Source organism: Martes martes, assembly GCF_963455335.1.
Source record: "Martes martes genome assembly, contig: scaffold_142, whole genome shotgun sequence".
In the NCBI taxonomy this organism is placed as follows: domain Eukaryota; kingdom Metazoa; phylum Chordata; class Mammalia; order Carnivora; family Mustelidae; genus Martes; species Martes martes.
In genome coordinates this window covers 10,062-80,986 of record NW_027666697.1, presented here as the reverse complement: position 1 = coordinate 80,986, position 70,925 = coordinate 10,062, and the positions used below count along the sequence as shown (strand labels likewise).

The window sequence follows — 70,925 nt, the reverse complement described above, 5'->3', positions numbered from 1 at the left end:
GTCGTACCAGGGACATATTAGGGTAAGAAACAGTGTAGGGATCTTTTCTTTGAGACTTCCAAGAAACATAGCATACCTTACCCCAGTGTCTCACTCGCAAAATGTATTTTCCTCTGTCAACTGAACACTCCAGGCTCGCTAAGAGTTTCTTCTTGGGCTCAAGCCATCAACTCTTCCAAGATCAAAGTTCCTCCTAGCCCTTTCTTCTCCTGTCTAAATAATTCAATACCCAGGATATTTTATTCCTAGATCCTCTTGTCTAATTCTTTGATCATTTTTATGACCTATGTATGGACTATTTCAAATGTCCTGTTTTTTATTTTTATTTTTTTTATTTTTTATTTATTTGACAGAGAGAGAGATCATAGGTAGGCAGAGAGGCAGGCAGAGAGAGAGGAGGAAGCAGGCTTCCCCACTGAGCAGAGAACCCAATGTGGGGTTCGATCCCAGGACCCCGAGATCATTACCTGAGCCAAAGGCAGAGGCTTAACCCACTGAGCCACCCACGCGCCTTGCAAATGTCCTTGTTTTAGTTACATAGCCTCAAACTGAACCCAATGTATGAAGAAAGCTCTGACCAGAGCTAAGGAAAGGGAAGTACTCTCTGACTCCTACCAGTCCCATCTACTAATGGAACCTATTTTACCTGCAGGAAGAAACATGGCCCTCTAGTGATTGCATCCTTGGGAGAAGAAGAAACTGAAAGTGCATGAGATTGATGAGCTGTCCTGGGAGTTTTCAGGCCCTCCTATCCACCCGGCATCATCCATAGCCTCCTTTAGCCTGGGTTGCTTTTTTAAAAACAAAAATAATGTCTACTTCAACATCTAAAAGTAATGCACACAAAAACTAGAATACCCTAGGTTGTAGAAGATTCAGAGAAACCGTGCTTTCCAATAGCTAGTATGATCCCTTGGGAGCATAGTCTGGGAATGTGGGGGAAAAAAGCCTTAAAATATGCAGAACTACTGATCCAGTAATTCTACTTTTAGACAGTTATCCTAAGAATGTAATTGAAGGTATGTGCACAAACCTAACTACAGAGACATTCATCTCAACCTTGTTTATAAAAGTAAAAAAACCAGAGTCAACTAAATGCTAGCAATAAATGACTGGTTAAGTAAATTTTGGTATAAAATAGGCAGACAACAGGATATTATGCAGCCATTAATACTCATGCATGGAAGAACATTTAAAGACATGAAAATATGTTTACAATGCCCTAGGTAAAAAGCAAGCTAAAATATACAGTATGATCCCATTTTTTTTAATTGAGAAATAAAAAAATATGCATAGAAAACGCCGAGAAGCTAGTATAAAGATGTTAGCAATGATAGCCTTAAGAGTGATTTTTATTCTTTTCGTGTATCTATATGTTCTAATTTTCCACGAAGAATACTTGCTTTTCCAAACAAAGAAACTTATTTTTATTATTCATAGTATATACTTTTCTCCCAGGGTTGCCGTGAGGATAAAACAGGATAATGCACTGAAAAATACTTTTAGAGTTGCCAAGCATCTCGTAAATATTATGATCTCATCTACCTAAGCCCAGGGTGTCCTTCCCCATCATTCACATATAGCACCTGGTATAGCACAGGGGACTCTGTGCTGAGCGTGGAGCCTGATGTAGGGCTCCATCTCATGACCCTGAGATCACAATCTGGGTGGACACCAAGAGTCAGTTGGTCACTTAATGGACTGTGCCACCCAGGCACCACGACCTCCTTCTTTTAAAAATGTTCATATGTGGAACACCTGGGTGGCTCAGTTCATTAAGCAGCTGCCTTCAGCTCAGGTAGTGATCCCCAGGTCCTGGGATCAAGTCCCACATCCAGCTCCTGGCTCAGCAGAGAGCTTGCTTCTCCCTCCCACTCTGCCTGCTGCCCTCCCTGCTTGTACTCTTCCTCTCTTCAGTGAATAAATAAAACCTTAAAAAAAATTCTTCAAAAAAAAAAAATGCTCGGGGCGTCTGGGTGGCTCAGTGGGTTAAAGCCTCTGCCTTCAGCTCAGGTCATGATTCCAGGGTCCTGGAATCGAGCCCTGCATTGGGCTCTCTGTTTGGCGGGGAACCTACTTCTCCCTCTCTCCCTGCCTGCCTCTCTGCCTACTTGTGACCTCTGTCTGTCAAATAAATAAATAAAATCTTATTTTTTAAAAATGCTCATATAGTCAGCAAACCAGGGTGCCTATCTTTTCCGTACATAATAGACTATGAGAGACCTAGTGATATCACTCCAGTGAAGGGCGGTGTTTCCACTCATCCTTCTCAGTCATTACCCTGTTTAGTCATTCTTCATAACCTTTGTCCCTCTCCACTATGATCATCACCCCACCCCATTTACAGATCTGCCTACGCCTAACCAACCCTTTTCTTTCATTCCTTCCTTCATCTATTCACCAAAAACAATAGTGATTGATTGCTATTGCTAACCAGTCACTGACTGGTTGCTGGGACACAGAGATGAATAAAATACAAAAGAGGTGAAAGGGAAGACCGAGTAAGGTGACTGGCTAGAGGAAACTGGTAAGTCAAGGCTCAAGGGTGAAAATGAACATAGCACAGCAGAAGACCTAGTTTCACTAGAGAGCAAGCATCGAGTGGGAGCACTGCTCCCAAGCAGTCAGGGACCTGCTGGAAGCTACTACCCACTAAACGGAGCACTAAAGGGAATCATTCTCAGATTGGAGTCAGGCTCTGTTATGACCAGCTGGAATGGTGATGGTTTATTCTTCCCCACATTTTCTACCCTTTCAGTTCTGGCTGCTTCTCCTTCCTCATTCTCATTAAACAATGCTAATCCTGCAAATATTAGTCATTTTCAGTATGAAATAACCTGGCACACTGAGATATCTTGAGGGGCCAAACTCTCGGTGTGCCTTAACTCCTGAAGGGTGTTAGAATCTCACAAAGGAACCAGATGAATAAAACAATGGCCTGAAAGTCAAGATATCAGGATGACTCTTCTTCCCTCCTCCCTGCCCTTCTTTTTTGTTTGTTTTTTGGTTTTTGTTCTTTGTTCTTTGTTTTTATAATATATATTGTTTATTTCAGTATTTTTTTAAATTTCTTTCTTTTCAGCGTAACAGAATTCATTGTTTATACACCACCTCCCTGCCCTTCTTTACCCATCCTTCGAAAGCGGCAATTTGGCCACCAAAGAGGCAACCACAGGGAGGCAGCAACGAAGGGCGATGCTGGCCAAAGACACATGACATCAGGCCTGGATCGACAAGACCAAGAAGCCCAGCTGAGGAGGAAGTTTCTGTGATTAGGGGATTGGTTACTTACAAGAAGACTGAAAAGGAAATAAATAAATTGAAGCTGAGAGCCAGGTTCATCAGGGCTTGAGGAGGGATTTATACATACAGAATGGGAGAAATCTAAAAAAAACCTGAGGTATTAGATCGGAACTGGAGATAATGATGTGAGCTCATACTTGATAGAGGAAGATAGATAGATGATAGGTATCAAAGAATGTATGTGACACATAGTTACAATAAGCATGCTAAGCACCCAGCTTTCTAAATACCATCCTCCACTAAGAGGAATGGGGACTCCTTAGAGAAATGACTGAGTCCAGGACTGGGGCCTAAGATGAGCTTGGAACATCCTATTGTAACAGAAAATAAAGAAGTGCGCAGAGTGAGGGGATATGTCCAGAGAACATGGGACTCAGCCTGAGAGGGTTCTCAGTACCTAATTCGGGACAATCGGATCATCATAATAATGAGAGTAACAGATTCTAAACTATCAACTAACACAAGAATCCATAAGTCCACTGATAAAATAAGCAAATGATAAGAATAAGGGAAAGCTGTTCCTTACAGCAGAATGTCATCCAATAATTTAAAAGGAATGATAGACTTTTTTTTTTTTAAGATTTTATTTATTTATTTGACAGAGATCACCAGCGGCGGCGGGGGAGCAGGCTCCCTGCTGAGCAGAGAGCCCGATGTGGAGCTCAATCCCAGGACCCTGGGACCATGACCTGAGCTGAAGGCAGAGGCTTTAACCCACTGAGCCACCCAGGCACCCCAGGAATGATAGACTTTTAAAATCACATGTGGCAACCATCATATTGGTGGCTGATTCAGGCAAGAGTCATCCATGGAGTTAAGATTGGTAAGTGAGGGGGTGCCTGGGGGGCTCAGTGGGTTAAGCCTCTGCCTTCGGCTCAGGTCATCATCTCAGGGTCCTGGGATCGAGCCCTGCATTAGGCTTTCTGCAGGGAGCCCACTTCCCCCTCTCTCTCTCTTTGCCAGCCTCTCTGCCTACTTGTGATCTCTGTCTGTCAAATAAATAAACAAAATCTTAAAAAAAAAAAAAGATTGGTAAGTAAAGTTTGATGAGGAATAAGATATTGGAATAGTCTTGGACCAAACACTTTACCAATGTAAAAATGACTTCACAGTGGCAAAACTTGGCAGATACCAACTTAGCCAGATGATCATGGTTAATGTCAATAGCGGTGGGACTGGCTGACATCATGTCTCCTGATGTGATGTATTGAGAGGAGCACATCATCCTTTGGGGGCTACACCTGCCAAGAATACATGGCTTAAGTCTGGCACTAGGCAGCATCAGACAAACCCAATTGAGAATATTTCCAGAATCAAAAGTGTATACTCTTTAACACTATCAAGGTCATGAAAGACAAGGAAATATTAAGAAACTAATCTAGATTGCAGAAGACTGAAGAGACATGACAAGTCAGTACAACATGGCAGTGGATTGGATTCTAGGCCAGAAAAAAAGGAGAGAGAGAATGGGACAGTAGGCAAAGTTTTAACAGGGTCTGTGAACTGAATAATAAACAGTGTGGCATGAATGTTGATTCTCTGATTTTGGGAGGTTACATTGTGATTATAAAGGAAAATGTTCTTGTTTGGGGGAAAATACACTGTAGTATTTAAGGGATAGGCCATCATGTTTGCAATTTGTTCTCCAGCTTGTTCCGAGAAGAATCATCATGAGGCACCTGGATGACACAGTCGGTTAAGCCTCCAACTCTTGGTTTCTGCTCAGGTCATGATTTCAGGGTTGTAAGATAGAGCCCCATATCAGGCTCTGTGCTCATTGCAGAACCTTCTTGGGACTGCCACTACCTCTCCCCCACTCAAATAAATAAATAAATAAATCTTTTAAAAAAAATAATTTTCAAATTTGACAGAGAGAGAGACAGCAAGAGTGACAACACTAGCAGGGGGAGCAGAAGAGGGAGAAGCAGTTTTCCCACAGGCTCGATCCCAGGACCTGGGACCATGTCCCAAGCCAAAGGCAGACTCTTCAATGACCAAGCTACCCAGATGCCCCAAGAATCTGCAAATATATTAAAGGAAGAGAGAAATATGGTAAAATATTAACAATGAGGGAATCTAGGTAAAGAGAATATGCAAGTTTTGTGTACTATTCTTATAAATTTTCTCTAAGTTCAAAATTATTTCAAAATAAGATTTTTTAATAGATGTTTTTAAAATGAGATGCTAGAATGACTCAAACTAAAAAGACTGATAATGGAATAGCATAATGTCATACAGGGACTCCTGGGTGGCTCAGTCAGTTAAGCATCTGCCTTCAGTTCAGGTCATGATCCCAGGGACCTGGGATCAAGTCCCACATCCAGCTCCTTGCTGAGCGGGGAGCCTGCTTCTCCCTCTGCCTGCTGCTTCCCCTGATTGTGCCCTGTTTCTCTCTCTGATAAACAAACAAACAAACAAACTCTCATACACTGTTGGTGGAGGTATAAACTGGCACAACTACTTTGAAAAACCGTAAAGCAATATCTACTAAAGCTGACATAAATATACCCTGCGACCCACTAATTCTACTTCTAGGTATATGCTCCAAAAGAAATGCCCATAGGTGCTCTACACATACAAGAAAATTTGAGCAGCACTATTTGTACTAGACAAAAACTAGGTGGTGGGAAGGGGAAATCTGTGTTAGTTATCAATTACTACCAAAAAAAAATTACCCCCCAAAGTTAGCAGCTAATAACACACTTATAGCTCACAAATTCTTTGAGTCGGGAAACCAGTGTGACTTAGCTTCATGACCCCTGCTCAAGGTCTGTCAGGATGTTGCAGTCAACTCTTGGCCAAAGCTCAGTCATCCCAAGGTTTGACTAGGGCTGGAGAATCTGCTTCCAAGCTCACTCTTTTTGGATAGAAGACCTCTGTCTCTCACCACGTGCACTGCCTCATGATATGGCACTGATTTCCCTCAGGTAAGCAAAGGAAGAAAAAACACCCATGACTGAGGTCACAGTCTTTTTGTAACCTTACCTCAGAGTGAAATTTTATCACTTTTGCCATATTCTATTCATTGGAAGCTAGTCATTTGGTCCAGCTCACACTCAAGGAGACAGGATGATACACGTCATGAATAACCAAAAGCAAGGATTATCAGGGGTCATCTTAGAGACTGCCTACCTCACAGCCTAGATGTCCAACATGATAGAATGGGTGAATAAATTATGATCTATTTAAATACACTGCAGTATTAAAGAACAAGAAAACAAATTACCTGCAGTTACTTGAAACAAGAAATGACTATCATAAACATAATATTGGAAGCAATGGCACACACACAAAAGAAGAATTATATGGTATAAGTCTATTTATGTAACATTCAAAAAACAGACAAAACTAAACTGTGATAAAAGGAGTCAGATAAAGGATGGAGAAAGGGTGGAGTAATGACTGGGAAAAATGCTTCCAGAATACTTGTAATGTTTTAGATCTTGACCTGGATCACAATTACATGAGGGGTTCATTTCATAAAAATATATCAAGGTTGGGGCGCCTGGGTGGCTCAGTGGGTTAAAGCCTCTGCCTTCAGCTCAGGTCATGATCCCAGGGTCCTGGGATCGAGCCCCGCATCGGGCTCTCTGCTCAGCGGGGAGCCTGCTTCCCTTCCTCTCTCTCTGCCTGCCTCTCTGCCTACTTGTGATCTCTGTCTGTCAAATAAATAAATAAAATCTTTAAAAAATATATATATATATGTATATATCAAGCTTTACACTTGTGGTGTGTGCAGTCTTCTGTATGCATACTATACTTCATAGTTTTTGTTTAAAATTCACCCCAGAAGATTCAGGATTGGATTTATTTGGTAACCTTTTATTTTCTTATACTTTCAAATTTATAGCAAAGTTGCAAGAATCATACAAAGCACTCCTGTATACTCTTGTCCCAGATTCACCAGGGGCTGACATTTGTCCCACTTGCTTTATCATTCTCTCTGTATGTGTATCTGTACATTTTTATCTGGACTGAAATTAAGTTGCAGCTGTCATACCTATTTGCCCCAAATGCATCATATGCATTCCCTATGAACAAGGACATTCTTTTAGATAATCAAGGTATAGTCATCAAATTCCGGAAGTTTAACATCAAAATACCATTGTCTCAGCTACAGTCCATAGTACAATTTCACCAATTGTTCCAACAGTGCCTTTTCCGGAGGGAGGCAACAAAGCAAGCTTTACTGAGCAATAGCAAAGTGATAGTACAAAGCTCCTGAGGAGGGAGGGGACCCGAGAGGTTTGCCCCCTGCCCCTTTTTAAGTATAGTCTCCAATTCTAAAATTACATGTTACATTTAGTCATCATGTCTTTTTTTAATAGATTTTTATTTATTTATTTGACAGACAGAGATCACAAGTAAGCAGAGAGGCAGGCAGAGGGGGGCGGGAAGCAGGGTCCCCGCTGAGCAGAGAGCCCAATGCTAGATTCGACCCCAGGACCCTGGGATCATGACCTGAGCCAAAGAAGGCAAGAGGCTTTAACCCACTGAACCACCCAGGTGCCCCAGTAATCATGTCTTTTTAATCTCTTTTAATCTGGAGCAGTTCATCAGTTTTTCAGGACCTCGACTGTTTAGAAGGCCACAGGCCAGTTGGCTATAACAATCCTTCAGTTTGTCTGATGTTTCCTTGTGGTAAGATTGAGCTTTATGCAGTTTTGGCAAGAACACTGCAAAAATGATGTTATGTCCTTGTCAGTGCATCATATCTGAGGTACCTGATTCTACTTGGTCCCATCGATGGTAATATTAACTTTGATTGTTCGCTTAAGGCAGTGACTACCAGATTGTACTACTGTAAAGTTTCTAGTTTTCCCATTGTAGTCACTAGCTAAACTTAGGGGAGATAATTTGAGACTATGTGAGTATCATGTTCCTCAGCCAACTTTGCCCACTAATTTTAGCTTCCATTGATGATTCTTGCCTGAAGCAGTTATTAATATGGTCATTGCCAAATGGTGATTTTCTAATTCCACCATTCCTTCCTCATGTGTCATATTTATTAGTTGGCATTCTGCTGGAAAGAGATTTTCCCTTCTCTACCTTTTACATATTTACTTGTTCATCTGTGTACGTCAGCATGGATTTGCGGATTCTTATTTCACTTAATGGATTATGAAGTTCCTATCACTATTAATTTTGAGGCTCCAATTGTCCCGGATTTGGGTAGTAGGAGATCCAAGACAAATCTTGCCCCTGACTTATTTATTACTAGCCAAGTGATCTCATACTCTGAAATCCCCTTATACTGAAGTAAAAACACATTGTGCATTTGAACTACACAATGTACCCGAGTACAATAAATGTGTAGAAAAGGCAGTACAACCGAAGAGGAAAAAGAAGAAAATGCAGAGAACATATGAACCTTAGGTAGAGCAATCTCCCTAGTTAGTATCTTTAAGTTTCAGCTATAAATGGTTAACTCAAAGTCAACGACCACAGCAGGAATGAGTTTTAAGGCTCTGCGAAAATCTGCCGCATTTGCAATCAGGAATAAATAAGAGTTCAAGTTCACAGAGAACTTCAGACTTCTTTTTTTCTTTGCCAGGGAGGCTTCTTTCTCCATCAACTCGTAACTCTCAGTTCTCTTTCCATTCAGCCTAACTAAGACTCTGTGGTATCAACCAACAGCAATAGCAAGTAGAAGTTCACCTTATAACTTAGCACAATACAAAAAGAAATGGTTTGTGAGATCAGGTTATTTATTTGTTTGTTTGTTTATTTGTTTGTTTTGTTGTCGTCGTTGTTGTTATTCTTATCCAGTCTCAGTATGAGGATGTTTTTCCAGTGAGTACTTCTTATTTATGGAGAGACAATTCTTCTCACACAACAACAAACTCTATCTTCTGCATTTAAACTCTATCTTCTGCATTAAACTCTATCTTCTGCAATCTATCTTCTGTTATTTAAGAATAACAAACATAAAAGAAGCATTCTGCTTTTCAAAATCTTGAGTATGTTAAGTAACTCCCACCTTTAACAAAAGAGAAAGCCTGTCAGACTGGGCTCTTTTCTTCTATAGAGCCCTGTGAATTACATGTAAGGTTTACAGTGAGCACCTGCAGAACTCTAAAAATGAGACAAATAAAATCAACACATACCATTAGGACATAAGAAGTAAAAGTCCGAATTGAGAGCTTGACCACAGCCTAAACAGTGGAATTAATATATCTAAGAGATTAGAAACTGAAAGGTTAAAACTGAGAGAAATAAAGAGACTTGTAAAGGCAAGCTCAGCCAGAGTTTAGCTGGCTAGCTACCACTGTGCAGGGAAGAGACTATGGAGAGAACTTTAGTCTCTTACAAGATTGCTTACTTTAACCAGCCTTGAACACAATCAAACATCCAGACCCTCCAAGCTAAGGAAGCTTTTAACATCCTTGGACAACATCCTACAAAGCCCGTCTGAGCAGCAATCAGCCTTTGGTGACCCCCCACTCTTTCTTCATGCCGTCTTCAAACTGCAATAGATATGTTAGAAATTAAGCTCAGTATATTTAGTCATCCAAACTGTTTTGAAAAGGTTAGAGCAAAGGATGAAAAGAAAATCATACGTTGTACCGTGAAAGCCGAGAGAGCTTTAGAAAAAAGGGTAATCAACGGTGTCAAATGCTGTAGAGAAGTCTAAGAGAATGCGGGCCGAGAAGAATCCACTGTGCCTGGTGATTAGGAAGACAGGATTGTCTTTCAGTGGAATGACAGGGACAGGCGCTGTGGGAACAGCAGGAATCAAGAGAGCAGAACTAAGAGTGACTAAGCATTGGAAAAATGGAGTTCAGTCCTTGAACATTCAATAATGAAAGGATGAGGAAAATAGGCTAAGAGTTGCATCAAGGTCAAGTGAAGGGTTGGGGCTTTGGGTGTTATTTTTTTGGTTTTGTTTTTGTTTTCTCAGCATAGGGAAGAAAGATTATGTCTGCAGGCAGAGTAGAGAAAAAGAAATTAAAGGTGCTTAAGCTAGACAAAATGGAGATCATTAAGGGAGAAAATCTTTGATTCTAGATGTTATAGCACTCACAAGGGAGAAAGGGGGAAAATAGAATTGAAGGCACAAGGATAGTTAAAGCTGAAGCTTAGTTCATCTGAGATAAGGAAAGAGAAAGAAACAGATATAGGGTTATTTGGGAATGGATTAAAAGGCTCATCTCACATGTTTTTTTTTCTTTATTTTGTCAGGAAAGTAGGAGGTAAGAACCCCTTTTAAAGAAGAAGAAGATACAGGTACGAAGGGGCACCCAGAGGGGACTGAGGAGAAAAAAGTCCAGAACAACTGTGGACCCTAAACTAACACAGAATACAAAGTAGGTCCTCGCTGGATGTTGAACAAATGGAGAAGACATGGGGGCGCCTGGGTGGCTCAGTGGGTTAAGCCTCTGCCTTCTGCTCGGGTCATGATCTCAGGGTCCGGGGATCGAGCCCCGAATCGGGCTCTCTGCTCAGCAGGGAGCCTGCTTCCCCCTTTCTCTCTGCCAGCCTCTCTGCCTACTTGTGATCTCTCTCTCTGTCAGATAAATAAATAAAATCTTTTTTAAAAAATTGATAAGACATGAGAAAAGTAATTGTCAAGTCACAGGAAAAACCACAATTCGTTAAAATAATCAAAATTTCACATAATTTTTTTGAAGATTTTATTTATTTGTCAGAGAGCAAGCACAAGCAGGGGGAACTGCAGGCAGAGGGAGAAGTAGGCTCCCTGCTGAGTAAGGAGCCCAATTCGGGACTTGATCCCAGGATTCTGGGATTATGACCTGAGCCAAAGGCAGTTGCTTAATCAACTGAACCACCCAGACATCCTAATTCCACATAATTCTTGTAACATTTTGCAAAACTAAAAAACAGAAGGAAGAGTAAGTCATCACATTCAGTGTGACCTGGAGGCTTTCCCCAAAGATCCTGGAGGAAAAGTAAAAAGAGTTCCGGGGAGCACCTGTGCGGCTCAGTCGGTTGGGCGTCTGCCTTTGGCTCGGGTCATGATTCCAGGGTCCTGAGATTGAGCCCTGCATTGTGGTTCCTGCTCGGCGGGGAGTCTGCTTCTCCCTCTCCCTCTCTGCCTGCCGTTCTGTCTGCTTGTGCCCTTTCCCTAGCTCTCTGTCAAATAAATACATAATATCTTAAAAAAAAAAAAAAAAAAGTTCCAGGGTTCTAAGGCTTGTATTTGTAAATATAGCCCCAGTACTGGGATAGACTTGGAAACCCAGGCTGAGTAAGAAATAACAGTACCCTCCCCCCAAAAAATCTTCGTATGAGCTTCACTTACTGTTTTATCATTAAATCATCATCGTATCTCCAAGTTTGTGATTTTTTAAAATTATGTTGCTTTTTCTTTGTGATTATACATGAGATCACTGTCAACCAACCATCTGTTCCTGACTCCCCTACACCCCTCAGCCAGAGAATCCAAGAGGTCTGACAGTTTCCACCATCACCTTGATGCTGACAATGATAGAACATTTGCAGCTCCCATCTCTCCTACAAACTCCAGTGCCACATTTCCATCTGAGTACAAGATACCTCCACCGGGCAGCCCCATATCCCTGCAAATTCAATATATCCAAAACCAAACCTGACCCCTTTGCAAAATTCCAGCTCCACTTCTGTGAAAGTCAGGATCCCTTCAAGAGCCAGAAACCACAGCAGTTATTTGGAGGCTAATATAAAGAATGGTTAAGTGGGTCTAATGTCTAACTGTGTAACCCAAAGGGTAAAAAGAACTCTAAAAGTATCACAGAAGTAGGAAGTGCAGAAGCAGCTGCCACTCCACACTGAGGGAACAAAGGGAAGAAGGCGGGGTTATTAGAAGTTGGAAGCTTAGAGAAGTCCCCCTCAGAACTGAAATTCAGATATCTGAGGAGGGAGCGGCAGACAACTCGAGTCTGTGTCTTGGCAAGGGGATAAGACTGGTTCTGCAAGTGTTGGGGGAAAATGGAAAGCAGGATTCCACTTCTGCCAAAAGGACTGCTGGGATGAAGCAGCACTGCTGGGACGCTGTTCACAGGAAATGCAATTAGAGAGGAAGCCCACGTGGAACAAACTAGAAGGAGCCAGTCGTTTCCCCCTCCTCCAGCCTTTCAGTCTCCCCCTAGTGCCCTTTATTGGCAGAGTTGAACAAGGGAGCCAGCTGGTGAGGCAGAAACGCAGTTCAGGAGGTTGCCAGCCCTGGCGTCGCAAAGCAGTCAGGTTTGGAGCTAGGAGACAATTACTTGATAAGTGACAAGGCTTCTGAGCCAGGAAACAGAAACCGCAGGAAGTACGACTGAGGAATTGTACCACAAGGAATTGATTGGTGTATGGGCAATAGAAGAGCTATGAAGTCAAACAGGGACCCACAGCAAAGCAGTCCAGAAATTGACAACGGCAGCTGCTATCCTGCCCTAGGCTGGAGGGACAGTGAGAGCTGGTGGTGTTACTGGAGCCCACAATCTAAGGGCATCCAGAGGGCACTAGAATCAAGGCAAAGTCTGCAGGGAGGGAGCCAGGATCATGGAGAGAAAGCCTGTCTGGCCAAGGAGATACAGCTGCTAGAAATAATGCAGGCAGCAGAGAAAGGAGGAGGAAATACTCTAGTTTCTCTGTCTTTTCTCTCTACACTCCTTTTCAGGGGATGACTTCCATCCACTGCAGACCTATCCAGAAGCCAGAGGGCAAAGAAAAGCAGTGCTACGTGATACAAGACAAAGAGGTTAAGAACAGAGACGGATCAGGGCAACTGGGTGGTTCAGTCCATTAAGCGTCTGCCTTCAGCTCAGGTCATGATCTCAGGGTCCTGGAATCGAGCCCCGCATCAAGCTCCCTGGTCTTCAAGGAGCATGCTTCTCCCTCTTCCTCGGCTCCTCCCCATTTCCTCCTCCCCACCTTCACCCCCACTCATCCTTGCTCATTCTCTCTCTCAAATAAATAAATAAAATCTTTAAAAAAAAACAAAAAAAAAAACAAGAAACAGAAGGATTTGAAAGCAATGAGACAAATGACCAGCACACTAATGTAACCAATTATGTCGGTGGCTCCACCGTTTTCCTGGCTTCTCTGCTCAACATCCCCAGTATTCAAGTCCCACATCCAGTGTTTGACCCAACTTGAGATACGGTGATTTTCCTTTGAAATGTCTCTAATATCTGTCTCTTTCCATTATATTGGCCTAGCTTAATTCAGGCCTTCCTCGCTGCAGATAAAATTTTTGCAATAATCTCCTCCTAACTGGTCTTGAACGGCCAGTTTCTTTCCAGTACTGTCTATGTCTATTCCAGGGGTCAGCAAACGTTGACCAATGGGCCATTTCTATTTTTGTACATAAAGTTTTATTGGAACATTGCCATGCTCATTTGTTTACTGCTTTCACACAGCAATGACAAAGTTCAGTACTTGTGCCAGAGACCACATGGCTCACAAAGACTAAAACATTTACTCTCCAGCTCTTTATACGTTAAGTTTGCTGACCCTTGAAATGTACTAGTCTGCTCCATTCTGTTACTAATCTTCCTAAACTACTCTCCCTTGTGTCATTTTCCTGCCTTCAAATTATTCTTCATGTCCATACAATAAAACCCAAAGCCCATAGCTTATCAAGATTCAACATGCTCCCGAAACTGGTGCCAGATTTAAATTAATGTTTAAATCAATGATTGGGGTGCCTGGGTGGCTCAGTGGGTTAAAGCCTCTGCCTTCGGCTCAGGTCATGGTCCCAGGGTCCTGGGATCGAGCCCCGCATAGGGCTCTCTGCTCAGCGAAGAGCCTGCTTCCCCGCTCGCTCTCTCTGCCTATCTCTCTGCCTACTTGTAATCTCTGTCAAATAAATAAATAAAAATCTTTAAAAAAATAAATAAATAAATAATCAATGATTTAGTGAGATAGTGAATATAATGTAGCACAATACCCAGCACATAATAATTAAAATATCATTGTTTTATTTAATCTACTTTTCCAGTTATCTACCACATCCCCTCTATTCATATTCACCCTGTTTTTTCTTTGTTTTTCTTCTTTTTAAGTTAATTTACTTTAGTAATCCCTACACCCAACATAAGGCTCAAACTCACAACTCTGAGATCAAGAGTCTCATGCTCTTCCAACTGAGCCAGCCAGGCATACCCCATTTTTTGTTTCTGAGCTCACCAATAATATAGTAATTATTTTTTAAATTATGTTGTAAGCTGAATTGTGTCTCCCCAAAATTTGTATGTTGAAATTCTAACAACCCCATTACCTCAGACTATAACTACATTTGAAGATAAGATCTTTAAAGAGGTGATTAAGTTAAAATAAGGTATTTTGGGTGGGCCCTAATTTCATATGACCAGTGTCCTTATAAAAATTATAAGGTTGAAAAGAAAAAATTATAGGGGCACCTGTGTGGCTCAGTGGGTTAAAGCCTCTGCCTTCAGCTCGGGTCATGATCCAGGGGTCCTAGGATCGAGCCCCGCATCGGGCTCTCTGCTCGGCAGGGAGCCTACTTCCTCCTCTCTCTCTGCCTGCCTCTCTGCCTACTTGTGATCTTTGTCTGTCAAATAAATAAATGAAATCTTTAAAAAAAAATTATAAGGTTGGGGTGCCTGGGTGGCTCAGTCATTTGAGCGTCCAACTCTTGGTTTCAGCTCAGGTCATGATCTCATGGGTCATGGGATCGAGCCCCATTGTGGTCAGGCTCCACGCTCATTCAGGAGTCAGCCTGAAGATTCTCTCCCTCTGCCCCTTCCCCCTTCATATGTGCATGAGCTCCATCTCTCTTTTTTTCCTCTAAATGAAATAAATCTGGGGCGCCTGGGTGGCTCAGTTGGTTAAGCATCTGCCTTCGGCTCAGGTAGTGATTCCAGGGTCCTGGGATCGAGTCCTGCATGGCTGCCTCTCCCACTCCCTCTGCCACTCCCCCAGTTTGTGCTCTCTCTGTCAAATAAACAAGTAAAATCTTTTAAAATAAAATAAACAAATCTTTTAAAAAGGAAAAAAAAGAATTACAGGGTTAAACTCAATTGCGGACCAGTGTTCATAGTGTCCTCCACACACCATACTCATTGCTTTGTCTGTGCTGTTGTCTGGCTCCCTCTTCCTCCAAGTGCCAACCAAAATCTCATCCACTGTCCTCGCTCATGAATTTCCCTATTGTGGCCCTGTTAATTTTGCACTCCCAGTTAGTCTGTATTTTGTTACCAAAAACTTCACTGTAAATTTGTTTTTAAGTATTTTAATCATGTCATGCATCTGTATTTTCTCCCTATCTAGACTATGAATTTCTCTGGGTTTTTTTTCTGTATCTTAGAGTGTTTAGTGCTGAAAAATGGACAAAAGAAAAATTATGGAAGACCAATATTTATGTATAAATATGTATCTTTTTTAAAGGAAGACTAAATAGGACTGCTGATACCATACTCTACCCAAAGTGGTTTTTCACTCTAGTTACAGAGGGGTTTTATTGCCTAGAATGGTGCCAGGTACATTATAGGCGCTCAACACACACTTTGTTGAATGAATGAATGCCCTTTTATGTGGTACTGTAAATTGCTGTACAGTAATTACATTAATAATTCCTACATTATTAATATTTAGTTATAGCCAGTGCCAATTTTTAAGTTAATGAATTCCTAGTGATGACTCTTTTAAAAGATTTCCTGATTAAGCCTAAGGAATATTCTGCATAGGGAAAAATCATCTGTGCATAATTAAAAGTTACAGATAATTACATATAGGTGTTTGATATAGAGACATGATATAATAAACAGTGAAGTGCAGACTCGAAGTCTCTCCAAACAGTGTATTTTTGCAAAAGATAATACTGCTTTGCTTTATTGTCCATTCTGCCTGGAATGCCATATCATTATCTTTATTTCTCTTTCTCTGTTTCTTTTTTTTTTTTAAGATTTTATTTATTTATTTGACAGAGAGAGATCACAAGTAGGCAGAGAGGCAGGCAGAGAGAAAGGGGGAAGCAGGCTCCCCACTGAGCAGAGAGCCCGTGCGTGCGGGGCTTGATCCCAGGACCCTGAGATCCTGACCTGAGCCGAAGGCAGAGGCTTAAACCACTGAGCCACCCAGGCACCCCTTTCTCTGTTTCTATTAACTAATCTAAGGCCAAGATTAAAAATGGTTTCCTTGGGGCACCTGGGTGGCTCAGTTGTTAAGCATCTGCCTTTGGCTCGGGTCATGACCCCAGGGTCCTGGAATCGAGCCCCGCTTCGGGCTCCTTGCTCAGCGAGAAGCCTGCTTTTCCCTCTCCCGCTTCCCCTTCTTGTGTTCTCTCTCTCATTGTCTCTTTCTCTGTCAAATAAATAAAATCTTTTTTTTTAAGATTTTATTTATTTGACAGTGAGAGACACAGAGAGAGAGGGAACACAAGCAGAGGGAATGGGAGAGGGAGAAGCAGTCTTCCTGCCTAGCTGGGAGCCCGATGCAGGGCTCCATCCCAGAACTCTGGGATCATGACCCAAGCCGAAGGCAGACGCTTAACAACTGAGCCACCCAGGTGACCCTAAATAAATAAAATCTTAAAAAGAAAAAAAAAAAGTTTTCCTCCATGAAGCCATCCCTGTTTTTCTCTTAGTTAGAAACAATCTCTCCACAGAATTGCTAAAGCACGTTATGTGTATCTCACAAAGGCACCAAATATCTCAAAGACACCAAAGAATGAATATCCATGCTGGGTGAAAAAGTAAAATAATTACCAGAAAATTAATTTTTTTAAAGATTTTATTTATTTGACAGAGAGACTGAGATCACAAGCAGGGAGAGCAGCAGGCAGAGAGAGAGAGGGAAGCAGGCCCCCTCATGACCTGACCCGAAGGCAGAGGTCCAAACCACTAAGCCACCCAGGCACCCCCAGAAAATTAATTTTTAAAAATTTCTTTGTGAAATTTATGGATAACTGAGGCAAAAACACTATTTTGACAGAGCAATGACTTCTATAAACTTTTTTAACTTATGAATGAAATGTATTGATGTATAACACATAAAATGTGCCCATTTAAGTGAATTGTTTGCTGAGTTTTTGATAAATGTTATTCACCTATAAAACCACCAACACAATCAAAATGTGCAATATTTCTATCATCACAAAATGTTCCCTCTGACCTCTCAGCTGTCAATTCTACCCTCACCCACACACCCACAGCTCCAGGCAATCATTGATCTGCTTTCTGCCACATTTGATTCATTTCTGTCACACTTTTCAGCTCTAGAACTTCAGATAATGAAACTGAATTATGGATTCTCTTGTCCCTGGCTTCTTTTGGTCAGCATAGTGTTTCTGAAATTCACCCATGTCGTGTATATCAGTAGTCCATTCCTATTTACTGCTAGTGCATTCCATCCCACTGGGATTTATCTAATCACATACAGATGAATATTTGTTTCCGGTTTGGTGTTACTATGAATAAAACTGCTGTGAATACTCCTGTACAAGTCTTCTTGTGGACATATATTTTCATTTCTCTTGAAAAAATAGCTAGAAGTGCCATTGCTTGGTCATTTAGTAAGTGTACATTTAATTTTATAGGAATCTGTCAAGTGATTGTACCATTTTGCATTCCTACCAGCAATTTATGAAAGTTCTACTTGCTTCACATATCCACCCCAATACCTGGTATTATCCATCAATTAATTTCAGTGATTCTAGTAGTATGTAGAAGTAAATCGGTGTGGTTTTATTTTGCATTTCCTTGATGACTAATGATTTTGAGTGTCTCTTCATGTGATTTTGGCTATTCTTTTCTTTTTTTTTTTTTTTAAGTAGGCTCCATGTCCAGTGTGGAGCCCAACTCAGGGCTTGAGCTCACAATCCTGAGATCAAGACCTGAGCTGAGATCAAGAGTTGGATGCTCACCCAACTGAGCGCCCCAGGCACCCTGATTTCTAGCTATTCTTTCTACTATCTTCTCTCATGAAATGCCTGTTCAAAACATTTGCCAATTTTTATGGGCTACATTGTTTTTAATCATTAATTATAAAAAGAGTCATTTATATATCCTAGATACAAATCTTTTGTTGGATGTATGTATTGTGACTATCTTTCCAGTCCATGCTTCCTTTTAATTTTTCTAATGCCTTTCAAAAGGCCAGCATTTTAAATTTTGATGAAGTCCTATTTATCAAATTTCTCTTTTATGAGTTGTGTTTTTGTATCCTGTCTAGGAAATCTTTGCCTACTCCAAGGTATTTTGTGTTTTCTTCTAGAAAATTTATAGTTTTAGCTCTTAAGCCTAGGATTATGACCCATTTTAAGTTAATTTTTATATATAGTACAAGCTAAGAGTTGAGGATTGAATTTTTCCTATAGGGATATCCAGTTATTCCAGCATCATTTGTTGAAAATATTTCCTTTTCCCTTTGAATTGCCTTGGCAGTTTTATTGAAATAAGTTGATCATGTATGTGTGGATTTTTTTCTGAACACTATTCTGTTCCTTTGATCTAAATGTCTATTTTATGCCAGTACCACACTGCCTTCATTATTGTTGTTTTATAATAAATCCTGAAATCTGGTACTGTAAGTCCTCCAACTTTGTTCTTCTATTTCAAAAAGTGTTTTATCTATTCTAGATCTTTTATATTTTTCATATAAATATTTCATATAAATTTTTCGTCAGTTTCTACAAAAGTGCTGGGATTTTTATTGAGATTACTATAAATCACTTTGAGAAGAATCAACCTCTAAACAATATTGAGCTTAAAATCCATCAACATGGTTTATCTCTCCACTTGATTAAACCTCTTAAATTTTCTCTCAGTAATGTTTTGTAGCTGTCACTATACAAGTCAGATACATATTTTGGGTTCCTTTGTTTGTTTGTTTACACTCATTTTTGTTAAATTACTCATAAATGTTTCTTGGTTTAGATACTCTTATAAATGACATTTTTTATTTTCCAATTGTTTATTGTTAGTGTATGGAAATTGATTTTTTGCATATTGACCTTGTATCCAGCAACCTTGCCTAATTTATATGTTAGTTTTGGTAGAATTTTTTTTTAAGGTTTTTTTATTTATTTGAGAGTGAGCACATGCACCTGGGCAAGCAGGAGGAGGTGCAGAGGGGTAGCAAGACGGAGAAAATCTCAGTCAGACTCTGAGCTGAGCCCAGAGCCTGACTTGGGTCTCAATCTCATGACCCTGAGATGAGGACCTGAGCTGAAATTAAGAGTCGCATGCTTAACTGAGCCACCCAAACACCCCTAGAATTTTTTTTATATATTCCTCAAAATCTTCCTTTTTTCCTAGCTTTATTGAGATATGATTGGCATATAATATTGTATAACTGTACAATGTAATAACTTAATATACATTGCAAAACGATTACCACAATAAAGTTAGTTAGCATAGTCATCACCTTGCATAGTAACAATCTGTGTGTGTCGAGAACTTTTTTCCAGATTTATTGAGGTAAAATGACACACAGTCAATTTTAAGTTAAGGTGTACAGCATGACTTGACTTACATATATTACAAAATAATTACAATAGATTTCGTTAACATCCATCATCTCATATACAAAAAAAGAAAGAAAATGGTTTTTATCTTGTGATGAGAACTCCTAAGATTTACTCCTTTAACAACTTCTAAATATACCATACCAAATATGCTATATTACCTATTGTCATCATGTTGTACATTATATCCCCAGTACTTATTTATACCAGGAAGTTTGGACCTTTGGACCACCTTTATCCAATTCTGCATGTCCCCACTCCCTGCCTTTGATAACTACAAATCTGATCTCTTTTTTCTATGAGTTTTTTTAAAAATCCACATAAAAGAGAGATCATACAGTATATGTCTTTCTCTGTGTGACTTATTTCACTTAGCATAATGCTTTCAAGGTCCATCCATGCTGTCACAAATGGCAGGATTACCTTCTTTTTTGTAACTGAATTATTTGCCATTGTACATTTATACCACAATTTCTTTCTTCTATTCATCCTCCCACAGATATTTGGATTCTTTCTTCCTCTTAACCATTATACATAATGCTACTGTGAACATGAAGGTGCACATATCTCTTTGATGTAGTGTTTTTGTTTCCTTCAGATATACTCCCACACATGGAATTTCTGAATCATATAGTAGTTCTATTTTTAATTTTTTGAGAAACTTCTATCTGTTTTCCATAGTGGCTGTACAAGGCCATTGTAAATACTGTGACAGATCGTTCATTTGGGGGCACCAAAGTAACAGTTCGGGGGTTTTTTCCCCCAAGAGTCCTGTAGTTGTATATTTGTCATTACCTGTAACTGTATTAATTTTTCAAAGTAGACTTTAAAATCTTATTTACAATTGTATCCAACATATGTGATTGATAGGTGATAACCCCCACTATTACTAAATCTGGATTATATTTTTTGCGTATCTTTACCATTTCTGTCAGGTACATTTGAGATGTTAGGGTTGGGAGCTGACAGCCAAGAAATCCCTAGGATTTTGCAGTCACTACGTGACAGCCCTTCAGGTGGCCTTTAATTTCAATTTCCTCTGCGCGATCTTGTTAATAGGGCCCTTAGCGTCTTCTTACCCACTTCAAATATGGCCGCTGAGTTCCAGTCTCAGTTACCATCTGATCATAGCAACAGCTCTGGCTTCATGCCCATTTCCAAAAGGGCCTCTTCCCGCGAGGCTGAAGTTCTGAGTGCGCAAGCGCACTCAGGCCGCTTCCCGGCAAAATGGCGGTAGGTTTGATGTGCGGTCGCCGGGAGCTTCTGCGCCTCTTACGGCCACAGCGTCAGGTAAGGCTACCCCAGGGCTGAGCGCCAGGACCCAGCCCTGTCCCCATGACCCCAGCCAGAGACGGCTTGTGCCAGGAACAGCCTGAGCAGACGCTGACCTCACCGGGACCTGCCTCTCTTGACCTCGGCTCGCATGAGTACATGGGAGGGTTAAGTCCCCGACCCTGCGGGCTCAGCGGCCGCATATTGTTGTCGCATATTGTCTGTGGGTCCCGATGTCACCCCGGCCACGGAAACATCAGCCTCGACCTCTGTGCTCCGGGGTGGGCCTGCGGTAACTGAGAGCCAGGCCGCACTAAGTGCATGCCTTCGGGCCAGCTATCTGTGCGCGGAGAGTAATAGTGACTTCACCTGTGGTAGAAGGCTGCGTGCTTCGTGGCGAATGAGCATGATGAGTGACATCTGCTCCTGATAAAGGGGCCCCATCCTTCTTTTATCCTCTCAGTTCCACAGCGTCGCAGGGCCCTCGCATTGGCCGCGGAAACCGCTGACTGCGGGGCTCCTCTTTCCAACCGGCCGGTGCTGCGAGCGCCCGCACTATGTCGTCCTCGCTGGCTCTGGACCCCGGGGCCTGAGTACCTCCGTGATCTTGTTCGCAGAAGCCCAGGTAAGAGGCGATTCGTCCCTGCGACGTTAGGAGTAGTGTTTGTTGGTATAAGGAGGAGGGATGGGGCACATTCCATGCAGCTCCCAAAATGGTAGCATCTCTGCTTCGGATAGATTTTCGTATCAGTGGGGAAATAATTGAAAGTACAGCAGGCGAGATTGATGTTATATACAAGGCATTGTTTGCCATAATGGTGGCAAGCCCCTGATGGTGTATGAGATATGATTCTAGGGGTGTGTGTGTGTGTGTGTGTGTGTGTGTTAGAAAAGTTATAAATTGCATATGAATGACTTCTTGGGTATTAATATTTCTGATGGTGAGACCAAGTGAATATTTTGGTCTTAAAAACTGAATTGTTTTAAATGAAAATTATGATAGTTTCAGTATCTGCAAAATTGTGCCAGTGAAACTCAAATGACTGTGAAGTTTGGATATGATAGAAGAAATAACTTCCTAATAGGAAAGAAAGTCAGGAAGTCTTACTTTAAGTAACTCATCTTCCTGTCCAGAGGAAAAAATAAGGTGTCCTTTTTAATCCTTGAATTCTGTGTAGTCTACACTGTAGACTAACCCGGAGAACGAGAAGTAGAAAGTCAATAGAACAACCTGATACTAGCTATTAGGGGGCCTGTGATTTCTGTATGTCCCCCCTACTGAGTATTACACATGACTTCCTTTTGCACAGGTTCAGGGCCCTCCTGCAACTCCCTCACCCACAGCAGTACCTGAGGTGGCTTCTGGAGAGACCGCAGATGTAGTTCAAGCTGCTGCAGAACAGAGCTTCGCTGAACTGGGTCTGGGGTCATACACCCCAGTGGGACTGATTCAGAACTTACTGGAATCTATGCATGTTAACCTAGGCCTACCTTGGTGGGGGGCCATTGCTGCATGTAAGGGAAATACATCCTGGCCAAGGGTAGAAGAAATGGGAACTTAGGGGTAGAACTTTAAAGATAGCCTTTCTGTAAGTGGGTGGAGGGAATACAGCTGACCCTTGAGCGACCTGGGGGTTAGGGGCACTAACCCTGCCCAGCAGTTGAAATTTCATAACTTTTGACTCCTCAAAAACTTAATAGCCTACTGTTAGAAGCCTTACTGATAACATAAACAGTTTGTACATGTTTTGTATGTTACATGTATTCTACATTCTTACAATAAAGTAAGGAAGAAAAAAATACATGTACAGTACTGTTTAAAAACAACAACAACATATGATTGGGCCCAGGGAGTTCAAACCCCTGTTGCTCAAGGGTCAACTGTAGTTGCAGAAGTTTAGGGGTCAGAAAAGCAGATGATTCAGACAAGGAATAGAGGCTCTTGATCCTTAGATACACACTACTTCTCTTTCCTAAAGGACATTATAAAACCACTGGATCACCTGGGATTCAACAAGTGTAGATATTTAATGTGAGCATGGGGTTAGAGTAAGGAGACCTTGTTAACAGTGATGAAGCTGCCCTGGTTTAGGTGATAGGTCAGGCCTGGCGCTTAATCCTCTCCCCACGCACCCACCCCTGCTGCCAGTTGGAAGGTGCCCACATTGTTTCTTTTGCAGGCTAAGACTATACTTTAAATTCTGTTCTTCCTACACCTTGCTCTGGTGATCATCCTTTTCCCTAGGTCTTCAGCTTCTCTCTTTTTACTGCCCTATTCTGAAAATATAAACATGTTCAAGTATACCATGGATTTCTTTAGGAAAAGTCCCTTTTTTCATCCTTAGTTCTTTCTTCTTTCATAGCTCTTATTTAAAAGACTGTTCTGCATGCAGTGGACTTACTTCTTTCTTTCCACTCTTTGACATTCAGCAATCTGACTTACTAATACCACCTCATTTTGTCAGTGACATCATTACTGAACCCATTTTTCATACTTGATCTTTCTGTGTTAGACACTTTTTTCCAATTTATTTTATTGTAGTTTATATACAATATTACATTAGTTTCAGATGTACAACATAGTGATTCAAGATGTATATTAGGAAGTGATCACCATGTAACCATATAAAGTTGTTACAGTATATTAACTGTAATTCCCTATGCTGTACATTGCATCCCTGGATCATCTTTATTTGCAACTGGAAGTTTGTACCTTTTTTTTTAATTTTAAGTTTATTTAAGCAATCCCTGGGGCGCCTAGCTGGTGTCAGTTGATGCAGATCTTTATCTCAGGGTCATGATCCTGACCCACACATTGGGTGTGTAGGGCTCGAATTCACAACCCCGGGATCAAGAGTCACAAGTTCCACTGACTGAGCCAGCCTAGCACCCCTGGAAGTTTGTACCTTTTAATTTCCTTCCATTTTGCCCATCTTCTCTAATCCCCTCCCCTCTGGCAACCAGATTGTTCTCTGTATCTATGAGTCTGTTTTGTTTTCTAGATTTCACACAAGTGAAATTACATGGTGTTTATCTTTCTCTGTCTTATTTCACATAGCCTAATACCCTATAGGTCCATCCGTGTCACTGATGTTAAGAGCTCACTTTTTTTTTTTTAAGATTTTATTCATTTATTTGACAGGCAGAGAGAGAGAGGAGGAAGCAGGCTCCCTGCGGAGCAGACAGCCTAATATGGGGCTCAATCCCAGGGTCCTGGGATCATGACCTGAGCCGAAGGCAGAGGCTTTAACCCACTGAGCCACCCAGGGGCCCCTCACTTTTTTTTTTTTTTTTTTTAAATCGCTGCATAATACTCTGTTGTGTGTTTATATGCCACACCTTTATTCATTCATCTATCTACAGACATTTACGTTACCTCCATATCTTCACGATTGTAAGTAATGCTACAGTGAACTTACAGGTGCAAATATATTTTTGTTTTGGGGTTTGGGGGGCTTTTTTAAGATTCATTTAAGAGAAAGAGCAAGTGCGTCTTTCCAGACTCCCCACTGAGTGTGAAGTTGGACACAGGTTTGTACAATTTTGCATTCTCACCAGTGGTGCACCAGGGTTCTCTTCTCCACATCCTTTTTTTTTTCCCCCTCCCAGAGATTTCATTTATTTGACAGAGAGAGACAACACAAGCAGGGAGAGTGGGAAAGAGAGAAGCAGGCCTCCTGCGAAGCAGGGAGTCTGACTCGGGGCTCAATACCAGGACCCTGAGATCATGACCTGAGCCAAAAGCAGATGTTTGACTGAGCCACCTGAGTACCCCTTAAATACGAGTTTTTCATATATGACCTTTCTTATAGTGAGGTATATTCTCTCTAAACCCAATTTATTGAGAGATGTATCTTGAACGGATGTGGAGTTTTGTCAAATGCTTTTTCTGCATCTGTTGAGAAGATCATACAATTTTTCTTTCATTTTGTTAATGTGGTAAATCACACTGAATTTGTGAATATTAAACCATCCTTGAATTCCCAGAATAAATCTCACTTGATCAGGGTGAATCATCCTTTAAATGTATTGTTAAATGTGTTATCAAATGTATTAAATCCTTTAGATATATTGTTATAAATTATAGTGGTTGGGTAAAAAAATATTTTAATTTTTTTTTATTTATTTGACAGAGGCAGCGAGAGAGGGAACACAAGCAGGGGGAGTGGGAAAGAGAGAAGCAGGCTTCCCGCCAAGCAGGGAACCCAATGCAGGCTTGATCCCAGGACTCTGGGATCATGACTTGAGCTTCAGGCAGACGCCTAATGACTGAGCCACCCAGGCGCCCCGGTTTGGTAATATTTTGTTGAGGTTTTTTGCATCATTTATATTCAGCACAGATTTTGGCCCGTATAGTTTTCTCTTTTTTTAATGTCTTTGTCTGCTTTTGGTATCTGGGTAATGCTGGCCTTGTAGAATGAGTTTGAAAGCTTTTCTTCCTCTTCTATCTTCTGGAATGGTTTAAGGATAGGTATTAACTCCTCTATGTTTGGTAGAATTCACCTGTGAAGTTATCTGGTCTTTGGAGTGTTTTTTGTTAGCATTTTGATTGCCCATTTAGTTTCATTACTAGTAATTGGTCTGTTCAGATTTTCTATTTCTTCCAGATTCAGTTTTGGAAGATTGTGTTTCTGGGAGTTTATACATTTCTTTTAGGTTGTCCCTTTTGTTGGCATATAATTGTTTATAGTACTGTCTTGCAATCCTTTGTGTTTGTGTTTCCCAGGTGGTGTTGGTTGTTAAATTCTTTCACTTCTGATTTTATTTGGGCCCTCTTTTTCTTAATGAGTCTGGCTAAAGCCTTACCAATTTTGTTTATCTTTTTTAAAGAACCATCTCTAGTTTTGTTGATCTTCTCCATGGCTTTTTTAGTCTATTTCATTTGTTTCTGCTTTAATATTCATTATTTCCTTCCTTCTACTAACTTTGGGCTTTGTTCTTTTTCTGGTTCATTTAGCAGTAAGGTTAGATTGTTTGAGATTTTTCTTTCCTAAGATAGGCCTATACCACCATAAGCTGCCCTCTTTGGTTTGTTGGTTTTTTGGTTGGAACATGTAGTTCATTTACACTTAAACTAATTACTGATAGATATATACTTCTTACCATATTTTCTTCTTTTTTAAGATTTTATTTATTTATTTGACAGAGAGAAAGATCACAGGTAGGCAGAGAGGCAGGCAGAGGGGAAAGGGGAAGCAGGCTCCCTGCTGAGCAGAGAGCTCGATATGGGGCTCGATCCCAGGACTCTGAGATCATGATCTGAGCCAAAGGCAGAGGCCCAACCCACTGAGCCACCCAGGAGCCCCTACCATTTTCTTAAGTAACCTTTACATCCAATGTGGGGCTTGAACTCAGAACCCTTAGGTCCAGAATCACATGCTCTACTGACTGAGCCATCCAGGCACCCCTACTTCTTACCATTGTATTGATTTCTGGTGGTTTTGTAGTTCTCTGTTGCTGTCTTCTCCCTTGTAATTTGGTGACTTGTCTTAGTGTTATGTTTATATTCCTTTCTCTTTATTTTTGTGTGTTCTATTATAGGTATTTGGTTTATGGTTACCATTAAGTTCCTATTTAACACTGTATGTATAGAAATCTTATATAAATGTATGTTAAGTTCATGATTGCTTTAAATTCAAGTGGATTCTAAAAATACTAGTCCCCCCTTCCCACATTTTATGGGGTTTTTCCCCCCCAAGGTTTAAAAACTTATTTAGAAAGCCTATGAAATAATTGTGTAATAATTTGAATGGGTAGGTTATACAAGAAAATGGCTTGAAAATTCCCGCATTGTTTTTAACATTGTATCTTAGAATTAATATTCTAAGATATTTGTGATATTCTTAAATTTTTGTATCCCTTGACTAATTATTGTAGGTCTAGATAATTTTACTACTTTTGTAACCTTCACCCTAGCTCTGTAGGTAATTATCCACTACCTTTATTATATGTTTACTAGTGAGATTTTTTTTTTCATAAATTTTCTTATTTCTAATTATGGCCTTTTCTGTTTTGAGAAGTCCCTTTAACATTTCTTTTACAGGGCTGGTTCAGTGTGGATGAACTCTTTAGCTTTTGCTTATGTGGGAAACTCCTTATCTCTCCTTCAGTGTGAGTGATAACCTTGCCAGGTAGAGTATTCTTGGTTGTAAGTTTTTTCCTTTGACTATTTTGAATATATTATGCCACTCTCTTCTGGCCTTTGAAGTTTTTGCTGAAAAGTCAGCTGATTGCCTTATGGGGGGGTTCCTTGTATGTAACTAGGTTGTTTTGTTTTTCTTGCTGCTTTTAAGATTCTTTAACTGTTGGCATTTTGATAACTAGTCTTAGTGTGAGTCTCTTTAGGCTCATCTTTTTTGGGATTCTCTGTGCTTTCTGGACTTAAATGTCTGTTTCCTTTGCCAGGCTAGGGAATTTCTCAGCTGACAGGTTTTCTGTCCCTTTCTCTTTCTTCTCCTTCTGGATCCCTATAATGCCAGTGTTAGTTAGACCTGATGTTGCCCCACAGGTTCCTTAAACTGTCGTATTTTCCTTTTTGCTGTTCCATTTGGGTGATTTCCACTACCTTTCAGATCACTGATTTGTTCTTCTGCATTACCTCATCTGCTGTTGAATCCCTCTAGTGGACTTATTTCAGTTACTGTATTCAGCTCTGATTTTTTTTTTCATAGTTGAAGTTCTTATTTTGTTGATTCTTTGGAGTTTGGTGAGTATGTTTATGGCTATTACTCTGACCTTTTTATCTGGTAGATTGTTCATCTCTTTAGTTCTTTTCTGAGGTTTTGTCTTATTTCATTTATAACATGCTCTCTGTTTCATTTTGCCTAACTCTCTGTTTCTTTGAATTAGATCAATTCTGTCTCTTGGTCTTGAAGGAGTAGCTTTTTGCAGGCGTCCTGTGAGGTCCAGTAGTGCAAACTTCGCAGGCACCTGATCCAGGTGCCTTAGGGGTTCTTCATGTGGGCTGCATGCACCCTCCTCTTATGGCTGAGTCACTGTTGTTGCAAACTCAGTGGTTTGCAGGGCTGTCCCCTGACACAGCTGTCTGCAGGGCTCAGCCACAACTTCTTCAGGTATGCTGGTAAGCAGGGCTGTCCCCCATCCTGTCTGAGAGGTCCAGCCACTACTGCTGTTGGGTGGGCAAGTGTCGGGGTTGGGTCTCAGCACAAATGGCTACAAGGCCCAGCTGTGACAGCTGTATTCCACTGATGGGGAGGCCAGGCCTCCTGTGTGGCTGACTGTGAGGTCCAGCTGCTGTGGGTGCTCTAGTATATGCAGGGCAGGGGCTGCTTGTTGGGGGTAGTGGCTCTGGTGCAGGCTCAGGCCATTTGGGTGTGGCAGGGGCAGGGAGCCACTTAAGGGCTCTTGGCCTGTGGGTCACTTGGGCTGGACAAGCTGGTGCTAGCACAGTAGATGGAGAATGTCGGAAATGGTGCCTGCCAGCTCTTCCATCCCCAGATTATGTTCCAACAAATCCCTGCCCTGCCAGCATGCCCTAAAATTAATCCGTTAATCTCCTTCACATGTGGCCCAGGTGTAAGCCTCGCTGGTTTTGTTTTTTGTTTTTTTAAGATTTTATTTATTTATTTGATAGAGATCACAAGTAGTCAGAGAGGCAGGCAGAGAGGAGGAAGTAGGCTCCCTGCCAAGCAAAGAGCCCGATGTGGGGCTCGATCCCAGGACCCTGAGACCATGACCTGAGCTGAAGGCAGAGGCTTTGACCCACTGAGCCACCCAGGCGCCCTGCCTCGCTGGTTTTCAAAGCCAGGAGTTGTAGGGCTGGGAACCCAATATGGGGCTTGGACCTCTTGTTTCACAGTATATATCTCTCTGGTTGTGAAATCCCTGCCACTGTGGGTCCTGACTAGACCCTGTCTGTGCCTCCTACCCAACTCAAAATGACTTTTTCTTTATATCCTTAGGTGTGTAAGATCTGTTCTGCTCAAGTTCTTTATACAGAGGTAATTCTATATGGAGTTGTAGATTTTGGTATATCCTTGAGAAGATGTAAGCCCAGGATCTTTCCTCCTCTTCCATTTTGATCCCCTTGGGCCTAGGGTCTGAATTAGACACATTAGACCTTGAAATCTCTCTCTTGGCTTTTGTGATCATCTTTCCTGATTTTCTTCTGGTCTTTCTAACCATATCTTTCCACTGCCATTGCCCAGTTCTCAGTCTTCTCTTTCAGGGCTAGTATTTTCCATTTCATCCTTAGTTTCCCTTCTCTTCCCATCCCATATCAACCACGGTAAGGTTGATAAAGCCTAATCCCATATTCCCCACCGCACCACCACCCTCTCTTCTCAGCCCAGACCACCTTCCTTGTCTACAGATAAGCTAAATATTTTTTGAATGATCAGGAAATAGGAAGTATAAGAAACAGGGAGGAACTAAAGCAGTAAGCCACCAGATTACTTCCTACCCTAGGGATTTCTAGGATAGTGGCTTTCACTCTTCATTCTTAGGAGCCTCCAACATCTATAATAGTGCCTCTGAGAAAAGCAAAGGCTAGCGCTTGAATAGTTCTGTAGCCAGACTACTCTCTCTCTTTCGGAGCAGTTTTTATATATCTCTTATATTTTATCGCTTATGTATATTGGGGCTATACTTAAAGAGTTGAGGGTAGGGAGATTCCATTGATAATAGAAAACTTCAGACATCACTATCTAGAAAAGTATCTTGTCTCACCTCCTTTTGTTCAAGGAAATAAACAGTATCCCTGGCCATTTCCTTATAGAAGTTAATGCTAGATTTTTGTGAGGTCAAAGCAGAGGACTAAGCCTTGCAGGAACCAAGTCATCCCTGCCCTTTGTTACGTGTTCCTTCAGGAGGTGTCCCAGTATTGAAAAAAACTAGAATAAAAAAGACCCTTTTAGTGAGGACCTAAAAACCTTCAACCTTCCAACTGCAGGACTGCTTTGATTTCACTCCAGTCCTAGTCTGTGTTTTCCAGGTACCGTCCTTGCCCGCTCCCTGGTGTTTCCTCTCATCGTGAAGGGTCAGCGAGAAGCAGCCAAGATCCATAACCACATGCCAGAGATCCAAAAGTTTTCTACTCGAATCAGAGAGGCCAAGTTGGCAGGAGACCATGCTGAGTGTGAGTCAACTGCAGAATGCGCACAGGAGAGGACCACATCTACACTCTCCTGACACTCTGCTGAGGGAAGGGAATGGCATATATCAGGAGTTGCTAGAAGTGGGCAAGTTCTAAAGATCTACCTACTTCTTGGGCCTAATGTTTCCAGTGATTGGCCAGGGTTAGGTAGAAACTTTATGGGCCAGGTGGTATGGATGGTCACCTCCATCGGTGTAATTATTAACCCAACCATTAACTTCCCCTCCTTTACAGTTTACAAGGCCTCCTCGGAAATGACATTTTACCAGAAAAAGCATGATATTAAATTCTTTAGACCTCTTATTCTACCTCTGACTCAGGTAAGCAAAAACATTTTCCTTATTTTATCCTGTACCAGTCAGATAAACTCCTGTTTCCCATGCCTTAAACCCCCAAAAAACAAGTGGTGGTGATAGGGTTTTCAGTAATAGAGAAATGAAAATGTCCCTTTGCTAAAGGGTACTGATACTGTTTATCCTGTGTAATAGGCCCCGATCTTCATCTCCTTCTTCATTGCCTTGAGAGAAATGGCCAACCTTCCTGTGCCCAGCCTGCAGACAGGTGGCCTTCTGTGGTTCCAGGATCTCACACTGTCTGACCCCACCTACATATTACCACTGGTGGTCACTGCTACAATGTGGGGTGTCCTTGAGGTAAGCTCAGGTTGGCGAAGTGCCAGGCCTGCAAAGTGGAGAGTGAAGAAAGTAGAGATGAAGGGTTGAAATCTGAGCCAGATTCTCTAGAAATGACACGCATTTGTTTTGTTTTTGGTTTTTTTGGCAGTTAGGTGCAGAGACTGGTGTGCAAAGTTCTGATCTTCAGTTGATGAGAAATGTGTTGAGAGTGATGCCCCTAGCCGTCTTGCCCATAACTATCCATTTCCCCACGGTAGGTAATAGTTTAGGAACTGGCCCCAAGCCTTTCCATCTAGCCCAGCCATCTCCTATCAAGCTGACAGCAGAGGACAGTTCCTGAGTACTGTCTCTTTCTTCTCCTCCAGGCGGTGTTCATGTACTGGCTCTCCTCCAATATGTTTTCCCTGGTCCAGGTGGCTTGCCTCCGGATTCCAGCCGTACGGACTATACTTAAAATCCCCCAGCGTGTTGTGCATGACTCTAGCAAATTACCTCCACGGGAAGGTTTTATAAAAAGCTTCAAAAGAGGTAAGGGTCTGTCCTTAGTGAAACACGACTGGGGGAAAGTCATCTAAAAATGGGCATAGGACCCAGTGTCTTCCTCCTCTTTACCGCAGGGTGGAAGAATGCTGAACTGGCGCATCAGCTCCAGGAGCGCGAACGACGCATGCAGAATCACTTGGAACTAGCCGCCAGGGGTAAATAACCCTTGCAGGCTCGATTCTCTGATTTGTTTCTTCCTTTCCTTCGTTCCTCAAGGTTTGTCTTCTCTTGCCCTAGGTCCCTTACGACAGACCTTTACCCACAACCCGCTGCTACAGCATGGAAAGAATCAGCCTCCCAGCACCCCTAACAGCAGCAGTGCCAAGCCAAAGCAGCCCTGGCGTGACACACTGGGCTGAAGTCCGTTCCTGCTCAGACTGGTGGGAGCTCTCTCCTCAGACTCAACCTCCGAACAGATTGGACCCAGAGTCCTTGCCCCAGACCTAGAAGCCCTGGGGCATAGAGCTCTTCCTTTTAAAAGTGGATTCCATTACAGACTCAAACCTAAGTGTAAAAGAGCCAGGTGATCTTTGCCAGCCACAGAATCAGTAAACCTCTGTACTACATGCTGCTTCCGAATACTTATTAAACAGGGAAATGGATGGTGTGCTCCAGAAAACTGAAGACGACATCGACTGGGGACTGCTCCTGCCCGTGCTCTTAGGAAGTGCCTCAGCATTGTAACCTGGCATTACAAGCTTACACTCCCACCCCATACGTGAGTTTTTCCATCCACATTTATCTCAGGATGCTATAAATATTCAAGTACATGTGCTCAGAATTCTTAGATATAATTAGGCTGTTAGTGAAAAATCTCATTTTGCTAGAGCAGCTTCGGTGTGTTCTCTTGTGTAGAGTGGTTGCATCAGCTGACTTGAGAGGAAAGAAATACTCATACTTTCAAGCACAAGACTGTTTTTAGTGTTCCTCTTAGGTCTCTGGGACCGTTCTCGAATGAAACTACTCAAAGTTTAGAACATAACCCTTTTATTATCTAGCACCTGTGACAGTTTCATGTCTCTAAAGGAGACAGGAATTTCGGAGCATTTTTGGCTCTTTTAAAGGAAAAGGAGTGGGTAGGCACACCCAGGGGTGAGTAAAAATCTTAACACAGGGGATCAAGCCCACACCTGACATGCTCCCCACCACTGTCTGTTCCAGATTTTATTTAAAGGGACAATAAAGCAATGTGTAGCAAAACAAATAAATTACTTTTCATCTCTTAAAAGGCAGGTTCGAAAATTGAAGTCATCTGTCCAGAAACCTGGGCTGAGCAGCTTTAACCAAGTGTACTTTCCTTTTCACCCTCCTTGGCTCCAGCCAGTAAGGGATGAGAGGCCCCTGCTTTCCACATCTCAGGATTGATTCTAGACAGTATTTAGTCAGACTTGGGATCTCGTTGCTTGGGTATCTCTCCTCCATCTTCCAAATCCATCTCTGCAGCAACTGACATACACAGGACCTGGAGGTACCATGTAGCAGATGCTACAAAGAGAAATGTGAGTCAGAACTAAGAGGTCAGCTGAGTTCAGTTCAAGGGGCACTGAATGGGGCTGACCTGAGGGATAATTCGGTTAAGCCTAACAACCAGAAGCCCCTATGGCAAAGCTGACTTGGGAGGCGGGGAACCAGATGTGGAGGGGTGGAAAAGGCCATACAATAGCTAATCATCTTGAAGATCCAAAGGCTTACCCACAATCCTTCGGAGGCAGTGAGGTCGTTTGTGTTCTGGCACTCTGATAATGAAGAAGTAGAAGGGCAAGCCCGAGAGGGCAATGCCAATGCCGATAAGGGAGTTGATGGTATCGCTATAAAGTGGCACGGCCACCAGGAAGATGGTGCAGAGGCAGAAGACAATGGGGAAGAAAAGGCTGAGCTGGAGGGCACAGAGAAAACAGGTGGAGGTTAGGCAGCTATAGTAACGGTTTCTTCTGTGAAGATGAGAGCACTGAGCCTTTCCAACCCCTTCACCTCCACACCCAACCACCACCAAGTCCCAGGCAAAGGTAGGATAGAGGTGGATTACCTTGAGGGGACGAGGCCGATCAGGCTCCTTCCAGCGCAGGTAAAGCTGACCCACAATGGAGAGCCCCACAAAGAACCAGTAACTGAAGCTATAGTAGTTAATGAGCTGGAAGATGTCCTCCACACACAGGTAGATCAGTGCCATGACACCCTGCAGACACAAGCCCAGGTCAACTCCTCACAGCCTTGGTCACTGAAGCCACACTCACCCGCATCTGTCCTCTTCTGTTCCCACAAGCTTCAGCACCCTAGTTACAGTATCTCCTTCCTTTTCTAGTAAGCCAGTGGCCTCTCAATTGGTTTTTTTTTTTGCCCATTCTTCAAACCTTTGCCAAGTTAACCTCTGTAAAGCACAGATCAGTACAATTCCTCACAAATCTTTTGCTGAAGAATCTCTCTCCATAATGGCTCCAACCTACATTTTCAGCTTTTATCTCCTACTACCCAACACCATACTGCTTTGCCCTAGGACTCTGATATGGTCTTTGGGTTTCTTTAATGCCCTTTTTTTAAAGTAATCTTTATGTCCAACATGGGGCTCCAACTCACGACCCTGAGACCAAGAGTTGGCATGCTCCACTGACTGAGCCAGCCAGGTGCCCCATCTACCTCCCCATATACTGTTTCATTAACCTAAAGCCCATCTCCACCTTTTGCAGCCTAACCTTAAAAATCCACTTTCAAATGTACTTAGGGGCGCCTGGGTGGCTCAGTCGTTAAGCATCTGCCTTTGGCTCAGGTCATGATCCCAGTGTCCTGGGATCAAGCCTCTCCCACTCCCCCTCTCACGGTGTCTGTCAAGTAAGTAAATAAGATCTTTAACAAAAAAATTATATGTGTATATATATATATGTATATATATTATCTAGAAGTACCTGAGTGGCTCAGTCACTTAAGCATCTAACTCTTAGTTTTAGCTCAAGTTGTGATCTCAGGGTCTTGAGTTCAAGCCCATGTCTGGTTCTGCCCTCCCTATGGAGTCTGCTTAAAAGACCCTCTCTCTGTCCCTCACCCCGGCACGCACTCTCTCAAATCTTAAAAAAAAAAAACAAAACACTTTGTCTAAGAAGTCTTTCCACCTTTACCTTCTACTCCCACAGAAGATCATTTTTCCCTTAAACACTATGTCATTTACTATCATGGCAGTCATTTCATTATAATTAGTGTACTTCATGCTTTATCCTAGACCGGAAGAGTTACCATTTTTCTTTTTCGAGAAGATAGTTTTTCTACTAAATTCTTTAGAAGTTTTGGGAAAGCTAGAACAGTTGCTTTGCTGGTTTTTGTTGGTTTTATGAATTATGTATGGTGGTGGGGGAGAGAGCAAGCCTTATGCAGACTCCATGCTGAGCGTGGGGACTCGACCTCACAACCCTGAAACCATGACCTGAGCTGAAATCATGTCAGACACTTAACCAGGTGCCCCCACTTCTTCTGTCAACATTTCCCCCCAGTCTGCCTTTCAGCCCCATCCTTGAGGTTACTTACATTGAAGAGCAGCGCAGGTACCGGCGTGAACCGCTCAACATGAATCATGCAGATGGCGTCAGGGAGGTGGCCTTCTCTTGAACCCACAAAGAAAAGCCTATTTTGGGTAAGATAAGAGAGGCTGAGAAACTTGTGGGACACTGGGTGGGGCTGGTTCACATGCCTCCTAGCACTCCTGCTGCCCTCCCCTCCTTCAAAAGAGTGTGAATAATAGGGACTGGGGTTCAGTTTTGAGATGAGTAAGAACTGGAGGCTGCTAATGGAAACAAGAACAAAGGGATTAATACGATTTGGGGAACATAGTGACTAAACTCTGGGTCCTATAAGTCCTACCCTCCCCTGCCATAGCTCTTCACAACACCCCACCCCCTGTAAAAGACACCACTCCTACCTAGAAGCGGCCACAATGGAGGCATTGAGGCCACCAAAGCAGGACAATGCAACTGCAAGCGGAATTGTCCAGTTGAAAATTCCAAAAATCTGGTCTGCAAAAGTCTAAGGGAAAGGAACAGAAGGGTCATTAGGATCTAAAAAGGATGAAAGCATGCCCCCAGAGGCCCCTAATCTAACCAACCCTCCTTCCACAGCTGGGGTGACAACCTTGTAAGCCTAGTTTCCCTACATCAAAGGGGGCTCAAACTCAACCCCAAGATCAAGAGTCGCACACTCAACTAACTGAGCCAGCTAGGTACCTCTAAGCATAGTCCTTTCAAGGACTACACCCTTTCCAGGACTTCCAGGACCTACAATATTCCAAAAAGCCCACAAACACACCCTCAGCCTTCTGCTAGTGAAAATCCTTTACCACAGCAACGGCATCACTGCCCAGGATGTCCTTCATATCTAGCACAGTGTAGTAAGCCACATTGGTCAAGATGTAGATGATGGTGACAATGGGCATGGAAATGCCAATGGACAGAGGCAGATTCCTACAGCCAAATAAAATAATGCAGACATTAGTCCCAGGGTCACATCCTTTAATCCTCAGACTCATACCAATCCAGGGATGGGTCCTCCTATTTGTTTCCCCAGTGCTTTTGCTTTTGAAGCTGTATACAATAGTGACTTCATTCTTGAGCTCAGAGCTTAAAGAGCATCAAGGGAAAAGAATATCACATTTAGAGAAAAGGCTAACCAAACAGCAGAAAAAGGGTTAGTAAAAAACAATGTCACTGTGTAATAGCACTGAAGACGATGGGGGTGGGGAGGTGGCTAGTGGGTTTTTTTTTTTTTTAAAACATCCCAAGCCTCTTGGTGTCAGAATTCCCTTTACAAGATTGCCAACATTGGGAAGTATGTCTTAAGGTTGAGAAATAAATATAAGAGGAAATTAGGGACACAAATTGTGAAATCCAGAGTAAGGTCCTCACTGACCAGAACAATGTGTGTATCTAATAATAAGCAACTTGGGAACTGGGTTCACACCATCCCCTTACTCAGTCTGAGAACCTTGGGGGCCATCCTAACCAGTGGCTAGGAGAAAGACACAAAGACAAGGTCCTCTAAAGCAATAAAGCTATGACTTTCATAAACATTCTTCACAGTGTAGGGGAGGGGGCATACTCAAGTCATTTAGCTTCTGTCCAGTAGGTGGAAGCACCACCACTGACCCAGGGCTTCAATCCTACTTCTCTCATCTGCTCCCTGGATTGCAACACTGGCTGTGCACCAAGAGGAGTTTATTGTTTTGAGTTTAAAATTTACAGAAACTCCACTCCACTCTTGGAACATCTTAGTTCCAAGAATCATTGAATTTGAGAGCCAGGAAGGGCTCTGGAGATCACATCATTCAACCCCCTCAATTTACAGATAAGGAAGCCGGCAGCCATGGCAGGGGACTCAAATCAGTGGAAAGACAGGCTCCAGACCCTTTGACTCCCTGTCCAGTGCTCTTGTCATTCTGCATAACTGCGGAATAATTTAGAATAACAAGGCTGAAATAATGCTGTTAAATGCTGACATCATACCACTATGTCAGTACAAATTTGAGAAACCAGGAAGGGCTCAAAAGGAAAACAGGGAAGTTTGGGGGCATCTGTGACCTAAAATTATGTGGGAATAAGGATAGGTGAATATTAAGGAAAACCCAGGAGAAAGCACACATGAACAGGTACAACCTGCTGTACTTAATGGAGGAATGAAGGGACAGATGTGAAAAGGCCTGCACTTACCCCTGACAAGTTATCTCTCCTGCCTTTAGGCCTCGCATCTATTCAAGTGGAGCTGGTAAAATCTGTCTCAGTGGCTATGGTGAGCTATCTCGGTAAATGATAGCTATCCTTACTGCCATGGAAAACTGATGGGGAGATACCTACCTCTCAGGATTCTTGATCTCTTCAGTGACATAGTTGAGCGTGTCCCAGCCCGAGTAAGAGAACAGAGCCGAGTACAGTGCCAGGGCAATATCACCCATTGCAAATGATGAACCCTCAAAAGAATTCTCAAAGTGAGTCGAGGCTCCTAGAATCCAGGGAACATGCAAAGGCAGAAGGATTAGTGGCCTACCCCCAGCTTCAAAGTGATCCAGAAAAGGAGAAGAACATGACACTCACAGCAAGTGAGTGGCTTAGAACCCCTTCCACAGCAAGGACACTGGTAAAACGGAACGGGAGACAGCATGGGGATCCTGACAGGAAAGACTGGGGCAGCTTTCTAGGGTAAGAAACCACTACAGAGCAGAAGGGCCATAGAACAGAAGTGATGTGGTTCTGTCCTGCCCTGTAAGCTGCCCCATTTTTACCCGCTTTCTAACACTACAAACAGCTGGTACAGGATGGAAGGACGACAGCGCTTATGCCCAGGGCAACAGACTAGCGGGGCAGACTAGTGTTCCTACCTGGAAATTGGAGAGGGGTGGGTACAAGGAGTTCATTTCTGCCCTTGCAGAACTTCTAAGGGTAGACCAAACATAGCCACAGCACTGGGCTGGACAGTCGGCTAAAGCCAACTCCCAGGGCATGACGATCAGCCCTTTTGCCAAGATCAGCCTCTGGGACCATGCAGAGAAGACAGGTTTGAAGTCAGCCTGTGTACAAATCCCCACTGACATACTAGGAGTTAGGGACTTGGGCAAGATACTTAATTCTGCAGCCTCAGTCTCCTCCTCTATAAAATGTAAATCATGGCACCTAGCAAATGAGAATGCACAAAAAGGCATTTGAAGAAGTAGGACTCAAAGAAAATGCACAAGAGTTCACTGCTATTCCGGCTTACCCTGGCCAAGTCTAACAATGCCCGCGATGATGACGGCGATCAGTGCCAACACTTTAGCGTAGGTGAAGATATCTTGTACCAGCGTTCCCCACTTGACATAGGCACAGTTAATAAAGGTTAAGAGACCTGAAAAAATAAGAATTCTGATCCGTGAATGACCCTACCACCCAGAGAGCCTTGGACCCCCAAGCATTACTTCCAGAAGCAGTCATCCTGGGTGGCTCAGTGGGTTAAGCCTCTGCCTCCGGCTCAGGTCATGATCTCGGGGTCCTGGGATCGAGTCTCACGTGGGGCTCTCTGCTCGGCAGGGAGCCTGCTTCCTCCTCTCTCTGCCTGCCTTTCTGCCTACTTGTGATCTCTGTCAAATAAATAAATAAAATCTTAAAAAAAAAACAGACCCTTTGGCCAAAGACCTGAGCTATTTGAAACCTCTGCCCAGCAGGTCCTCAGCATTAGCATTCAAAGGCCCCGCTGAGCATCTGTGTAGGCAGCACCACACATACCGTCAGCACTTAATCGGGAGGAAACAAAGTAACTGGATTTGCTTACATACAACAGCCTCCCAGCAGTGGGAGGTGACTGGCAGCCATACAGGATTAGTGATGTTTTCCGGCTATAGGCTTTGAAAAGTCACTGTCCTCCCAGCTTTGCACCCCTTTACCTCCTGATATAGGCTCCAGGACTCAGCAATCTGTGGTATTGTTAACCTTGGCAATTCCTGTTGTGACTTATCCACTGCTGGGCCAGCAGGTCAGGACGTGTGGCCAAGGATTAGAATGGGGGCCAGACTTCCTGCTCCGCCTGCCAGCTCAGCCACTTGTTTTTGTACTTGGAAAGATCCTTGGAGCCAAGGTTCCTATAGAGTGGGAATGGCATTTTTCCTGATGGACAATGAAAAAGAGTGAGCCACAAACATTCCTTAAGTCCTACCCTGGGGTAGAGGCAATACTTTTACCCCTATGAGCTCTGGGAAAATTCATGGATCACCCTTAGAGCCAGGGTGCTTAACCTAGGGCTTCCACAAGGCCTGAAATTCCTTGTAAATAGTTAAGTACATATGTCCAAAGAATATGCATTTTTCTAAGAAAAAGGTCCATAGCCTTTGTCAGAATCTCGGGGAAATCCATTTTCCCCAAAAAAAAGTTTCAATCCACTACTTCAGAAGAAATTCAAGAAGGGAAGCCTACATTTGCTGTGAGGCTGCCCCATAGTCCCAGGATGTGGCTGGGAAGAAAGTGAAAAGAAAGGATTCTGAGAGCCCGCTGAATATTCTGGATCCCACATCAGCGTCTGAAATGGGCAGGCCCCTGCAGCCCACCTCCACTGTGGAAGCCAATCACCTCACTGCCCCTGCCTTTCCAGCTCAGCCACAGGAGCTTGAGGAGGAAGGCTTGCCAGTCCTTACAAGACCTCCAAGGGCAAGGTCAGAATCAGCCTGCCTTCTTTCCCAGTAGAGGAAGGGAGGTCTGGTGCTGGGCTTGCATGCTTCACAGGAAGCCTCCTCCCTGTCTCTGTTCTGGCAGAGGCCAAGTCCTTCATTGTCCCTAATCCCCCTGTTTTCTTGTGTCCTGGCCTCGCCACACTGGCCCAGAAGCATCTTCATCCTGAGAAGCCGGAAAGACCAACCTCAGGGAACAGCTGGGTCATCTTCTGTCTTTCCCTCTCCCTCCTCTGCACCCCTCCTAGTCTCCTAGCTGCCCAAGCTCATTTTCCTCTTCCCTAGGAAGGGCATCCTAGTCCTATACAGACACTTGCCTTTCTACCTAATAAACAAGACAATAAACAACCAAACCTTATCACAGGGCTGAGCAAGACTACACCCATAATTCCTCAATGCTAAGTTAATAATTAAAGACAAGCACCATCTCCACTAGCACCCCACAAAGTGACAGAAGTGTCTGTTTCTCACCCTCCACAAATCTTTCAGACCTGTTAATCCTCCACAATCACGCACCCTTTAATCACCACTGGACTTCTGTTTCCAGCCATCCATCAGCCCTCCTGCACCTTCTCTCCATCGTGTAGCCCCTATGCCTCACCCTTGGGCTCTGCTGCTGCCTTACAAATAGGACCTGACCCAGGTTTTTCTTTCTTTCTTTCTTTCTTTCTTTCTTTCTTTCTTTCTTTCTAAGATTTTATTTATTTAATTGACAGAGAAAGCGAAAGAGGGAACACAAGCAGGGGGAGTGGGAGAGGGCTCGATTCCAAGACTCTGGGATCATGACCCCAGCTGAAGGCAGATGCTTAGCAGATGCTTAATAACTGAGCCACCCAGGTGCAGGTGCCCCCCAGCCCAGGTTTCTGATTAGAAACACCAGGGACAGGGACACCTGCGTGGCTTAGTCAGTTAAGCATTTGCCTTCCCTTAACCTTTGGCTTGGTCACGATCTCTGGATCTTGGGATCAGGCCCCGCCTTGGGCTCCTCGATCAGCAGGGAGCCTGCTTCTCCCTCTCCCTCTTCCCTTGCTTATGATTGCTCGCTTGCACTCTCTCTCTCTCTCTTTCTCTCTCTGAAATAAATAAAAAATCTTTTTAGGGGCACCTTGGTGGCTCAGTGGGTTAAAACCTCTGCCTTCGGCTCAGGTCATGATCTCAGGGTCCTGGGATCGAGCCCTACATTGGGCTCTCTGCCCAGCAGGGAGCCTGTTTCCCGCTCTTTCTCTCTGCCTGCCTCTATGCCTACTTGTGATCTCTGTCTGTCAAATAAATAAATAAAATCTTTAAAAAAAATCTTTTTAAAAATTTTAAAAAAAGACAGACCAGGGACAAAAAGCAGGGGGGGGGGGCACCTGGCTGGCTCAGTCAGTAGACCACGCAACTCTTGATCTCGGGGTCCTGAGTTCAAGGCCCACTGGGTACAGAGCTTACTGAAAAAAATAATAATAACAACACCAGGGGCACCTGATGCTGCACTATTCACAGGGAAGGGATCACCTCGTTGAGGTAGATGGTTAGCCCTCAGGGACCCAAAGTCACAACACCAAGCCAGGACAGGCCGAGTTCTGGCTCAGTCTACAGCCATGTGCCACAGGGAGCTGCTCTCAGCTTTGCCAAGGCCTGTGGGCAGCGCCAAACAGACAACTCATCACCCTTTACTACAACAAATTCTGAAATGAAAATAATGGACTGTTGCCATTTTCATCCCTACCGCTTCTCTACATAAATTCTGTATCCATCCATTTCGTACCCCTCCTTTGACCTGCCGGTTTTTCACCCTCCCCAGTACCTGAGCCTTATTTCTCAGCCACTGACCCATCTTCCTGCCTGACCTCTCCTCTGGAAAGAAACCAGGAGCAGAGGAACCGCTTGAAGAGAGCTGGCTCTCACCTTCTCCAGCACCCAGCTTCCTCTGGGGCCTCTTGGCTATGGCGGCAGGGAATGGGTATGCCAGGCAGCACCGCTGACTGGGCTCTTTGCCTCACCCACAGCTGACACAGCTCACAGAGACCCCAAAGCCCAGCCTAGTGTACTGTTCCTAGAGTGAGGCCCAACCTCCTGTTTCAGAGGCAGGGAAAGGAGGGGACCATAGGGTTAGAGTAACACGGAGGCGACTGCAAGTCAGCTTCAAGGACAGAAATGCCCTACCCTCCTACCTCTAGGTGTAATTCCATCTCCACCCAACATTGGGCCAAGTCCACAAGAAGATGGCCTGAAATCACCTTGGACCCTTGACTCACGTGCAGTTCCATTCCTGCTTTGACCTGCTTTGGAGGAAGATGCTTTGAAGGAGCCACTCCCACAATCCTCTAAAGAGATACTCTGGGTCCCTGGGTGGCTGTTGGTTAAGCATCTGCCTTCCGCTCAGTCATGATCCTGGAGTCCCAGGACTGAGTTCCAGGATCAAGTAAGTACAGGTTGGGTTCCCCACTGAGCAGAGAGTCTGCTTCTCCCTCTGGCCCTCCGCCCTCTCATACTCTCAAGCATACACTCTCTTTCTCTCTTTTAAATAAATAAATCTTTATTTTAAAAAAGAGAGATGCTCAGGGCCCCTGGGTGGCTCAGTCACTTGGACCCACCTTGGGCTCAGGTCTTGATCCCAGGATCCTGGGATCTGGCACCAGGCTCCCTGCTCAGTGGGGAGTCTGTTTCTTCCTCTCCTTTGGCCCCTCCCCCAGCTCATGCTCTCTCACTTGCTCTCCAAGTAAATAAATAAAATCTTTTTTTTTTTTTAGATTTTTTTTTTTTATTTGACAGACAGAGATCACAAGTAGGCAGAGAGACAGGCAGAGAGAGAGAGGAGGAAGCAGGCTCCCTGCTGAGCAGAGAGCCTGATGTGGGGCTCAATCCCAGGACCCTGGGATCATGACCTGAGCTGAAGGCAGAGGCTTTAACCCACTGAGCCACCCAGGCACCCCAAATAAATAAAATCTTTTAAAAAAGGGAGGGGGGCAGGGAGATGTTCCTAAATGGTCATGGGCTCTCCCGGAGGAGCAAGCAGGCTAGTCCTAGCTCTAAGGCCTAGCAACGGCTGCAGAACTCAAAAGCCAGGAAAGCACCCATATATGTTGATCCAGAACAGAACAAAGTGCGCAGGCCCACTCGGGATTGGATGCCCAGATCTGCTTTAGATGCCCACACTAAACAGTCCCTGAAAAAGAACACTAACCCCACAGTTCTCCCAACACTGTTAGTTTTGGGGCTGTTTTGTTTTTTTCCAACACTGTTAGTTTTATATACAGAGAACGGAACACATAAAACTTAGACCACTATTCAGCGTATTTTCTGCTTCAAATTCCCAGGGACTAAAAAACCTCAGAATTTTATTTATGAGACAACTCATTCCATTTTTAAAGAGATCAACAGCTCTTCCTTCCACGAAGCCAAAAACTTTTTCCTCACCACTTCTACCCAGTAGTCCTAGATCTCGCCTCTGGAACCACACAGAATTTGTCTAATTCTTCATCCACATAATGGCCTTTCTTATCATTAAAGATTAACATCCTATTCCCCTGGAGGCTTCCCCCTTTCAGACTAAAAACCCAGTTTCTTCAGCCTCCACTGTGCAAATGTGGCTTCCAGCCTGCTCACCACCGAGGTTCTCCCCTCCGCATTCACTTCACTTTGTCAGGATGTCCCTGAAACAGGAGACCCACAAAGAACACTTCAGACATTTCTGCAGACTAAGGGGTCTCAGTTTGAATTCATTGTCAACTACAATCCCACCTCAAACTGATGAGCATTTCCCTATCCCCCTTTTGGGGCCTATAATAGTAATATTTTTAAAAGATTTTATTTATTTTTTTAAAAAATTATTTATTTATTTGAGGGATGCCTGGGTGACTCAGGTCATGATCCCAGGGTCCTAGGATCAAGTTCCCCTGCATCGGGCTCTTGAGCAGGAAGCCTGCTTCTCCCTCCGCCTCTGACTCATGCATTCTCACTGTACTGTCTGACAAATAAATAAAATCTTTAAAAAAAAGTTTTATTTATTTGAGAGAGAGAGCATGAGCAGGATGAGTGGCAGAGGAAGAAGCAGACTGCCCACTGAGCAAGGAGCCCTATGTGGGCTTCAATCCCGGGACTCAGGGATCATGACCCAAGCTAAAGGCAGACATTTAACAAATTGAGCCACGCAGATGCCCCAAAAGTAATTTTCTTAATCCCAAATATGAGATTTTAACATTTATTCCTAGCAACTTTCCTCTGAAATTTTTAGATATCATTCCCAACTACTAAAAATGGATTTTCCCCCTTAATTTTATCAGGCACGCCAAAAGCCTTCAATTTTGTGAAATCTGCAAATTTGATTAGCACACTCTCTGGGTCTTCCCTGAAGTCATGGACAAAAATGTTGACTAGATAGGCAGAGCCCTGTAGTCATCACTATAGACCTTCCCCTATGCTGTCATTATTCTACAACATCGACCAAGAATCCACCAAACTACTCTTATCTAGTCCACCTCTTTCTACCTCTTCAACCAGAATATCATGAGAGGGGCACCTGGATAGTTCAGTCAGTTAAGCATCTGCCTTCTGCTTAGGTCATGATCCCAGGGTCCTGGGATAGAGACCCATGTCAGGCTCTCTGCTCAGCATGAGCCTGCTTCTCCTTCTCCCTGCTGTTCCCTCCCCCTCCGGGCCTTGTACTTTCTCTCTCTCTGTCAAATAAATAAATGTCTCTCTGTCAAATAAATAAATAAAATCTTTAAAAATAAGACAAAATAAAAAATAAATTTAAAAAAAGAATATGAGGGGCGCCTGGGTGGCTCAGTGGGTTAAGGCCTCTGCCTTCAGCTCAGATCATGATCCCAGGGTCCTGGGATCGAGCCCCGAGTCAGGCTCTCTGCTCAGCAGGGAGCCTGCTTCCTCCCTTCTCTCTCTGCCTGCCTCTCTGCCTACTTGCGATCTGTCTGTCAAATAAATAAATAAAATCTTTTAAAAAAAATAAAAATAATCATAATAAAAAAAAAGAATATGAGAATTTGCCAAGAACTTTTCTGAACTCCGTATACGTCTCTGCTCTTGCATTCTAATGACATATCCAATGATCCAAATGAAATAGCACATATTTACACTAGAATGTTCATCGCTATTTAGAAATAACCAGAGCTCCATAGAGCATTAGATTTTTTTCTTTTTTTAAATATAATCTCTACACCCAACATGGGGCTCAAACTCAGGACCCTGAGAGCAAGAGTCACATGTCCTACCAGCTGAGCCAGTCAAGAACCCGAGAGCATATGATTCTTCACCTCAGGGTCCTAAGTTCGAGCCCCATGTTGGGTGTAGAGTTTAGTTAAAATAATTGAGGGGCGCCTGGGTGTCTCAGTCGTTAAGCATCTGCTTCGGCTCAGGTCAGGATCCCGGAGTCCTGGCATTGGCCCGCATTGGGCTCCCTGCTCAGCAAGAGGACTATTTCTCCCTCTCCCACTCCCCCTGCTTCTGTTCCCTTTATCGCCGTGTCTCTCTCAGTCAAATAAATAAATAAAATCTCTAAAAAATAGGGGTGCCTGGGTGGCTCAGTGGGTTAAAGCCTCTGCTTTCGGCTCAGGTCATGATCCCAGGGTCCTGGGATCGAGCCCCGCATCGGGCTCTCTCCTCCACGAGGAGCCTGCTTCCCTTCTCTCTCTCTGTGTGTGCCTCTCTGCCTGCTTGTGATCTCTATCAAATAAATAAATAAAATATTTAAAAAAAATAGTAATAATAATTGCAAAAATAATCATTAGAAACAACCCAAATGCCAATCAACAGTAGAGTGGTTAAATACAGTGGAATACTAAATAATGAAGTATTTACAACTACAAAAATATGAACTTCACAAACATATTAAGTGAAGAAGTCAGGCACACAAAAAAATGTATATCCTGTATATCCACTTACTTAAGAATGGCCAAAACAAATCTATGCTACTAAGAAGGATAGCATTTTCCCTTTGTGTGTGCACGGGGGACAAGAGGGAATGACTGGGAGAACACAAGAGGGGCTCAGGGGGCTGGCTTTTTGATGTGGATGATGGTCACAGGTGTGTGAATTTGTGAAAATGCATCAATCTATACACTTAGGACACCGGCACTGTTCCTTTTACATTATACTTGAATAAAAAATTAAAATTAAGCCAAGATGAGGCCAAAATTGAACCAAAACTGAGGTTAGCTTAGCATGGTTTATTTCTAGTGAATTCATAAGGTGACTAGAGATCTTCCTTTCTTTTCCTCATACACTGCTAACCAGGTTTAACAGATGAGCCTAGAATTTAGACTGGAATCAACTTCAAATTATTCAGTGCAGAATGCTGAGAATCGGGGAGCTTGCTGCTCTGCCTACTTGTGATCTCTCTCTCTGTCAAATAAATAAATAAAATCTTTAATAAAAAAAAAAAAAGAATGCTCAGAATCCACCTCTTCCTCAGAAAGCTGGATCATCATTTTTGTGGGCACAATAATGGCCCTGGAAGGCAGAAGGGTTGGTGTCACCGTGATGCAATGTGAGAAAGACCTGACTAGCCACTGCTAGCTTTGAAGATGAAAGGGGACCAAGAACCAAGAATATGGGCCTCCTCTAGAAGCTAGAAAAGGCAAGAAAATGGATTCTTCCCTAGAGGACCCAGAAAGTAGCATGACACTGCTGATAACGTTGATTTTAGCCCAATGAGACCCATTTCAGACTTCTACAGATAAGATAATAAACTTATGTGGGTTTTTTTTAAACTTTTTTTTTAAGATTTTATTTATTTATTTGACAGAGAGAGAGAGAGAGAGATTACAAGCAGGCAGAGCAGCAGGCAGAGAGAGAGAAGCAGGCTCCCTGCTGAGCAGAGAGCCCGATGTGGGGCTTGATCTCAGGACCCTGAGATCATGACCTGAGCTGAAGGCAGAGGCTTAATCCACTGAGCCACCCAGGTGCCCCAACTTATGTGTTTTTTAGATTTATTTATTTCAGAGAGAAAGTAAGTACATGCACAAATGGGAATTCGGGGAGGGGCAGAGGGAGAGAATCTTCAAGCAAACTCCCCACTGAGCATGGAGCCTGATGCAGGACTTCATCTCAAGACCCGTGAGATCCGGGGTGCCTGGGTGGCTCAGTGGGTTAAGCCTCTGCCTTCCGCTCAGGTCATGATCTCAGGGTCCTGGGATCGAGCCCCGAATTGCGCTCTCTGCTCAGCGGGGAGCCTGCTTCCCCCTCTCTCTCTGCCTGCCTCTCTGCCTACTTGTGATCTCTCTCTCTAATAAATAAATAAAACCTTAAAAAACAAAAAAAAGACCCATGAGCTCCTGACCTGAGCGAAAACCACTTAACTGACTGAGCCACCCAGGTGCCCCTAAATTTGTGTTGCTTTAAGTCACCGAATTGGTCAGAATTTGCTACAGCAGCAACAGGAAAATTAGTTAATACCTCACTCAACAGCTTTCTTTTCACACCCTTCCTGTTCTTCAAGATCGGGGAGATGCCTCATGGAGAACGCCTGAGCTGGTTATAAATTCTTTCCATTTGTCTGCAAGTGGATAGTTAGGAACACTTAAAGCAATGCCATGCTTTATTACCATCTCCTCAGTTCTCCTAGTCTTGGTTTTTTTGTTGGCCTGGATCTGTTTTTTACTGACTCTTTACTAGGTTGGCAATCTTTCTGCTATGTAACGATAGGGAAAAAGGGACTACGGTCTTCTCTGTTCTTATTACAGAACTAACTGCCCTTGCTGTTCTCCCTCTGTTTGTTGCTTCTAGAGCTTTTTATCCTCCGCAGTCGGTTCTACAGATCTAGGCTGATGCTGGGCACCGACCTTCGGGTGTTCTTCCCACAGTGCTGGGTCACTCCTGCATTTAGTCCTCATTATACGGCATCTCACCATCTCTTACGGATCTTGTTTCTAAAAATCTAAGTTTATCAAAAAGCTTCAGTCACTGGTTTGTTCACATAGTCCCTAGTTACGAAATTATAAATTGTTTTCCCTGAACTTTTCTGGAATCTCTGCCCAAATTTAGAGTGTATTTCTGAGGAAGTACATGATTTCTTCTTCTGGGAGGTACAAACTCTGTAGGCAGAGTCACTTTCACACAAGGATCCCACATCCCCCCTGGTTATGTTAAATTAATAATACTAAAACAATAGCAACATCTTTATCCTTCAGCGATTCATACTGAAGCCTTTACAGGTTAAATTGTATAATGTCTTGGATTTGCTTTAAATAATCTAGTGGGATAAGGGGGGGGTGGCTGGAGTATAGATAAAACAAGGGTGATTAATCATTCATGCTGGTGCTTGAACCCTGGGAGTTCATCACATTATTCACTCTATGTTTGTATGTTCGAACTGTTTTATAATAAACTTTTTTTTTTTCATTATAGAGGTACTGCTTCTAATGGAATGAAAAAGATTTTAGCAAAAAAAAGCTCAAGGAGTTGAGACTTCCATCATTGCCTTATTTTTCCTTTTGTGCAAATTTTGTCGTGATTTTTAGGAAAGCAAACTATTTCTCCTCCCTCTGATCCGATGGTGTGCAGTTTGTACCTACAATCACATCATTCCTACTTCTTTTTGCTTTTATCCTCTTGTTCTCTCCACCATGCTTCTTCCCTTAGGATGGGGATTTACTTCCATGCACTACTAGCTATAGGAGACCTTCAGGAAAATTCCCCAAGTGGAACCTGAGAGTCTCTGACAGCACCACGTAATAATTCTCCCCCAGGTAAGCGGACAGATTAACAGAGGCTAGTGTCTTTGTTCCCTAAGAAATGGGCCATATATCTGTGAGGCCTGGGGTGAGAGAAGAAAGACTTCTACTTAGCTGTAAGAAGAAATCCATCTGCAGGCAGAGAGCCCGAGGCAGAACAGGGTGGGACTGTTCACTGCATTTGTCAGAATGAGAAAACGGGGAAGTAAAATCCTTTGACAGGTCTCTGTATCTTGGAGTACTGAAATTTCCCTCTCACTGCAATCCAAAGAATCAAATCTCGACCTTGCCCAGAGGGAGTAAGCATCATCTCATTCTACAGCAGATCCTGATACAGGCAAAGCTCTGACACACCACATCAGTCTCAGCTTTTCTAGGAAACCTGCCATTTCTCAACAAGGTATATATGCTCTCCTGGTCATATTCTCATCAAATAGGAATTTCTTTCCTCCTTGCAAATAAAAGTAAAAAGCAAATGTTTATTGGCCTTATTTAAAGTTCATAGAACAGGAGTCCAAAAGCAGCATTCTCAATCTTCTACCCTGTTTTTCCAAACGCATTACTCAACAACTTTTCTACCTTTATTCTTCCCTATAATTCCTCACAGCCTCCAGAATACCCAGATTTATACTTTCATCTGTGCATTTTTCTCCTTTCCTCTAAAATTTCAGGTGAAACCCATATTAAACATCTCTCTCCCAGTCTCTATGAAATCTGCTCTATCCCTTCCCAGAGTTTAGCCTTCTGCTATCTTAGCATTCACAGTCGGGGACTCTGTTCTAGGTTCTCTTTTTGCTTTCATATACACAGCCTTCAATGGACAGACATGAAAATGCTACCTTCCACTCCGTTCTCTATCTTGAACTTCAAAGTTACCAGAGACATACCTCAGGTATCTTCTGACTGGTGACATCATTCAACCCAAAGGACAGCAAAAGGATAGCCATCGGTGGGCTTAACTGACTTGAGCAAGCTTTGTGGTATGTTGCTCCAGGGAAAACCGCATGTCTCTGCATTAGGCTGGTCTACATATAGTCAGAATCACAGCCTTTGGGGAGCCGCTGAGCCTCTTAACTGGTTTGCTCAGGCCTGCTATACCCAGATGTCTCCAGAACATTCTATCGCTGTCATTTCCTCGGAACAACCACATGTAAGTTCTCTGAAAAAGCTTCGGGTCTGTTGCCTAACCCTACAAATTTCAAGTCTTTCCTCCCTTTCTCTGCTGTCTGTCTGTCTGTGCTGTCTCATGCTGGGTTAGGATACTCTCTACACCTTAAAAATCGTCTTTCTTGGGGTGCCTGCGTGGCTCCGTCGTTAGGCACCTACCTTCCGCTCAGGTCCTAATTCCAGAGTCCTGGATCAGGACCCGCATCAGGTTCCCTGCTCACTGGGAGGCCTGCTTCTCCCTCTCCCATTCCCCCTGCTTGTGTTCCCTCTCTCACTATCTCTCTCTCTCTCTCTCTCTGTCAAATAAACTCTTAAACACACACACACACACACACACACATATTTTTCTTCCTGGATTCATTGATGCATTGTTTCTTCCACCCTTCCTAGGTGCTGTTATAGGTCTCAGACAGCAGATGGTCCTCAAATTCTTTTACCTTTCAGGCTACAGAACCATTCTGCTCACTCAGACATCATGGGTGAAAGATTGTGGCAAGAAGACAAGCCAAGCATAAACCCTGTGGGTCACCAGACCAGAGGCCTCCTTCTCTGCCTCCTGGAACTCAGCCAGCATGTCGGTCGCCATAGCTCTGCACCACTCTGAAGGAGCGAGCTGGCAGTCTGCACCAGGAGGCCCTCCTAGTAAGCCACACTATTTGCTCCCTTCTCAAGCTGGCTAGCTAGCCCTTGTCCATCAGCTCCTTCTTGGTTTGCTCAGCTAGGTACAGTTCGGGTCCTCAGAAACAGGACCCCAAGCCTGAGTGAATGTCAGAATCACCCGGGGAATATTACAGCTTCAGGGCTCCAACCCAGCAGTTCTAATGCAGGAGGCCTGAGATGGGGTTTCCTGGAAGAGTCTGATGACCTACCTGCTTTGGATGTGCTAGGTAAAGGCACTCACTAAGTGAAATCATCACCTACAGAACCACCTTGAGCAGAACAAGCCCAAGCCCTTCACTTAACGCAGTGCCCCTCTATCCAGGCTGCACAGTGGCATCACTTGACAAGCATTAACGAAGTCCAGGGCTCTGGCCTGCCCTGGACAATGAAGTCAGCAACTCTGGGGTAGAGCCCAGGCATGAGCACGTTCTTGAAGCTCCCCGCTCCCCACATAATTCTAAAGGACAGTGACAATTGAGAACCTTTTTTCCCAAGGCCCCCATCAGTTCTCAGCAGCAACTTTTCCCCAATTCTCATTCTCCAAGCCAATTCCCCTTTTTTTTTTTTTTAAGACTTATGTATTTGTCAGAGAGAGAGAGGGAGAGAGAGAGAGCATGAACACAGCGAACAGCAGAGGGAAAGAGAAAAGGAGGTTCCCTGCTGAGCAGAGAGCCCCGACACAGGACTCGATCCCAGGACCCCAGGATCATGACCCGAGCCAAAAGCAGACATGTAACCGACTGAGACACCCAGGCATCCCCAATTCCCATTCTTCTAATCAGCGGTTTGGATTTATTTGGTTGGGGAAACAGGTGGGAGAGGAAGGGGCCATTAGCATTTTTCTAAATTCTGAGGTGATTCCAATGTACAGCCAGGGTGGGGACCCAATGTCCCTAGCTCCTTCCCCAGTCCCCTTTAGGTTATCCCCTCAGTCTCTTCTGAGACAGAGAGAAAGAAAACAGAAAAAGGAGGAGACCAAGGGTGAACCCCTGAAGTGCCTTGGGAATCAGACCAACACAGAGTTCTACCCTCTCGCCGCTGCTGAGATTGTGCCAAAGTTTACAGCGACCCCGTAACAAAGAACCCTAGGCTCTGACCCTGGCCTGTTGCTATTGCTGTGAATATGGGACATGAAATGTAAGCTTCCTCACCTCCAACCTAAAGTGGCTCTTGAGAAAACTCCTCTGGGAAAGTAATCAGCTTCCAAGGAGAAAGTTCAAAGGGCAAAAATCAGTTGGGGGCCCAGCACCTGGCTGTTCCACTTCATTAGCCCCAAGTACATGAAGTCAGTCATCTGGTATCAGAAGGAGCTGCACGGGGACCCACGGCCAAAACTCTCAGACAAACACGCCGAGATCCGAAGTCCTCTATAGCCCACAGGCGGCTCTGGGAGACTCAGGAGGAGCCATCTGCCCTTCCCTGTGCCCTGCTCCCACAGTCGCTCCAGCCGCCAGCCAAAAGGCCCCCGAGAGCCCAAAGCACACAATGCCCTTCTCGGCCAAGCTGCAGCTGGAGGCCTATTTCCTGTTCATCCATTCAGCAGCCATTTGTCGAAGGACCTGCTCCATGCAAGCCACTAGGGTCAAGCCTCAGGGACGTGAAGATTCTGCATGATCCCTAAAGACCAGCGCTCTGTTCACAGGAGCCTGAACAGATGTTGCTGGCTGACGGGTACAGCGTGGACAGACCGCCTGTGCGAACCCAGGATGAAAAATGTCCCATTAGTGAAAGGGGAAGCTGGACACCCAGCCCCGCCTCCGCCAAGAGGAAAGTTCTGCCTCGCCGGCAAAGAGGAAGAAGGGTCTCAGCCCTCCTTTCTGATCTCTGTAAAACTAAAACAGCTCCTAGGTCATCCAAAGACAATGGAGAAAGTATCCGGAAATTAGTAAGACACCTGTGACTGTTAATTAATAAGATGCACGTGACTGCAGAATTTGCAGCAGGAGAGACCATTTGTGACTGACAATAAAGTGTTAGGTCTCTTACATTCTCACACGGATCATCTAACTTAATCGCACAGAGCAGGCCGACTGTCTTTATCTTATGATAGAGAAAACGGAGGCCACTCAGTCCCTGGCCGCCTCCACAGCCTGTATACATTCCAGAACACTATGTGCCTCCCCATTTGCATGCAAGAATGTGGGATGACATCTCCCTGGGGTGTTGGGCCTTCTGGCTGCAGAAACTGGACCAATCCACAAAGGGCCCCGAGATTCCAGAATAACTGGCTTCAGGAGGGTCCATCCGCATACCCCTCTGGTTAGGAAAAGTAATTTTTTTTTTTAAAGATTTTATTTATTTGAGATAGAACAAAGAGGGAGATCAGCAGGCAGAGGGAGAGGGAGCAGCAGACTCCCTGAAAAGCAGGGAGCCCAAAGTGGGGCTGGATCCCAGGACCCTGGGATCAAGACCTGAGCTGAAGGCAGACGCTTAACCAACTGAGCCACCCAGGCGCCCCAACAGTAACCAGGACAGCCAGGTTCCTTCAGAACTCCCAATCCATTCATTCATTCATGCAGCCAGCCAGCACGTACTGAGCATCGGCTGTGCTCCACGCCCTGTACAGACCCAGTCCCCAGCCTTCACAGAAAAGTGAATATAAGGGTAAGAACTGGGTGCTCTCAAAGTCAGTGTGTGGCACCATATCCAGTCTGGGGCAGTGAAGCAGGCGCAGGTGGGTACCAGGACCACTGTGTTACCTGGACTGAGCACACAGAGACAGGTGCTAGGGCTGGGGGAGGACAGAGGAGAGGACAAATTCCTGGCAGAGAGGACAGCACGTGATTCCCCTGACAATGAAGTCAGCAATGAGTGAAGTCAGCCACGCGTAGAAAAAAACTTACTTAAGCAATAATCAGTAAATGACTTCAAGGTCTAGTAGCAACACTAGCCTATCTAGGGCTGGAGTTCATCAGCTGTTGAAAAGGAAGACTATACCTAGAAAAGGACAGTGAGCCACCATGACAGGAGCAGAAACTCCATCTGCTTGAAACGGCCACCGTTTGAATAGAAAAGGAGGCAAGTATGGCAAAAACGTGAATCACGCCTCTATGAGATAGAGACCCAGTTCTACAGATGAGGAACCTGAGACTAATAAATCTGGCCTGATGCCACCCTCTTCACCACCACACACTGCTGCCTCCTGAAGGGACGAGGGGAACCTCTGCACTGGTCAAGGGAGAGAAATGCTGACTCAGGGCACCCAAGCATTCCAACCACGGGCAAGACCTTCTTGTTAAGGATATATCATCCAACTTTTCCAGAAATATACCCCCAAACCCACCTAAGGCAGACTTAATTCTTTCCCATAAATTCCTCCCTCAACCTTGATCCCTCCCACTAACAACCACCCTTCCTGTCCTCAGATTCAGCCTTCTGGATGGTACCTCTAGATTCTCCCCCCTTCTCTTGACTAACAGCCACTCCACCACTCCAACTAAAGAAGGTTCTCCTTGACCTCCTGCTTGCCAATTCCAAATGACATTCCATGCCTTATCTTAACAGTTCCTCCACAAAGGCTACTTTTGAGCATAAACACACCACCCCTGGACACGATGCCCCAGCTCTGGGCTCTCACATCCCCACACTAGCCATTCCGCCATAGAATGCTTTATGTAACGGTTTCATCCAGCAACTGGGAGCCACATGAGAGCAGACCGGGGAACCGTCATCCTCGGATCCCAAGGGCCTAGCTCAGAGGTAGGCACATAGCAGACACTCAGATTTCACTGGATAAATAAACAATCTCTCTGAAATCTGACTCTACTACCCTCTCTGCCCTGAAATTTCCCTCCCCAGAGTCACAGTGACCTGTTGATAAATCCAAGCCAATGCCCTCCATACCTAGGTTGGCCTCTTAGACTGCACACTGCTGGCCACCAGCTCCTCCTCAAATTTCTCTCTTCTACTCACCGTGTCCCATTTCCCCCTTATGTCTCTAGATGCTTCTTCTCCTTTTTGCAGAGTACTTCTCCCTCAATCTTGGCATTCCTGAGAATGCTATCCTAAGCTCTTTCCTTCTCTCTTGCTACAACCTGTCCCAAGATCATCTCATCTGCTGACTTCAATGACCATCTCTACACTGATGATTCCCAAAAGTGTATCACCAGCCCACCTATTGGGATTTCAGATATATATGAATATCCAACCACCTACTGGACATCAGAAGGAGCAAACTCAACCTATCCCAAACGGATTCTATCAATTTCTCTCAACCTACTTCTCCTCCAATCTCACTCCCTGTAACTGGCAGCTCCATCCATCCGGTTGCCTGAGCCAGAAACCTGGCCATCTTATCCTCCTCAGCTTCTACCCATATCTAATTAGTAGCCAAGTCTTAAATCGGTCTCCTCTTCTCTCATCCCATGACTCTAATCCAAGCCACCATCACTGGGATCATGGTAACAGCTTCCGAACTGGTCTCCCTGCTTTCAGTTTTGCAAACTGAAGTTGGAATAACCTTTTTTTAAAATATTTTATTTGTTTATTTGACAGAGAGCACAAGCAGGGGGGAGGCAGAAGGAGAAGGAGAAGCAAGCTCCCCGCAGAGCAGGGGGAGCCCAATATGGGGCTCGATCCCAGGACCCTGAGATCATGACCCAAGCCAAAGGCAGTCGCTCAACCAACTGAGCCACCCAGGCTCTCTGGAATAACCTTTCTAGAAACCACAAATTTAGGATGCATGGGAGGCTCAGTCAGTGAAGCATCTGCCATCGGCTCAGTTCATGATCCCAGGGTCCTGGGATGGAGTCCCACACTGGGCTCCTTGCTCAGCAGGGAGTCTGCTTCTCCCTCTGCCTGCTGCTCCCCCTGCTTGTGCTTTTTCTCTCGCTTACCCACAAATAAAATATTAAAAAACAAAAACAGAAAATAATTAAAAAATAAAAATCACAAATTCTAAGATCTAAATCACAAATGACACAAGTCACTCTTCTGTTTTACAACCTAAAGAGGTTTTTCATTGCCTTAGAAGAAAGCCCACCAAACTCCTTAATACGGTCTGTGCAACAGATTGTATCCTCCAAAGATGTCTCAACAAGATCTCCCAACCCATACACTTTTCATACAATGTGACTTTAACGCTCTGACCATCCAGAGATAGGGTCTGTACCTCTTGTCTCAGGAATGGGTGGTCTTCTGTGAATGTTTCTACCTCGGGGTACAGCAGGAGGCACGCCCCGTGATTTCAGAGACTAGGTCATAAAAGGCAGTGTAGCTTCTCCTTCCGTTGCTGACCTACTCATTCTTGAAGTCTTCGGCTGCCAAGTAAAGAGTTTGATTGCTCTGGGGCTACCATTATGTGAGGAAACTCAACACAGTCCATAGGGAGAGACTCCATGGAAAGACATATCCAGCACAACTTGAAGAGAAAAAAATGCCCAGCTAGTCCCCATCTTTTCAGTGCCTCCTTGCTCTAGCTCCTGCCATCATCTGACTACAGCCACATAAGACCCCGAGCCAGCAGCACTGCCCCACTTAGCCCTTCCAAATTCCTGAGCTACAGAAGCCATAAAAGAATAAAATGGCTGTGGGGCACCTGGCTAGCTCAGATGGTAGAACACGCAACTCTGAATAAATAAAATCTTTAAAAAATAAATAAAAATAGACAAACCATAAAAGACTCAATCTCAAAAAACAGACTGAGGGTTGCTGGGAGGAGGGGGGACGGGAGAGGGTGGTGGGGATATGGACATTGGGGAGGGTATGTGCTATGATGAGTGCTGTGAAATGTGTAAACCTGGCGATTCACAGACCTGTACCCCTGGGGATAAAAATACATTATATGTTTATTAAAATAAATAAATTAATTTATAAATAAATAAATAAATAAATAAAAATAAAAATGAATGAATGAATGAATGAAATGGCTGTTAGTCTATGCCACTAAGTTTTAAGTGGTTTGTTATATAACAATAACACCTAGAACAGTTTATAAAGCCCTGAACAACCTGTCCTACCATTTCCACCTACCTCTCTGCAAGTCAGCTCTCAACATTTCCTACCTTAAACTCAATATAGAAGCCCACACTAAACTCCTTTATTGAAAGGAGTCTCAAAACTGTTCTTCTTGGGCACCTGGGTGGCTCAGTGGGTTAAGCCTCTGCCTTCAGCTCGGGTCGTGGTCCCGGGGTCCTGGGATTGAGCCCCACATCGGGTTCCCTGCGCCGCGGGAAGCCTGCTTCTCCCTCTCCCTCTCTCCTTGCTTGTGCTCCCTCTCTCACTGTGTCTCTGTCAAATAAATAAATAAATTTTTTTTTTTTTTAATGTTCTTCTTGGGGTGCCTGGGTGGCTCAGAGGGTTAAGCCTCTGCCTTCGGCTCAGGTCACGATCTCAGGGTCCTGGGATGGAGTACAGCATCAGGATCTCTGCTCAGCAGGGAGCCTGCTTCCCCCTCTCTCTTTGCCTCTCTGCCTACTTGTGATCTGTCAAATAAATAAATAACATCTTTTTAAAAAAAAATGTTGTTCTTGTCTTCAAATTTTCATACATTCTGTTCTTCCTGCCTGAGATGCTCCTCTACCCTATCTACTCTTGGTTAATTCATCATTCAGGTAGGTGTCAGCTTAAACTTCCTTATGAAGAGTTTCTAAACTCCAAGGCTAGCATAGGTCTCCTCCTGTGGCCCCCTGTGCCTAAGGAATCAAAACACTCATCATAATCCACTGTAATCTTGCATTGAGCTGCCCATCCTGCCCCACCCACAGCGTGCTCATGCACACACACACACACACACACACACACGCACACACCTAGAGCTCCATAAAGACAAAGGGTAGTGCTGGGAAAAGGAACATCCAACAGTCAGGAAGCATGTGCCAATGTCTGGCCCCATCTCTTTCCTGAGCTCCGAATGGGCAAATCCACCTACTATCCTACAAATAAATTTCAAATTCAACATGATTCCATCTTCCCCACCCCCGTAAACGGTGCCACCACCTACCAATCGCCCAAATCAGAAACCCCAGCTCATTCAAGCAATCTTTATCAAGCTCCTCTCTTTGTTTCTTTGCTGGGGATATAGGGACTCCTGAGACAGGCTCGGCCCCTGTAGCTCAGGATTTACAGGCTGCTGAATATTTTCCTCCTCACTTACCTCTCTCCCACACTGGACATCCAAATGAGTATTATTGGTTATACTGATTATGCCTTCTAATCTGCTCCCCTCCCTCTCCTTTCCTGGAGACATCACCTCCTAAGCAAGTCACACTCCCACTCCATGGCTCTAGTTCAGGCTTTTGTCATTTCCTGCCTGGATTGCCACAGAGCTTCCTAATCTGTGTCTCTGCCACCAGCCTGGCTCTGATGTCCCACCGCAGCTACACTGTTCCCCTGCTTAAAACCCCTCAGTTGCTCTTCAGATGTTTTAGGGTAAAACCTAAACTCTCTAGGAACATTTATTTGCCTCATGCTCTAGCCCCTTGCCTCCCTTTGTCCTCTCACATCCCCACAATCGCCCCCACACACCCTACACCCCATACTTTTTCTCCCCTTTGTGCTTTACACTGCCTGTCCTTTCCATCCCTGTGCCGAGAATGTCCCTGAGCCTTCATTCAACAATTTTACTGAGTACCCAACAGATCAGGCACTGTTCTAGATGCCAGAGACTCAGCAGCGAGCAAAACAAAGCACTTATTCTTGTGGGGTTTACATTCTAGTGGGAAAGACAGACAATAAGCAAGTAAATATTTAATGTCAGGTGGTAACAAGGGCTATAAAGGAAATCAAAACAGGATGGGAAACTGAGAGGCACCACTTTAGACAGGCTGAGCCTCCAGCGAGGTAATATCTATACAAAAACATGAATGGAGTGGGGGCTGGGGGTAGGCTCTGAGGGTATCTGGGGAAAGAGCCTTCCCAGCAGAAGGAACGACAAAATATAAAACCCCTGAAGCAAGAACAGGCCAGGCAAAGTGGAAGAAAAGCAAGAGGGCTGGTGTAGCTGGAACAGAGGGAGGTCAGAGAGAAGAGAGAGAGAGCAGGCCTCACGGGCCATGCTGAGTGGGCACTCCAACCACGCCAGGCCTCCATTTCATCCTTCACTGCTGCGAGCAGACATCTCCTGAGGAAGGCATTCTCCACGCCCTCCCAGCACTGTCTGACCATAGATCATAGGTTTCATTGACGACTTCTGCCGATCTCCACCACCACACCATGAGCTCCCTACTCCACCTCTCAGCTCCACATTCTACAGAGCCCGTCACGTTCAGTAAATTTTTCTCCCATGATCAAAACTGTCTTCCTTTTGTTCTGATTCCGTGCCCTGCAAGCAATTCCCTGATGACTCGATAGGTTTCCTAGGGGCTATGGTATTAGGAAGCCTGGAGAGCAAATACACACTACCTGGTCATTAGAAATTCCACATGGGGGCGCCTGGGTGGCTCAGTGGGTTAAAGCCTCTGCCTTCAGCTCAGGTCATGATCCCAGGGTCCTGGGATCGAGCCCCACATCGGGCTCTCTGCTCGGCAGGGAGCCTGCTTCCTCCTCTCCCTCTGCCTGCCTCTCTGCCTACTTGTGATCTCTATCTGTCAAATAAATAAATAAAATCTTAAAAAAAAAAAAAAAAGAAATTCCACATGTACGTTCACCACTGTATGGTCATAGACTGGCATCATCGTTTGCCATCAGTTTCTTTTTTAGGTAAGCAGGACTCCATGGATGGGAAAATGACCAACTCTGGGTCGTGAAGACCCAAGGAAGGCACTGCTCAGGGAAGGGCCCCATAAGCAGCCCAGCAGACGCCCGATGCTCCTCTGCTCATCGCTTGGCTCACCTTCCCTGTTTCGGATGGAGGCCCCATCACTGCCCACCTGTCCAAGCCTCAACCCTTAGCATCACCTCTGAGAGCTCCCCCCACTCACCCCCATCCAGAAGTCCTAGAAATTCCACCTTATAACTCTTTCCTTATCCATCCCCCATCTCTAGTCCAAAGGCCTTGCCCACAGCGCAGGCCTCACTATCCTTCATGTGGACTCAGGCTTCACCTCCCTGAACCAGTCTGCCCACCTTCTCACACTTGCCAAAAACACTCCACGTGGCCACCAGAGTTCTTCTCCCAAGTTACTCCGATTTTGCTTCCCCTCTTACAACCAACAGCGCCCCTCCTCCCACCGACTTTCTAGATAAAGTCTAACCTGTTTAGGCACTGTATAAACCAGTCCTGGAGCTGGCCCTGGGCTACATTTCCAGTCTCCACCTTCTCACCGGCTCCCACCCCGCATTCCAGCCATACCAACCACCGGGAATGCCCTGAACATTCCATGCCTTTCTGCACCTCCACACCTTTTCACATGCAGTTCCTTCTGTGAGAACTGTTGCAGGAGACAGCTGCGGATCTTTCCAAAATTGCTTAGACATCATGGTCTCTGTGAGGTCTTCCTAGGCTCTCTTCCCCACAGGAAGAAAGCTGTCCTGCTCACTCCCACGGCGCCTCTATCCCCACACTTACTATACTGCACGACAATTACTGGTCAACATATCTGTCTCCCACCTCGACTAGGAGTTCTTGGATGGCAAGAGCCACACCTTTTTCTTCTTTGTTTCCCAGCACTAGGTGGAATATCCAGCACATAGCAGACCCTAAATGTGCCCTGAATGAAGGAATGTTCTGTAGTAAATCCCCTCTCTTGCTGAATTTGAAGATTTAGCCTCAGTCCTTACTTTGTGCGTAAACTGCTGGCACATATTTGACAACTCTAGCAGAATGACAAGTGCACCAGACCTATGTTTGAGGGAGGGCTCGGTACGTAATAGTGTAACATATTAATGATTATTATGTTTAAAATTGCTCTCTTTCTTGGCTGCTTCTAGGCCTACCTCCTAGCCAGGCCTCTCCTAGCCTCTCCTGAATGGCTACGGTTAGATAAACGACATACCACTGCATAGGTGGTACATGGACAGAACGTCCTCCCAGGTCCCTGTACCTGACATGTACTGGGAGCATATTATTAGACAATGGCAGAAGGAAGAAACTCATGAATCGTATGTCCCTAATTCTTTCTTACAATCTTGGCTGCCCTTCTGAACCTTCTTCCAGATCTCTAAGTTCCCCGGAAGTTATTAAAGACAGAACAAAGTCCTAGAAGCAGCTGAGAGAGAGTCATTTTAAACACAATCCTCACCAATACTTTGGCCTTGAGTCATGATTTATGGTTTTCACTGAATCTCACTTCATCCACACAGCAGCCTGGAATACAACAGTAACTGCATCTCACCCAGGGTCACACGGGTCTTGAGCCCAGCCACAAACACAAGTCTGGTGCACTTGTCATTCTACCAGAGTTGTGTCCAATATACGCCATAAACCTGTGCACACAACTGTGTCTTTCATTAACCAAGGAGCTCTGCAGACTAATCATAACCACGGCTACTCCGCGCGTCTTCTTACAAGGGTGTACCAGAGTTTGAGGACATCTCTGTTCCCCAGATAGATGCAGCAAATTAAAAGGGGGTGACTGACAGACGTAGGCGTGATGCCAGAAGCCAGGAACAGCTGTCGGATGACAGCCGTTTCGACACAGATCAAAACCATAAAGAATGAAACCTGATGAACTCAAGTTAGGCCAGCGCTCTGAAGCCACTAAGACAACACACCCCGTCACCCCAGTGGCCTGGGAAGCCCTCACAGTGATACAAGAATTGAGATGCGCAATGGTGACTCTGAGTCACCAAAAGAAATGTCAAGTTAGGAAGGCAAGCAGACATATCGTTGGTTTTAAAAGAGGCTGTGACAAACATGATTAACATAACAGGATCATAGGGCTTAAAGGGATGTAGCCAACTTGGAAATTTTACTTAGATGGAATAATCCTTACACCACACAAGATATGTACTGTACACCCACATCTGAGGGCACTTCAAGCCTGACAGATCTAAAATTAGTTTCACCAGTAAGTCAACCTACCAGATCATCTGTAGATGATGCAAGAGAAATTACAGAACACATTTAAGACCTCAAGGGAGAACCTCCTTCTTGTAACAGAGGCAGTGCCTTCCACCCCTCCCTGACTGTTCCCACGCAGGACAAACATCCCCCTACACGAGGATACACAAAGAGGAGTCCAAGCCACACACACATGGACATACAAAGCACGGGGGTGCCCCACAGAGACACCCACATCTCCACAACAGTAAAAGCAGGGAGGCTGGGGTAAGCAGTAAGATGAAGCAGTGGAAAAACCTGAGGCTGGCTGGATAGGGCTGATCCAGGGAGCAACTGCACCCGGTACCAAAGGACTGCACCCCACAGCTGCTGCTGCTGGGTAGTCACTCCCTGAAATGACAGCAGCTCTGACCTCCCACACAGTTGCAGCATGGAAAGGGTCTCCAAGGTTTCAGGCAAGGAGGGCCAGAACAGAGGCACCTGAGGGATGCAGCTACAGAGGATCAGCTTCTCAGTACCTCCAATGTGGCTTTGTTGACTGTACAGGCTTACATGCATTATTTATGAGACACAGCAAAAGTCAAGGGAGACTGAAAGAATCTAGACCACAGGGTGCCTGGGTGGCTCAGTCGGTTAAGCATCTGCCTTCTGCTCAGGTCATGATCTCAGGGTTCCGGGATTGAGTCCCACATCTGGCTCCCTGCCTCTCCCTATTCCTGTCCCTCTGATAAATAAATAAAATCTTAAAAAAGAAAATTAAAAAAGGCAGGAGAGGAGAGCTCCATGGGGTGGGCCGTCCTGCTCTGGGCAGGGAGCAGGAGTCCTGGGAACGCCCTGTCCTGGGCCCGGCTGGCTCAGAGGCGCACTCTGCTTCTCCTGGCTCCTCTGGTGTCTACACAGCCTAAGGCTTGCCGCCTTCCGAAATGACCAAACAGTTAGACCAGACTGTCGAGTACTACACCCTGGAAGGGACCCAGAAGCACAACCACAGCAAGAGAATCTGGCTGATTCTGGGGAAGAAATGTTAAGGGAACAAGTCGAAGGGGATGCTACCGAAAGTTCTGAGGATGTGGGGCACCCTACAGATGCTAAGGAACGTCCAAAACGTACATCATTGGGCAACTTCACCCGGATGACAGAGCAACCAAGCCTTCAGAAACTCTCATTACTACTGCTGATTCCAATTCCAGCTGGTGGACCAGCTGCGTGATCCCAGCCATCTCAGCACCGGTGGTGGCTCTCATGTGTCACCTCTCCAAAGCGGAAGATGAAACACATTCTCAGAAGCCAAAGAAAGAAAAGACTGCTTTGGACCAGGGAGAAAGAAGCCAATGTGAACTGCTTCAACTGACAGAAACCTTCACCTAAAAAATAACTTTAATATACCTGTTTCCCTTTTCTAAGAACCCTTCTGTATTTTCTACTCCTAAACTCTTAGAATGTGCCTTTTGATCATCAATTTTTTTAATGTTCCATCCCTACATAATATACTTATTGTAGGCATGATCTTTCAAAAATATATCTGGCTTTTAAGAGGAAAAAAAAAGAGGAATCTAGCCCACAGAAAAACTCATACAAATGCAACAGGATATTCACCGAAGCATTACCTGTACAACAGAAAAACCGGAACCAACGTTAAGTGGACACTAACAGAGGACTGATTTGCTATGAAGCATAGCTCTGAAATTACATGGAAGCCATGAAGCTTTTTTTAAAACAGTAGATCTCTAAGTAGAAAATGTCACTGGTAAATTCACAGAAAAAAGCAAAAACTGTAGGATTATATGTGTATTATGATCCCCCCCCTTTTTTTTTAATTTATTTGAGAAAAAGAGAAAGCACAAGAAGTGGAGAGTCAGGGGGAGAAGCAGACTCCACGCTGAGCAGGGAGCCCGATGTGGGACTCGATCCAGGGACTCCAGGACCATGACCTGAGCTGAAGGCAGTCATTTAACCAACTGAGCCACCCAGGTGCCCCTATGATCCTATTTTTTAAAAAATCAGAACAAAACTGCACTTCTTGAGGGGCACCTGGGTGATCAGTCAGATAAGCATCTGGTTCTTGGTCTAGCTGTGGTCTTGATCTCAGGGTCATGAGTTCAAGCCCCACACTGGGCTCCATGCTGGGCATGGAGTCTACTAATTAATTAATGAATCAGTCAAAAGAAACCAAAACACTGCACTTTTTTTTTTTTATGATTTTACTTAAGGGGCGCCTGGGTGGCTCAGTCATTAAGTGTCTGCCTTCAGGTTGGCTCATTTATTATAAATAAATAAAATCTTTTATAAAAAGATTCTCCTGTCAAAATATTTTTTTAAAAAATTAAAAAATAAAGATTTTTCTGTCAAATAAATAAAATCTTTTTAAAAAATTAAGATTTTACTTATTTATTTGACAGACACACACAGAGAGAGAAAGGAAACACCAGCAGGGAGAGTGGGAGAGGAAGAAGCAGACTTCCAGCCTAGCTGGGAGCCCAATCCGGGCTCAATTCCAGAACCCCAGGACCATGACTTGAGCCGAAGGCAGAAGACCAACAACTGAGACACCCAGGCGCCCCCAAAACACTACACTTCTTAAAGGAATGAGAAAAAGTCACAAAGGGCCTACAAACTGCTAATGGGCCTTTGGGAACCACCATGGTCCAATGGGAAAACAGGGAAAAGGTAAATTGTTCTTTGTTGTTTTGCTTGTTTTTGTCTGTTTTTACACATTGCTACCATTTGCATTTTCGCAGGAACCATACACAAATGTAAAAATAATACGAGGGGGCACCTGGCTGACTCAGTCGGTAGAACATTCAACTCTGGATTTCTACCCCACACTGGGGGATAATGACTTAAAGTAAACTCTTTAAAACTACTACTAAAATAAAAACAACAAGAGTGTTTGTCGGAAGCATTCCCTTCCAGCTCCTTCTCCCTGGCTTCCTGGGCTCACACCCCCGCCTCCGCCCAGGTACTCCAGCCCACACCTCCTGTCCCGGCCCCACTCACAGATGCAGGCAGCAGCCAGCAGACGCCCGGCAGCATATGGGGCGAAGCAGCTCGGGAAGACGGGCTGCACCATGTAGTTGGCAAAGGTGATGGCAATGATGGCCTGGCTGGTGGGCTCGATGATGAGGAGTGAGGTCCAGAGTCGGATGAAGGCAAGGAATCCCCCGAAGGCCTCGAGGATGTAGGCATAGCTGGCCCCAGATTTCTTAATGGTGGTGCCCAATTCCGCGTAACAAAGGGCCCCAAAGACGGAGAAGAGGCCCCCGACAGCCCAGATGACCAGGGAGAGGCCGAAGGAGGCACTGTACATGAGGACGCCCTTGGGGGAGACAAAGATGCCCGAGCCAATCATGTTCCCCACAATGAGGCACACGCCATTGAGCAGCGAGATCTCCTTCTTCAGCGTTACCTGCTCAGACCCTGGGCTGGCTTCATCGGCAGAAGCGGGGCCATCCCCCTCCTGCTGGGAGGCCACTTCATACTTAACGCCCTCGGCCATGGCAGAGAAGCAAGCCGTCACCAGCTTCTTGGCATCGCCTTCTAAGGAAGAAAGATAAAGATACAAATCAGGGGCTGGCAATTACGTAGAATTCTTGCCCACAGTGGTCGATATGGGCAATGCGCCCCCACCCTGCCGAAGCTCAGAGAGCTCTCTCTGGTCTCCCACCTCCCATTAACCTCCTCTTCTCCAGCTGGCTCATTAAAATAACCCCAACTTAAATTGTTAAGGGAAGGCCCTCACTTCCTAGAGAGAAAACAGCTGTTTCTCCTCATTAGGCTGCGGCTGCCCACCAGATTTACAGAAGAGAAAACTAAATCCTGGTTCTATCTGAGTCTGCTGTGATAAAAGGCAAGTTGGCAGTTCCCGGGTATAACCGTCATTATCTGAATCTGCGTTTTTCGTTTTTCGGCCTCACCCCCAAACAGGCTGTCTTCCTTCTAATTTCAGCCTCACCTGTGCGAAGCTGCAGCCTTGCAAGCAGCCTTTCTGGGTTCTCCTCAAAAACTTCTCTCCCCCTCCCCGCCAAGGTCACCGGCTCTAGCAAACCTAAAGGGAGGCTCTGGGGACCTCTTGCTGGAAACCTACAACCCTCCCCCTGCTCAGGGAGCCGCTCTTAACCACCCTGAGGTGAAGCCGGCAGCCCTAGCAAAGCCCAAGCAGTACCGGCAACCCCCCAACCCGCCCTGGAAGAAAGACGACAGATGAGTCTCTTTTCCTTCCCAGACCTCTTTCCCCAGGCCCCTGGTCTTCCAGGCCTCCTGCTGTCAATTTCCTCACATTAAGAGAGACACACCACCCAAAAGATTATGAATGAGAGAAGGGTGATCCAAAGAGACAGCCCAACCCCGAGGTGACTGGAAGCAGCTGATGACGGCTCCCCACCCAGGAGCTGCAGCTGGAGAGCCGGCACCCAAAGCCGCAAAGGCACCCAAAGACGCAAAGCCAAGGCGAGGAAGCCGCGGAAGTGTCCGCAGGTGCCGGCCCCATCCGAGCAGCAAGCCGTGGGAAGAGAGAGAGGCCCACCGGCCCAGCCAGGGGTGAGGTCTAGCGCCAGAGGCTCCAGGCAAGGAAGTCATTGGCCAAGGCAGAGCAGCACAGCAGGTGGGTGAGGTGGGCCAGGTGGAGGGGAATGGGGGAGGAGGGAAGCACACTCACACCCTGGGCCGGGGTTCTAGCAGGGTTCCCCTGGGCGGCAGCCACAAAGACACAGCCTCTGGGAACTGTGGCCTGACTGCTCCTCCTCTTCAGCCAGTAGTAAAAGGAAAGGCCAGGCGAATGCTTATGGATTTAAATCAAATCGAGAAGTCAAGATGGGTGGAGAGAGGGGGGGGGGGAGAGGAGGGTTAAGCAACTGTCTGGGTCCAAGGTTCATGGGCCCTTCACATCTGCAAAAGGGGCAGCTAGGAGCTCCTGGCTCAGCACTTTCCTTGATAAGAAGGCACTCTCTCAGGAATCTCCTTTGTCAGCGCTGCTTGGGACTGACAGCCCAGAAGAAAGGACGGTCGCTGGGTGCGATTTCTGCAGCCTGGGGAAGTTGGCCCTCAGGCGATGAGCAGAGGACTGGGCTGGCGGCTGAGAAGGAACAACCCTCCGTCCTCCGGGCCCCACCCTAGCCCTGCTCCCCTCTCACCACCCTACGAGAAAGGCAGGGAGGTGGCAAGGGTGCCACGAAGGCCTGTTGCTGTGCTGAGATTAGAGGAAGTTTAAGTACAGTCCCCACAGTCGGTGGCCTCGTGACGGGTGTCCTAAGAGAGGAACTCTGCACACTTCCCCTCGGCTGCCCCCAAATTTGAGCCATGACCCCAAGGCTGAGCGTCAAGCTATGTCCAAGGAAACAAGGTCAAGAAATGAGACTCAAACCCCTGGCTGCATCCCCTCCCTACTCTTGTGCCCTTTCATCCTCAAAGGAAACCATCAATTCCTATAAACACCTTCACCACATACAAGTTTAGTCCAATTTCCTAAACATATGGAGAAATAAGATTTCACTGAGCTATCCTGGACAGACAGGCCCGGAACAGACAAAGTTAAGCATTTTTTTGGAAATCACATATTCTATCTTCATAGTCTACTTCAATCTGGTATTCTGGGTCTCTTTCACCAACAGAAACACATCCTATCCATTCTGAAATCTGTCAGTCCCTTCCCACACTCTTTCTAACCCTACAACCTGAGAATGAAGTTCTAAAAATCCCCCCCCCGGGGGGGGCTTATCTCTACCCTATATCTTTGCATTAAATACCCTTAGATTTTTGTGTTTTTTTAACAGAGAGGAATATCCTGGTGTCAGCCTTCCCAGAGATCATACTTCTCCCAAGCCATCCTCACAAATATCTGGAAATCCCTCCAGAGGAGCCTGTCCGTGTCTTCCAGCTGCCCCCCTCCATGCTCCTATAATGATAGCTGTCTTTTATGGAGCACTTACCCAGTGCCAGGCATACCACTAAGCACCCAAATGCCTTATCTCAGCCAACCTTGCCTGCGACCCAGTGCCAGGATGCCAAACTAGCGAGGGAGGTGGGGAGGTTCTCCAGCAGAGAGCTGGAAAAAACGGCCCCGTGCTATATCCCCACCCCCCACCACCACCACCAGGCACACACCTCCCACCCGCTCTGACCTGCTCAGACCTGCCCCACCGCCAGGCCTAGCCCTCAGACAGGAAAACACTTCAGATGGCTCCCTCCTGAATTACCTGGGGGAGGGTGTGATTAGATTAAACAGAAAGCCTCTGCCATCCTTTAGCCTGCAGGCTAGGCTCAACACTCGAAAAAAGCCGGTCCATCTCCTTCCCGGCTGCTCCTCCCCTTTCTCATCCGTCTGCAGAGATGAGAGGCAATCACCCAAGTCCTCTTGGCAGCGACGCTATTGCTTAGGGTGCCCACTGCTTAGCAAACAAAAACACACGGAAACACATCATCCCGCCTGCCATTTTAAGACCACATTTACTGGCACCAAGGGGTGGACGGATGTCCTAATGGAACATAAAAGCAAGAAATGAAGGATGGACGAAGGAAGGGGAACCCGTGGGGAGGGTGGGGAAGAAGCGTGCAGGGTTCAGTCCCCCGCTGCGGGAAAGCGAAGTCCGCATCTGGGAATCTTGAGACGGAAACCCACGGGGAGGGGGCGGGGCGGGGCGGGGGAGGGCTGTGAAACCCACACTCCAACAGACAGCACACCCTAGCGGCCTCTCCAGGAAGTGCTGCCAGTGGAATCTCCCTAGCCTGCTCAGTCTACACAAACGACAGAGGTGGCTGTCCTTCAGAGAAAAGATGCGTCCTCCTTCCCCAACCACGGCTTAGCACCGGAGGCTGTGGGCAGGAAGGCACCGTCTTTGAGCAGGAAGGCACCGTCTTTGGCAGCTCACGTTCCTCCCGGAGACTCTGGCTCTCAGGCAATGCTTTCACCATTCAGGCAGCCGGGGACCAGGAGGACCTCTCCCAGGGGACTCTCCCACCCCAGGCTTTACAGGAGAAACTTGTAGAGTCTGGAACCCTAGAAGACAGCAGCATTCCTGATACACAGCACCCCGTCTTCTTCCTGCCTGAGGTGCATTCAACTCTGAGGACCTAGTGGAGGTTACAGGACAACACACTCATCCTACAGCCTATGGGTGAAGTTTCAGATTCAGGGGTTCAAGGAACACAGGCACAGGGCCCCCCAGTGTGCCATGCCCAGCACAACAGCCACTGAAGCCCCTGCCCCCAAACCCACCCATGAATGGCAATGCCAAAGCATACTTCCTCCAGGAACCAGCCCGCAGTCCAGGGTCTTGGCTGCTGGGTCAAGCTCAAGTGCTAAATGTGAGAAGCCACTTTACCCCCCACATACCCCATGTCCTGCCTTCCTAGCTCCAACTGGCCTGTGCTGCCTCCCCTAACAACAGAAACAGAAAACACTTACACTGTGGTTCAGCTGGATGCCCCCATCACCCCAAGCTGGAAGCTCAGCTCCTCCCTCCCCAGTTCTCCATTTGTTTTTCTATATTCCACTGTGGCTACGATAGTCCCTTTTAAAAAAAAAAGTGAAACAAGAAATTGTTTACTCCTGTGGCCAGGGCTCCCATTAGCGTAGGGCTGAAGCTTCTGGGCAGAGGGCTCTGCCTGGGGAGGGCCGGGACCGGGACCGGGACAGAGACACAACAGGCTCTTGGGTCTCCAGTGAGCCAGTTTTCAGGACACTCACTACATCCTTCTCCAGCACTTCCCCTCTCGCCCATAGTCCCTTCTCTCCCACCTCTTACCTGTCCCGTGACCTTTGGGCAGGTGCGAGGAGGAGGGGCTACCAGCACGCTGGGGGGTGGGGGAGGGGAAGGTGCTAGGAAGGGAAGCCGGCTAAGGCTCGAGCTGCAGCGGCTGTTGACTCCGAGGAGCAGAAAAGGCAGAGGGTGACGGGGACCGAAATGGAAAACAGGAAAACACATGTGTGACTCTGGCCGGCAGCGGGGAGGGGCCAGGGGATGGGCTGGAGCTGGGACTGCCTGGTCAGACCCAGAGGACCTCGTCGCCTGCCCTCCTCTAGGCACCTTCTCTACCCAGTCTCAGCAGCTCCTGTTCCCCTACCTCAGCCCCAATCTTCCTTGTTGCCCTACGTTTCCCAAGCACTAAAGCTCTCCCAGTGACTGACAGTGTCCTCCTATTCGCCTGTTCCCCTCATTCTGTCTCCTACTCATCTCCCATTCACATACTATCCTTGGTCCTGCGGACGGCATGAGCTCCATCTTTAGGGCTCTGGAACTCAGCCCCTACGGCAGGCAACACATGCCAAGAAGACCTCTTGTGTGAGTATAGCCAGATGCCGCAGCACAAGCCCACTCACAGCTCAGGTCCCCAGTTGGTTCAGGGGAGGCACATGCCGCCTAAGAGCCAGCTCTGGCACCTTGGGCAAGCTAATGAGTTGACACCCCTTCAAACCAGGATCCTTGAAATATCTGTTGAATGTCGACTTAGCGGAGGTGGAGGAATACCGATTTTCTTGGAATCAAAGCAGGAAGACTCATTCTTCCTATTCAAAAGGAGAGCTTATTCTATGAATTCATTACATTCATTACATACAACTTTCTGAAGCAGTTTCTCAGTGCGCATATTAAACCATTTAAACTGCAGACAAGAGGGGCACCTGGGTGCCTAAGTCTGAAGCGTCAGCCTTTGGCTCAGGTCATGATCAGGCTCCCTGCTCAGCAGGAAGCCTGCTTCTCCCTCTCCCACTACCCCCACCTCCAACCCTGCTTGTGCTCCCTCTCTGGCTGTCTCTCTCTCTCTCTGTAAAATAAATAAATAAAATCTTTAAAAAAATAAAAATAAAAATAAATCGCAGACAAGAGCATAAATCTCTCAGGAAATCTCTCTGGGGGAATGGCACTTCACGGTGCATGGGGCATTTTCAGAATTCCAGCTGTGACTCCTGCCTCCCTACAACTACCCGCTGGCTAGTCTCAGGGCTGCACCCTGCAACTCAGACCTGTACCTGCGTGTTGCAAAATTATCCTAGAGACAGACAGTCCAGGTAAGCAGTCATCAAGAGTTCTGTCTGCGGATGGGAGCCAACTTAACCGCTCACCAAGAGACAGAAATCGGAGTTCGTTGGCACCAAACGTCTGAATTCCTCCAAGGATCACTTAGTGCCTTTTTATACCCAGGCCACTGCCCAGATGGCCTGCCCCTTCATTCCCCTCTTGGGTCAGGCCCACGATGTACAGGAGGGAGGTCCTGGGATGACCACCCTAACATGGTCCCCTTGATGTGGTGCCTGCACTGTCACTCCACTCAAGCACCCTGGCCACCTCCTTGCTGTAGCCACACAACAGACATGCTTGGCGACATTGTTCATCCCTTCACTCACTCCATCCAGGACTGTGCTTAGACACCACACTACCACAGGCCTTCCCTGAGGAGTCTCTGAAGGGGCAACTTCTTCCTTCTTCATCCATTCAGCATTCTGGACTTTTCTGCAAGGGCACCACCATTCAGAGCTCATTGCTCTGTTGGTTGTCATCTCCCTCACTAGAATGCAAGCCCCACCAGAGCGCTTGCTCTTCACCCTGTGTCCCCAGGGCAGAGCACATGCACACAGTCAAGAAAAATTGCTGGAAGAATGAATGAATGAATGAATGAATGAACAACGCAGTTCCCTCTAGACTGACTTCCCAGGAGCCTGGGCTCTGGGAACCTCCTTGAACTTGCCCTTCTGGCCCACCTATGCTGCGGCTGGTCTGGCGCCTCAACTAAGCAAGGAGTATCTGGAAGTATTTATCCTTTTTGACAGTAATGGGTTGAAGGGAGAGGGAGGGTATGATTTTCAGTTTGACTGCGAGGCCTAGAATGGTTTGAAATGAATGTTTCGTTTCAGTCGCGGAAAAACAAAAAGCCACTATCGCACGCGCCCTCCGGGACCGCAGCTGTCCCACACTCCGGCTCAGGTGACCGGTCTGGGTGCGGCGAGAAGGCTGACGAGGCAGAGCGAGGCTAGGGTTCAGGTGCACGAGCGTGCAGGCGAGTTCAAGGGTAGAACCGCAAACCCTTAAGCGTGACCTCTTCCCGGACGCTCTCCCGCGGCCCTTCCCTTCCCGGTGACCCAGGCCCCACACCTCTCCGCGTCCGCCCAGC

General features: G+C 45.3%; 2 protein-coding genes across 4 annotated transcripts; one reads left to right on the top strand and one right to left on the bottom strand.

Annotated features, from left to right (window-relative positions):
- Positions 1 to 20,918: 20,918 nt before the first annotated feature.
- Positions 20,919 to 32,612, top strand: OXA1L (OXA1L mitochondrial inner membrane insertase). The gene is made up of 10 exons (XM_080831371.1): positions 20,919 to 21,007; positions 21,453 to 21,614; positions 22,300 to 22,504; positions 29,943 to 30,086; positions 30,339 to 30,424; positions 30,593 to 30,757; positions 30,888 to 30,992; positions 31,105 to 31,267; positions 31,357 to 31,437; positions 31,520 to 32,612. Exons 1-10 carry the CDS (start codon positions 20,945 to 20,947, stop codon positions 31,639 to 31,641), a joined length of 1,296 nt encoding a protein of 431 aa, XP_080687497.1. The 5' UTR covers positions 20,919 to 20,944; the 3' UTR covers positions 31,642 to 32,612.
- Positions 32,256 to 67,980, bottom strand: SLC7A7 (solute carrier family 7 member 7). Of its 3 annotated transcripts, none has more exons than XM_080831370.1 (12): positions 67,016 to 67,980; positions 65,479 to 65,601; positions 64,231 to 64,361; positions 63,822 to 64,140; positions 38,009 to 38,134; positions 37,111 to 37,255; positions 35,601 to 35,724; positions 35,187 to 35,290; positions 34,796 to 34,892; positions 33,309 to 33,458; positions 32,975 to 33,158; positions 32,256 to 32,767 (listed from the first exon to the last, which is right to left on the bottom strand). In XM_080831370.1, the coding sequence occupies exons 3-12, from the start codon at positions 64,318 to 64,320 to the stop codon at positions 32,661 to 32,663; spliced, it is 1,446 nt and encodes a 481-aa protein (XP_080687496.1). In that variant the 5' UTR covers positions 64,321 to 64,361; positions 65,479 to 65,601; positions 67,016 to 67,980; the 3' UTR covers positions 32,256 to 32,660. The 3 variants fall into 3 exon arrangements, with proteins under 3 accessions (XP_080687496.1, XP_080687495.1, XP_080687494.1); XM_080831369.1 differs by having other exon boundaries at positions 63,822 to 64,361; positions 67,016 to 67,204; positions 67,500 to 67,528; XM_080831368.1 differs by lacking the exon at positions 65,479 to 65,601 and having other exon boundaries at positions 63,822 to 64,361.
- Between the last annotated feature and the right edge of the window lie 2,945 nt (positions 67,981 to 70,925).

Excerpts from the sequence above, each read along its gene's own strand:
- OXA1L (XM_080831371.1), top strand. The coding sequence starts at position 20,945 with ATGGCGGTAGGTTTGATGTGCGGTCGCCGGGAGCTTCTGCGCCTCTTA. Across the intron at positions 30,087-30,338 it reads GGCAGGAGACCATGCTGAGT|TTTACAAGGCCTCCTCGGAA; the intron begins GTGAGTCAACTG and ends CCTCCTTTACAG. Across the intron at positions 30,758-30,887 it reads CAATGTGGGGTGTCCTTGAG|TTAGGTGCAGAGACTGGTGT; the intron begins GTAAGCTCAGGT and ends TTTTTTTGGCAG.
- SLC7A7 (XM_080831368.1), bottom strand. The coding sequence starts at position 64,320 with ATGGCCGAGGGCGTTAAGTATGAAGTGGCCTCCCAGCAGGAGGGGGAT. Across the intron at positions 35,291-35,600 it reads GCAGTGATGCCGTTGCTGTG|ACTTTTGCAGACCAGATTTT; the intron begins GTAAAGGATTTT and ends CCTTTCCCTTAG. Across the intron at positions 32,768-32,974 it reads CTGCCTCCGAAGGATTGTGG|CATCTGCTACATGGTACCTC; the intron begins GTAAGCCTTTGG and ends TTCTCTTTGTAG.